Here is a 72,089-nt window from a genome sequence, read left to right as displayed (position 1 = left end):
TTTTGACTGGCAGTGGTAAGGAGCAGTTTTCATTTCATATTTAAATATTGCTTTCACTTGCAGCATTGGCATTTAACTTTCAGTTTGAGAGTTTTAGTTTACAGCCCTGTTGGCCTAACATTTACTGTTTTTGTTTTCCTTTAAAAGCAGGAGACTGGGGCTGAGAGGGAAATCGATCAGCCACGATGAAATGGTAGAGCAGACTCAATGGGCCAAGTGGCCTAATTCTGCTTTTATATATTATGGTCTTATGGTCTATTACCAAATGAAGCATTCGAGTCTTCAAAGAATTTTATAACAGTTTCAAAAAGCACATAAAATCACCTCAAGCATTTTCCTTTCGAGGGCCATCTGACTTCTATGCGCAACAGCAAGTGTTCAATCTCTTCATCATTCTGAATACAAAGCTATTAAAATAGTCCAGAATTGAGAGTTTGAGACCTGATTTTATTTATCTCTGTGATAACAGTACATAATGATATGTACATCTGTTCACTTACATTTTTTTGCGACAAGATTTTGTTTGTGAATTACATAGTGAACAACAAATATGTTAGGTGCAGCTTTTTTTCTGGAAAGCAGTAATCCCTTGGTAGTGTCCTGTCATTGATAGTACTCCACCTATTGCACAAGCAAGAACATTAATGAGTGGAATGTCATTCCCTTTGAAAAATTGCTCAACAACCTGAAATATTGACTCTCCCTTCAGATCTATTTCTAATACCCTTGCAAATGACATCTCTTGAACCATGTTTTTATATGAAATGAACATAACAAAGAAGCAAAGATCTGCAGCCTGGCAAAGTTTACTCATTCAACCGCGGAGCAAATTCTGTCATGCAATGTGTCTTCCACATTCTCAAACAGTTCACCTATTTATCTTTGAACAGGTTTGTCACAGAGTAGAATTGTTTTAATTATTTGGACAGGGACTTGCGCAAAACCTTACTCAGAACTTCCCTTACTGCTGACAGAATCAGTTCTTCTCCGATTGTATGGGGCTTTCCAGGTTTTGCAATGAAATGTTGTATGAAGCATGCAAGCCACCGCTGTTTTGTTGTGAAGTGCTAGAAAAATGTTTTGAAGTGTTTTCCATTTCTGTAAGTTTTCACAAAGTGACTAAAAATAACCCAATTCTTGTTTGTTTTATCAAAGTGTATTCCCTCCAAATGCTCAAGGATCCTGGGTGGCTTCATTGCCTCATTTGTTTAAAAAAACATTTTATACTACAGACACAGTGGGTGCTGTTGCATGGCAGTAGCAGCTGGAATTCCATCCTGATGTGGAGGTAATTCACTTTAGGACCTCTAATAAGGGAAGGACGAACACAATGAATGGTAAGCATTACTGAAGAACTGAGAAATCTTGATGTACAAGTTCAAGGGTCACTGAGTGTGCCAGATAAGTTAGATAGGTAAATTGATGGAGAAATGATACAGAGATCTTGCCTACAATAGCCAGAGCATAGGGTCCACGAGCAGGAAGGTTATTGTAGAATTTTATTGAGCATTGGTTGAGCCACAGGAAAGATGTGACTCCACTGAAGATGATGCAGAGAAGATTCATAAGGATGCTGCCTAGGTTTGTTTATTTCTAGTAGAATTAGTATAGATCGGTAGCTAATGGTCACCATGGACAAGGTGAACTGATGGGCCTGAGTCTGTTCTGTATCTTGTCTCTCTGGCTCTATGCATGTAAAATGACTCTTTATCTTAACTTCAACTTATGTCACAGTAGCATAGCAGATAGAGTGATATTATAATGGCTTGGGGCATTGGAGTTCAGATGTCAATTCCAACTTCATCTGTACATCCTCTCTATGGAATGTGTGAGTTTTCTCCTGGTGCTCTGGCTTCCTCCCACAGTCCAGAGACATTCCAGTTAGCAGGTTTATTGTTCATTGTAAATTGTCCTATGATTAGGCTAGGGTTAAATCAGGGTTGCTGGCTAGTGCATCTTGAAAGGTCAGAAGGGCCTATTCCACGTACTACCTCAATAAATAAATAATGTTGGTGATCAAGTTGATGGAAGCTGTCTATATGTTATTTATTCAGTTTAATGATGCCAGTTGTTATTATCCATAAACAGGTAGCAGGCAGACTGGCATTCTTCCAACAGCTGGATGGGAACCTCATACTTGTATTTACCTTTGTATTTCTCATTAGCTTAATGTAATTGGCAAATGAATTTCAAAAGCAACAATTTCAATTAGGTTTCAATTTGTTTCTCTATGTACACTAATGAGTTGATCAGTTGCCACCAAAATTTGCAGATAAATGTCTCTGGCAAAGATTTATGAAGACAATGCTGTGGTGATTGTTGTGGCGACAAAAAAAAAAGTCTACAGTATTCCATTTGTGGCTTAACTAATGCTCTATAAAGTTGGAAATTCCCTTCTCTTCCTATACCCCAGTTAATGATAGCAGGTATCTCATACACTTTCACAACCCTACCTACCAGTGCTGCCATCTTTAGGGATCCATAGTCTTATACACCCTTTGTTCCTCAATACTCCCTGGAGCCCTACTGTTCATGGTGTATTTCCCACCCTTATGAATCCTCTCAAGATGTATCACCTTGCATTTACCAAGCTTCAAATCCATTTGGCGTTGACCCATTTTAAAAACTGTGGTCAAAATAGCTTTGTTAGAGCGAGATCCTGTCTGAACAATCGGGCAGAACTTCTCCAAGTGTATTGATTCAGTATAATTCTGTGGTCTATAACTATTCTCCTTACAATAAACATCCATAAGAATTTTGGTGTCAACTACACACTTACTAATTATGCCTCCGATATTTTTAGACAAATCATTCAAATTGTAATGATCTTGTATACTCTGCTGATCACAGGCTTCCGATCACAAAAGGTACGATCCATGAGCACCCTCAGACTTCTGTTTGTAAAGCTAATTTTAGATTCCATTTGCCAAATTTCCTTGGATCCCATGCAACCTAACTTTTTAGACCAATTCTCTCATGGAGTCCTTGTCAAACGCCATGCTGAAGTTAATTTAAATCATACCTACTGCACAGCTGTCATCCATACACTTAGTTACTACCTGGAAAAATTCAACTCAGTTGTTCAGACAGGATCTCCTCCAAACAAAACTATGCGGAGCACCTTTGACCAATCTCTACCTTTCCAAATGCAGATCAATCCTGTTCTCTTGGTGTTCTTTCAATAACTTCAGATCACTGATGTGAGAGTCACAAGCCTGGAATTACCTGACTTGTCCTTGCTGCCCTTTTTGAGCAAAGAAGCCACATTTGCCATCCTCTAGTTATTTGACAGCTCACTGAAGGCCAGCAGATATTTCTAAAACTGATAGAGCCCCAGCAATCTCCTGCCTTGTCTCCCATAGCAACCTGGGATTTATCCACATTTAAACCTGCTAAAACATCTAATATCTTCTTTTTAATGATAATATGTTTCAGAATTTTACAAATCACAGCACTGAATCATGTGCCTTCGCATTACAAAATCATGATACAGACTACTTTCTAGGAGCACACCCTCTACCCGATGGCCTATCCAGCAAGCTCTGGAGGCAATATCTTTGTCCTTGGTATACAGGCTACCCGTGATATACAGGTAGAGAGGGTTGTACTCCTAGAAAGTAGACTGTATTATGTTTCTGTAATGCAAAGGCACGTGAATTCAATGCTGTGATTTGTAAAAAGGATTATGTTTACTTTTCTACTTTGCTCATGTAAACTCTGCAAGAGGCAATTTAATCTGCATCTCTGATTTTTTATGGATACAGATCCTCCAAAGGTACCTCTCCTGAGAAATGTCCATAGCCCAACTGGTCCCAAGTTGGAAGCATGGCAACACAGCAGTATATTTAAAAATGATATAGACCAACCAAGGGCACCCTGTAGTTAAACCTGGGCCTTTCCCTCAATCATTCAGATGTTGCCATGAATCAAGTTCCCTGTCGGTAGACGATGTCTCTAGCCCCAGATTAGCTGACAAATCAATTATGCTGGTCTCCCAAACACTTCATTGTATGAGCTATACATGGCTTGGGCAATTGTAACCTGGTGCTGGATCTGGTGTTTTTAGAAGTCATCAGTGAGGCATAAAACTTGCTGCTTCATGATCATTTTATTAAGAATTGATAGAACAAAGAGAACAAGAATAAACAGTAGCAGGAGGTCTTACAATTTAAAGAAGAGAGGATCTAAAGATGGTGCCTAGTATAAAATAACTCCATTTATACCCAAAAAAATAAGAAAATTCAATAGATAAGAGGCAACCAATTAGAAAATATTTATTCAATACTACAGTAAAATCAACCAGTGAGAAAATACTATGCACTTAGTGAAAGACCAAGAAAGCTTCAGAATTATACTTTCACGAGGAAATCTGCAGATGCTGGAAATTCAAGCAACACACACAAAATGCTGGTGGAATGCATCAGGCCAGGCAGCATCTATCAAAGGATTATACTTTGTATGGGCATTAAAGCACCAATATTTTTTATGCCATGGACCAATACCATTAAGCACGGGGTCCATAGGCCCCATGTTGGGAGCCCCTGCACTAAAGACATATTAAACTGTTATGTATATAAAGACTTCTTAAGGTCCCAGCAGATAATTGATCGTTAAACTGTAATGAAAATGACAATTAAAATTAAACAGTCAGATCCAACAATCCCCCTTTTATTCTAAAGGACACATTTAGAATCATTATATCGTCAAATCAAGTCAAGTCAACTTTTATTGTCATTTTGACCATAACTGCTGGGACAGTGCATAGTAAAAATGAGACAACATTTTTCAGGACCATGGTTTAAATGACACAGTACAAAACAACTAGACTGAACTACGTAATAAAAAAAAAACACAGAGAAAGCTATGCTAGACTACAGACCTACACTGGACTGCATAAAGTGCACAAAAACAGAGCAAACATTACAATAAATAATAAACAGGACAGTAGGGCAAGGTGTCAGTCCAGGCTTCGGGTACTGAGGAGTCTGACAGCTTGGGGGAAGAAACTGTTACATAGTCTGGTCGAGAGAGCCCGAATGCTTCGGAGCCTTTTCCCAGACGGCAGGAGGGAGAAGTGATTGTATGAGGGGTGCATGGGGTCCTTCATGATGCTGTTTCCTTTGCAGATGCAGCGTGTAGTGTAAATGTCCGTGATGGCGGGAAGAGAGACCCCAATGATCTTCTCAGCTGACCTCACTATCCGCTGCAGGGTCTTGCGATCCGAGATGATGCAATTTCCAAACCAGGCAGTGATGCAGCTGCTCAGGATACTCTCAATACAACCCCTGTAGAATGTGATGAAGATGGAGGGTGGGAGATGGACTTTCCTCAGCCTTCGCAGAAAGTAGAGATGCTGCTGGGCTTTCTTTGCTATGGAGCTGGTGTTGAGGGACCAGGTGAGATTATATCTGAAATTTCAGAGGCAGAAAGACTTGTGGTATCTATACTATGTATAAAATCAAAAAAGAAACATACTTAGACTATGAAGTGTCAAAGAGTATACTTTGTTCAAAGCATTCATAAGATTGTCATAGTTAGACAGATTAGTAGACATAGCTGTGCAAGTAGAACTACTCTGTTAATGATCACTTTCAAACAAGTAAAGATGTAAATAATGATTAGATGTATTAGTATAAATAATATGGCTCATAATGTTGAGTTATTCCAGTTTCTGACACTTGAATGAATCCATTCAAAGAAATCCCATCCATCAGGTTGGTGTGTTATGAATACATTTGACTGCTTGTTTATGAATATGATCAGCCAAATTAGTTACATCTTCAGACTCCTCAGGAATGTAAGTACAATATTCCTTGCCTATAATTGCTTGTCCCCCCTGCTTAACTGCTAAATATAAGGCATGTGTATATCTCATAGCAGGAAAAACTTTCCCTCAATTACAATATCCTAACCAATTACATGAAAGAAAGGTTTAGGCTCCATTTCTGCACATGAATTACATATTAGAACTTAGACCATTTCTTATTGTTGAATTGTAATGTTTCTATTCATCAATAATACAAGTATGTATTATGAGTCATCTCACTGGCACATTATGAGTAGGGAAAATTGGCAAAAATATAACAGATAATATTAGAATAAACTTCATAATGTCCAGTAGCTGTTGAATTGCTTGAAGTCTGGCTGGTTAATGATTTTCTCACTGCAGCCCAGAGACATAGGCACTGTTCCAGAGGTTACCAGCACACTAATCACTGCCCTTATTGTCTTCGTTGGGTACCATTTGAATTTATTTGCTGTGGCTGACACGTATCCACTTACTTCTACCTTCCACCTGCTCCACTGACTTGGTAATTAACAGCACTTGATAAGAACCTCCTCACTGAGCTCCCACTGGTTCCTTATGTGACTTCTTAATCAAGACTCAGGAATCAGGGTGTGTCCTCCTTTTGTTGGATCTTCCCAATTGTTCCGAACCTGTTGAGAAGTAAACTGTACAGGTTAAATTACCTTCGCACAATAGTTAACTGAACTGTCTGTCACAATGTATGTATCAGACGCTTTGAGATCGAAGGCTGCCATCAGTAACATAGGATGCCACCTTGAATGGACTTAGTTTAGTTTCTTGTTTGGGCTTCCTCTAACGCTATACAAGAACATAGGAAAAGCTGTAAGCCTTCCTTATGATAGTTAGTCGTTGTCTGATGGTTCCATTCATTCGTTTGACTTATGATGACTCTGGGTGATGTGCACAATGAAAAGACCTTTCAATGTTCATCAGACTACTTAATTCCTGACAAACACTCCCAGTGAAATGTTTTCCTTGGTCAGAGTCAATGCGACATGACAATCCCCACCAAGGAATATAGTCCTTGATCAGCGTTTTTGCTGTGTGTGTGGCAGTGGCTTTCTTTGCTAAAATAGCTTCCATCCATCTTGAAAACTTGTCTAGTATAACCAGTACGTCTGATTACCTTTGGCACTTTGGTAAAGGACTTTCATGAGATGTGGGCAGCATTTATTGCCCATCCCTACTTGCCCTTGAGAAGGCCTTCTTGAGCCACCGCAGTCCCTGGGGTGAAGGTACATGTAACATGTAAAAATGGACAGATGGGGCGGGACCGTTACTGCTGCTCCAGGATTTGTTTTCTGGCATGTCATACGTGCTTCCAACATTTGTCGAGCTTGTGCCCTGACCTTTGAATTCCACCACCACTGGACGAATCTGTCCATCTTTTCCAACCCAGTGTGTTTTAGGAAGTATATTCACTGTGGCAAGTTTGAATGTGCTGGAATGTAAGAAAGTTCAAAGCCACTCAGTGACAGCTGAACATTACTTTCACTGTGGCCATAGGATTGACTTTGACAGCACAAAGCTACTGTGCCACACCAATGGTTCCCTACAGAGTGTGCAAAGATGGCCTTCATGATCTCTTTCCTGATGGGGAGACTGCTGGGCTGGGCTATTGCACATTTGGAGCAGAGGTCAGAGATTTGCTCAGATTTGAAGGAATTTATGGCTGCCATAAAGAGGGCGTTCCATCATCTCACTGGTGCAAAAGATCCTGGTACCATCTGATGAAGGTGTCAGCAGCCCATGTTATTGAGTTTCAGACTTTGACCAAAGAGAGTGGCTGGATTGGTGAAGCCTTGTCATCCAGCTCGATAATCACCTGGGACTATTTCAAGAGGTCAAAGTGGCCTAGCCCGAGTCTGGCTTAATGCATCACAGTTTCACTTCCCGACCTCGGACAATGACCAGCCAGTCTCCTGTTCAAGATCTTGTCAAGCCCATGCAAATTAGCTGAACAGGCAGTCTCAGCATTGGAGTTAAAATTGCTGTTATCACTGTGGGGAAGTGGGTCATCTGCACGATGAGTGTCCAAAGCTGAAGTCGTTGGGAAAACAGCTAAGACCGTCCAGTGTCGAGAGGACTGTCATAGAAACAGCCACTCCACCCAAACCCACTCACTCAGGTGTCATGCTTAAGGTGCAGATCTCTTGGAGAAAGAAAACAGCAAGAGGTGAATGCCTTTTGTGGACTCTGGGACAGCTTGTAATTTCCTGGACTTGGGGACCACCCATCAGCTCAACATACTGCTGAAGAAGTTGAGCCAGCCCATGCCCGCTACTACCCTGGAAGGTTGTCTGCTTGCTTCAAGACACATCCTTCAGCAGACATTGATTTTATGTATGAGGATAGAGGTACATGAGGAGGACATTTGTTTCTGTATTATTGATTCTCCTCAACCACACCTGATCCTTGGCTGCCCCAGCATAACCTTTCTGCGAATTGGAAGGAAGGGAGGATCATTGCATAGTCCAGTTGTTACAAAAGGAAATATTTGCGGCTTGTTCCAACCCCAGCACCTCCCAAGACCAGCAGACGAAGAGGAGGCAGATTTTTGTTCAGGAAAACCTATAACCTGGGAGACCCAGTCTGCCTCTAAAGGCCAACATGCCAGCTCCAGTTATGAACAACTTTCTCCTGCACGCTCTCCATATGTGAACCTTCATCTACTTGGATGATATCCTAACCTTCTCAAAGTCTATGGAGGAACTCGTTGCTCACATCAGGGATATCTTAAAGAGGCTTCTAGATCATGGACTTCAAGTCATGCCAGAGAAATCCGAATTTTACCTAACCACCATTTCATTTTTGGGGTTTATCATCTCTAATGACAATCGAAGATTGGCCACAACCATCCAAATCCAATGACTGCTGGGATTTGCCATCTTTTACAGAAAGTTCAGCTCAGTGGGAGCTCCACTGACAGCATGAACTAAGAGATCCACGGTCCCTTTTGTTCGGACTACCGAAACGGTAGAAGCTTTGCAGTGCTCAAACAGTGGTTCACGCCAGCTTCCATTTCAGTTTCACCTAACCCAGACCTTCCCTTCATCATGGAGGTCATTGGACATTGGAGTGAGTGCAGAGTTGTCTCAGCAGACAATAAACAGCACCCATGTGTGTTCTTCTCCAGGCTGGTATCCCCAGTAGAGGTGCCCTATGATATCGGAAATAGAGGGCTGCTTGTGGTCAAGATGGCATTAGAGGAATGGGTCACTGGCTTGTGGAGGCCAAGAACCTGTTTTATTGTGTGGGTAGACCACAAGAACCTGTCTTATATTCAGAAGACCAAAAGACTGAATTCCAAGCAGGCCATACGGTCTCTTTTCTTGAACCGCTTCAATTTCATCCTGACCTATCGACCGAAGAATCTGAAACTGAAAGTCTCATCATCAGATTGATAAATGTGAAAGAAGGATGCAGCCTACAACTAATTTGCCCCAATCAAAGGTGATAGTGGCATTTCATTGGGGAATTGACACACTTGTTCACAAAGCCCAACTGTAAGGGCAGATTTCAAAGGACGGTCCTTCAGGTCGTCTGTTGTCCCAAGTTCCTTCAGGTCTCAGGTAGTTCAATGGTGACATGCATCAAGAAGAACCGCTCACCCAGGACCCTCAAGTTCATCAAGAGACGATACTGATGGCATAGACTGTTGAGTGACGTCCAACAATACGTGCAGGAATGCAAGGTATGTGCCCAGAACAAGGAGTATTGGACCCAACCTCAGGAGCTCCTTCACTCTCTACCTGTTCTGGACAGACCAAGGGTGCACACCTCCATGGACTTTGTCATGGTCTTCTACCTTCCGACTGAAAGACTGTCATTATGGGAATTGTAGATCATTTTTGAAGGCCTGCAAATTCATTGCCATGGACAGACTACCATCTCTGGCAGACAGTCAAAATCCAGATCTTCAAGGTCCATGGATTTCAGGTTGGCATTGTGTCGGATCGCTGTCCTCAAATGCATCATACTTTTGGAGAGTGTTCTGTACATTGATTGGGGCAACAGTGAGCCTTTCCTCTGGGATTTTCCTTCAGTCTAACAGCCAGTTGGAGCAGAGAGCCAGGATATGGAACAAGTCCTAAGTTGCCTGGCTGCAGCAAAAATGAACAAGTGATACAACCATATGATGTGGGCAGAGGTCGCCCACAAAACTTTACAGCATTCTGTGCAAGGGATGTCCCTGTTCAATGCCAATTTGGCTATTCTCCACCACTCTTCCTTAAGCAGGAGGCTGAGGTTAGGGTTCCTGTGGCTGAAGATTTCATCTAACGTTGCAAGGAGAAATGCACTAGGGCAAGGGAGATTTTGTTGGCCACCATCCGGAAAGCTGGGATAAAGGCTAACCGCAAGAGAAGACAGGGACCAACTCTGCAGTCCGGGCAACAGGTCTAGCTGTCGACTCGGGATTTTCCTCTTCGGGTGGAGTCTAGGAAGTTGGCACCCAAGTTCATTGGAGCCTTAAAGGTCCTCAAGTAAGTAAACCCCAGTGGCTTACACCTTGTTGATCCTTAAAATCAATCCCACCTTCCAAATTTTCAAATTAAAACCTGTAAACACCAGTTCTTCAGTCTCACATGAACAGCCCCAATGCCACCCATATTTGTCAATGGGGAACTGTCTTTACCATGAAAAGAGTTCCGGATTCACAAAATGTTCAGGGTGTTCAGCAGTTCCTCATTTACTGAGAAGGATTTGGTGCAAAGTTCCACAAAGGGACATCTTAGATCCATCATCCATGACTGCCATCATCATCTCTCTAAGCAGCCCAGGCAGTCAGGAGTCAGCCATAGGGGAAGGGGTCCTATTCCAGCACACAGCCGTCCACATCAGCCTCAGGTGGCTTAGACACACCAACTCTCTGGAATATGGATTGCTGGCAAGACCACCTTAAAGATTCAGGCCTCTTTCACCAATTAGAGGCCATGTTTTGGTGCCAGAATTTTAACATTTGAAGAATACCTGAACTGAGGTTCAACTTTGGATTCTCGTCTAGTATCTAAGTTAGAAACATGCCTTCGCTTCAGTCACATATCGTGCCTTGATTCTAGTTTCGGATACTTGAGCACTAACCATTTCACCTCAGTATCTCATCACAACATGAGGATGACTAAAGTAAGGGTAGGAATGATCAGGGACAGAAGAAGAAACATGCCTGGAGTCAGAGAAGGTAGGGTGGTCCTTAATGAATACTTTGCTTCAATATTCACCAGCAAAAAAGACCCTAACATTTGTGAGGATAGTGTTGACGTTAAGAAAGAGGATGTGCTAGAACTTTTGAAAAACATTAGGATAGATAAGTCTCTGGGACTGGATGGGATATAATCCACGTTACTCCAAGAAGTGAGAGAAGGGATTACTGTATCTCTGGCAATGTTCTGTGTGTTCACACTGGCCATAGCAGTAGTAACAGATGATTGGAGTATGGCAAATGTACAAGAAAGGGTTAGATATAACCCTGGGAATTATCGAACTGTGACTATAGCTTTAGTGGTAGCCAAATTATTGGAAAAGGTTCATAGAGACAGTTTTTCTGAACATTTGAGAAGCATAGTTTGATTAGGGAGAGTTAGCAAGTATTTAGACCATAAGAAATAGGAGCAGAATTAGGCAATTTAGACAATTGAGACTGCTCCGCCATTTCATCATGGCAGATCTATTTCTCTTTCATTCCCAATATCTTGCCTTCTTCCCGTATCCTTCATGCCCTGAATAATCGAGAATCTATCAACGTCTGCCTTAACTATACCCAATAACTTGGCCTCCAAAGCCACTATGCTAACGAATTTCACAGATTCACCGTGCTCTGGCTAAAATAAGTCCTCCTCATTGCCATTCAAAATGGGAGTCTTTCTGTTCTGAGGCTGTGTCCCCTGGTTTTAAACTCCCTCACTATAGGAAACATCTTCTCTACATCTATCCTATTGAGAATTTTCAACATTCAATAGGTTTCAATAAGATCACCCATCATTCTTCTGAATTCCAGTGAGTACAGGCCCAGAGTCATCATTCGCCTCTCATATAAGCCTTTCAGTCCTAGAATCATTATTGTGAACGTCCTTTGAACCTCTCAAATGTCCCACATTCTTCCTTAGATAAGGGACCCAAAATTGCTGACAATATCCGAAGTGAGGCCTCACCAGTGCCTTATAAAGTCTCAACATCACATCCTTGCTTTTAGATTCTAATTCTCTCAAAACGTATGCTAACATTGCATTTGCATTCCTCATCTCCGACTCAAGGTGCAAATTAACCTTTAGCGAACCTTGCACTAGGGCTCCCAGGTTGCCTTTCACCTCAGATTTTTGAATTTTCTCTCCATTTAGAAAGTAGTCTATGCTTTTATTTCTTCTAGCAAAGTGCATGATTATACACTTATTGACTTTGTATTCCATCTACCATTTCTTTGCCATTCTCCTAATATCTCTAAGACCTTACGCAGCCTGTCTACTTCCGGAACACTACCTGCTCCTCTATCTATCTTCACATCATCCATAGCCCGGGTCACAAAGTCATCAAAGCAGTCATCCAAATCACTGGCCTATAATGAAAAAAGAAACTGTCCCAACATAGACCAAGGTGGAACACCTCTAGTCACTGGCAACCAACTGGAAAAGCCTCCCTTTATTCCCACTCCTTACCTCCTGATAACTAATGTTCTATCCACGCAAGTATCTTCCCTGTAATACCATGGGCTCTTGAGCAGCCTTATGTGAGGCATCTTATCAAAGGACTTCTGAAAACACAGCATCTACCAATTTTCCTTTGTCCTGCTTATTATTTCCTCAAAAAAAATTCCAACAAATTTGTCAGACAAGATTTTTCCTTTGAGGAAACAATTCTGACCACAGTCTACTTAATTATGTGCTTCCAAGTACCCCGAAACCACATCCTTAATAATTGACTCAAACATCTTCCCAACCACTGAGGTCAGACTAGCTGGCCATAATTTCCTTCCTTCCGAAAGACATTTGTAACAAAGGACATTTGTGACTGACATTTGTAATTTTCTAGTCCTCTGGAATCATGCCAGAATCCATTGATTCTTGAAAGATAATTACCAATGCCTCCATAATCTCTTCAGCCATTTCTTTCAGAATCCCAGGGTGTACACCATCTGGTCTAGGTGTTTTATATAACTTCAGACCTTTCAGTTTCCCAAGAACCTTCTCCCTAGCAAAGCCAACTTCACAGACTTCTGCTCACTGACATTCTCTTTCAAACTTCGGCACTCTGCTAGGGTCTTCTACAGTAAAGATTGATACTTATTTAATTGATCTGCCATTTTGCAGTCCCCCATTACAATATGTCCAGTATCAATTTCTAGCAGTCTGATATCTACACTTACATCTCTTTTACACTTTGAGCTTTTACACTTGAAGAGCTTTTGATATTGTCAAATATTTTCTAGCTTACCTTCCCATTATATCTTTTTCTTCTTTATGATTTTTTCAGTTGTTTTCTGCTGGCTTTTAAAAGCTTCACAATCCTCTATAGCTTCCCACTAATTTTTGCTCTATTATATGAACTCTTATATCTTTAATGGCTTTTACGTTGTCTTCGACTTCTCTTGTCAGCCACAGCTGTGTCATCCTGTGTTTGGAATACTTCTTCCGCTTTAGGAAATACCTATCCTGCTCCTTCTGAATTGCTTCCAGAAAGTACAGCCATTCCTGCTCTGCCATGATCCCTGCTAGTGTTCCCATTCAATCAACTTTGGCCAGCTTCACTCTTATGTCCCTTCCTATTTCTGTGGTTTCAATGCAAGATTAACATATTTTTGTGGATGTGAACAAACACATTGATTAAGGTAGAGCAGCGATGTGTGTATCTGGATTTTAGGAAGGTGTTTGATAAGTTTCTTCATGTAGGCTATTCAGAAAGGCATTGGGTCCAGAGAAACATGGCTGAGCAGAGTCAAAATTGGATTGCCGATAGAAGGAAGAGGGTGTTTGTCGAAGGAGTGTATTCTCCTTGAAATCAGTGACCAGTGGTGTTCTATGGGGATCTATCCTGGGATACCTTCTCTGAAACATTTATAAATGATTTGGATGAAGAAGTGGAAAAGTGGCTTTGTAAGCTTGCAAATGGCAGAAAAGTTGATGGTATTTTGGAAGTTTGCTGAGTGTTACAACATTTACACTATAAGTACCCCATTTGTTCCTACCGGCCTCTACCTGGTCTGCACCCCCTTCTTTTCTTAACCAGGGCTTCAATATCTCTTGAAAACCAAGGTTTCCTACACCGTTTATCTTTAGCTTTTATTCTGACAGGCTAATACAAGCTTTGCACTCTCAAAATTTCACTTTTGAAGGCTTCCTGCTTACCAAGTACACTTTAACCATCAAACAACCTGTCCCAATGCACATTTGCCAGATCCTTTTTGATACCATCAGAATTGGTCTTTCTCCAGTTTAAAATCTCAACCCACTGACCAGCCATATCTACTTGCATATTTACTTTGAAACTAATGGCATTTTTATCACTAAATATAAAGTGTTCCCCTACACAAACTCGTCACCTGCCCTGTCTCATTCCCTGATAACAGATCAAGTATCTCACTCTCTTGTTGGGACTTCTAAGTATGTACTAATTAAGGCAATTTTCCTGAACACATATGACAAACTCATCCTTATAGGATGGTTGTGGAAGCTTTACAAAGATTGCAGAGGAGATTTACCATAGTTGTAGCATTATTGGATGCTACAGCACAGAAACCAGCCCTTTGGCCCATTTAGTCCATGCCAAACCATTAATTTCCCTAGCCCCAACAACCTGCATGCTGAGCATACCCCTCGACACCCCTCCCATCCCTGTACCTATTGAAATTTCTTTTAAACGTTGAAATCGACCCCACATCCACCACTTGTGTTGGCAGCTATGACTGTATGATTCCACAATAAGACGTATCTGTATATAAACTAAAAAAGAGAGGAAAAGAAATACCGAGGTTGTGCTCATGGATTCATTGTCTATTCAGAAATCTGATGGCAGAGTGAAAGAAACTGTTCCTGAAACACTGAGTGTGAGCCCTCAGGCTCCTGTACCTCGTCCTTGATTGTAGCAACGAGAAGAGGACATGTCTTCAATGATGGATGTCCATAATGATGGGTGCCGCCTTTTTGATCATCACCATTTGAAGGTGTCCTGAATAATGGGGCTGCTAGAGCCTGTGATGGAGTTGGCTGAATTTACAATTTCCTACAGCTTTTTCCAATCCTGTGCAGTGACCCCCCTCCATAGCAGAGAGTGATAGTACAAGTTCGAAAGCTTTCCACGGTACATCTGTGTGGAAGAAGATTAAGCCTGAAAATTAAGGCTTAACAAAATCATGAGGATATCCAAGAAGCCAGGTCTGTCTGTCTACTTGTACTAATTAGCAATTAGTCCTGTTAGAAATTAAGAATAATAACACACCAATATAGTAAGTACTGTTAATAATGAAAAACTGATAAGCACGGATGTTCCGGGTGAGAATGAACCATTACCCTTCAAGACTACAGGACTAATGGCTTGCTTTCTTCTAATTAATGGGGAACTGACTGGTTGTGGGGACTGGATGTCTAATTTTGTGTAAGGTATGGTAGCATCCTAAACTTGTCGATAAGGTCAAAGCAAGAACTCTTGACCGCTGAAAACCAATGAACTGCATGTATTTTAAGGTACAAAAGACCATGCTTGCGCTTGTCTTAGCAGAGTCTCTTAGTCGGCTTTCCGTGGTTATGTAATAAAGTAATTAAACTGAAAACAGGCTCTGTGGCTTTGTTTAAGTATAACAGTGATAGCAAATTTCTCCAACGATCTGTAGTAATTTGTGAGTGGCTTTGGTGTCTTACCAATTCTCCTCAGACTCCTCATGGAATGTTGACAGTGCTGTGGCTTCTTCATAATTTTATCAATATATTGGGTGCAGGATGTTGACACCCAAGAGCTGGAGACTACTCACCCTTTCTACTTCTCATCCCTCGATGAGGACTGTTGTTTATTCCCTTGACTTTCCCATTCCTGAAGTCCACAAGAATTCCTTGGTCTGACTGACATTCAGTGCAAGGCTGTTGCTGTGACACTACTCAACCAGCTGATCTATCTCATTCCTGTATGCCTCCTCATCATCATCTGAAATTCTGGCAGCAATAGTTGTATTGTTGGCAAATTTATAAATGGTGTTTGAGTTGTGCCTACCTACACAACCGTGGGTGTAGAGAGAGCAGAGCAATAGGCTGATCATGCATCCTTGAGGTGTGCCAGTGTCAGCAAGAGGAGACGTTATTTCCAATCTGCACAAACTCTTATCTGCTGGTGTGTAAGTCAAGCATCCAGTTACAGAGGAAGGTACAGAGGCCCAGGATTTGGAGTTTCTTGATTAAAACTGAGGGTATGATTGTGTTAAACACTGAGCTCTAGTCAATAAACAGCAGTCTAACATAGCTATTGCTATTGTGCAGATGATTTAATGTCAAGTGGAGAGCCAATGAGATTGCATCCAGTATAGACCTATTTTGGTTAAAGGGAAATTGCAGTGGGTCCAGGTCTTTGCTTGGACAGGAGTTTGAGAGACCAACCTCTCAAAACACTTCATCACAGTAGATGTGAGTGCCACTGGGTGACAGTTGTTAAGGCAGCTCACCCTGCTCTTTTTAGGCACTCAAATGATTATCACCTTTTTGAAGTAGGTGGAAACCTTTGACTGTGGCAGATAGAGATTGAAGATCCCCTTGAATACTCCCACCAGTTGGTTGGCACAGGTTTCCAGGCCTCACCAGGTACTTAACCAAGGGCTGATGTCATTGCTAAGGTTCATACTCTTGAAAGTTGTTCTGATATCGGCTTCCAAGACAGAGATCACAAGATCACTGGATGCTGCAGAGATTTGCACAGGTGACATTTTATTCTCCTTTTGAAGGTGTGAATGAGAGGCTTTGAGCTCATCTGGGAGTGAAGCACCACAGACATTCATGATGTTAGGTTTCACCTTGTAGGAAGTACTCCTCCAGCTCCTGCCTGACGTTGGCCTGAGGTGAAATGCGCACCACTACCAGGATGATGGTAGTAAACTCCCTCAGCAGATAAATTGGATGACATTTAACCTCTAGGTGTTCCAGTTCGGGTGAGCAAGACTGAGACAGAACCACTACATTTGTGACCAACAATGAGTTAATCATAAAGCATGCTCCACCTCCTCTGCCTTTAAGAGGCTGAGCTGTCCTATCTTTTCAGAGAATGTTGAAGCCATCAGGCTGCAGCACTTTGTTAGAAATTGCCTGCGTGAGCCATGCTTCTGTAAAGCAGAGTACACAGCAGTCCCTGATGTCCCTCTAGTACAGCAATCTTGGTCTGAGTTCTTCAGCTATATTTTCTAGGCACTGTACATTGCTAACAGGAGAATCAGGAGTGGAAGTCTAAAGCCTCCGCTTTTCAATCATGCCTTCCCGCGTCTGTTTTCTTGAAGGGGAACAGCACACACTACCTGAGTCTGCCATCTGTGGTTTGCCAATTTTGAGTATCAAGAGACTTTTTTAACATCTCCAAACAATGTTGATTACTGAAGTACCTGTGGTTGTGACTGTGGATTTTAGGTGTAGTAGTCCCAAATGGGAATATTTGAAAATTCCCATTGGAATTGTACATAAAAAGTCATCACCTAATAGCACTATCTTAATGGAAACAAGCGAGCTAGAGCATTTCTCTTTGGAGAGAATGAGGAGTAGAGGTGACTTTATAGAGTTGTGCAAGATGATAAGAGGCGTAGAATGAGTTGACATCTGGAGACTTACTTCTCAGGGCAGGGATGGCTAATACACAGAGGCATAATGCTAAGGTGATTGAAAGAAAGTATAGAGGGATGTTGTTTACACAAAGAGTGATGCATGGGATGTGTTGCCTGTTTTTCTGGTACAGGCAGATACATTAGGGACTTTTAAGATAGGCACATAGATGATAAAAAAAAATGGAAGGCTATGTGAGAGGAAAGGGTTAGATTGATGTTTGTCAACGAGAGAAAGGAGGTAGTTATCAACTTGAAGAGAACTCGCACCTCTACACCCCTCTTTACATTAGTGACACAGCAGCAGAAACTACGAGCAGTTTCAAACTCCTGGGAGTAAATATCTCGCACAACCCTCACATCATCCTAGAACACACCCGGCACAATCAAGAAAGCTCACCAATGTCTCTTCTTTCTGAAAAGGCAGAAGAGAGCAGGACTGTGCACTTCAATATTCATGACCTTTTACAGATGAGCCACAGAGAGCATCCTAACATGCTGCAGACACTGCACTGCAGCGGACAGGAAGGCTTTACGACTGGTAGTAAAAACTACCCAGCAATTCATTAACATCAAGGACATATATACAAAAAGGAGCAAGAAAAAAAGGCTAGCAGTATCGTGAAGGATCCACCCCCTCTGCTCATAGACTGTTTGCCCCACTCCTATCAGAGAGGAGGTTATGTTGTATCCATGCCAGGAATACCAGTCTCAACAACAGTTACTCTCCTCAGATAGTGAGGCTGATCAATTTCTTCTTTACTTATTTTAAGATTTCCTATCAGAGTCACCTTATGTACAGACACTCCTATAGCCAGTGTCACTCTATGTACATATAATCAATATACATATATATAAACTATAAATATAATGATTACTTATATTTATTATGTTATTTTTACCATGTTTTTTATCTTAGTGTGTTTATATATGTTGCATCGGGTCCGGAATAACAATTATTTTATTCTCTGTTACACTTGTGTATTGGAAATGACATTAAACAATCCTGAATCTGAAGTAGGTTGAAAGGTCAGCACAACATTGTGGGCTGAAGGGCCTCCACTGTGCTGTAACGTTCGATCTTCTACTGTACGCTCTCAAGTCTGTCCTGGAGTGAAACAAAGCTGCAGAAAAATTTAAAGGAATTACAGGTATAGTTTGTGCAATTTGTTTTAAGAAAATATTTTGCTAGGGGGAGAAAAACATTGCTTTGCCTTAAATTCATTGTCAAATCAAATGTGGGACTGAGTGCAGACACCAAGTAAATGTGAAATTATTTAAGAAGGCAATAAAGAAGTAGGTATGCAGATGTTCATTTGGGCACAACATTATCAGCTATCTAGAATTACCAATTTTTATCAACGCACCATAGAGAGCATTCTATCTCAATGCATAACTGTTTGGTATGGCAACTGCTCTGCACGCTGCTGCAGGAGACAGCAGAGTTGTGGACATGGCTCAGCACATCATGGAAACTAGCCTCCCCTCCATGGTCTCTGACTGCACTTCTTGCTGCCTCAGAGAAGCACAGCACAATCAAAGATCCCATCCCATCCCTCTTTCTCCTCTCTCCCACTGGACTGAAGATTCCAAAGCCTGAAAGCATGGACCACCAGGCTGAAGAACAGCTACTACCCCACTATTATAAGACTATCAAATATGTAGCTCCCAGTACAGACTGGTGAACTCTTTAATGCTCAATTTGCCTTATAAAGACTTTGCACTTCAATCTTGACCTGCACTGCACTTTTTCAATAGCTTTTACGTTTTATTCTGCATTCTTATTGTTTTACACTATTCTACCTCAATGTACTGTGTACTTGTTTGAACGTATGAACAGCGTGCAGGACAAGCCTTTCACTGGGACAACAACAAGCCCAAAGCGTGCCTATGTTTTTTTTGAGAGGAGACCTCTATGTTTTTTTTGAGAGGAAAGCATATGTACACCAGCAAAACATGATAAGTGGATTCCTTGAGAAAGATTTTATTGGAATAAAATTGGATGACGAAGTGGACCCATTACCTCACAGCTCCAGTGATTCAGATACAGTCCAGAGCTCTGCCGCGCTCTACGTGCCATTTGCACACTCGCCTTGTGAATGTGTGGGTTTCATCCAGGGTTCTGGTTTCCTTTCATATCCCAAAGACATATGATTTGGAAGGTTGATTGGTTGTTGCAAACTATCTCGGTTGTATGTAGGCAGGTGAGAGCACCATTGAGACTGGAGAAGGGAATAATGAGGATGTAGGAGTAAAGGGGGGAGGTAAGCGGAAGATTGGATTGCTCTAAGAGCTGTCACGGACTTGGTAGGCTGAATGGTCTCCTGCTATGTTATGAATTGAGCTGACATTTTAGAAATAATTATCAACATGGGCGATGAATTTACCCCAGGAATAAGGATCAGGGAGAGCATGCAGCTGTTCTGTTGACAGAAGTTCTTCCCCTGCACTCTAACGAACGGTACTACTAGTCCAGAGCAAGGAGGAACAATCAGCCCAATCATAAAAATCCTGCAAATATTTCTAAAGACACGCATAAATATATTCAGAAGAGAATGTTATTAACATGATGGCTGTCTAAGTGGTGTAATTCAAAATTAATTTTGGCCATCTCCCAATCAGCAATGTAAAACACTAATCTCATAAATATCTAATCAGAATTCCATTAATGTGGAATTACTGAGACAAAGGTGAACAGGTTTTGTAACTGTCACTTATTTCATCATTTATTCTGTCTAACACAAATTTGTACACCCGGTACATGAAGGGATGAGAAAGCTGATCTGATGCCAATAAACAGTGGTTGTTCATGAATCTGTTGTTGTCTCCTTTGCTATTGTCAAGAGAGGGTTAATTGTTTTTCTCAGAGACTTGTCTGAACCCTGCTTGGAGAGTAAATGTTAATTATAATTCAAGCAATTGATGTGAATTTGATGAGACAGATTCAGACTGCATTAACTCCTCAACATGGATGGGAAGACATTCTTTGATGGGTGGCTGTCAGTAAGCATTATGGACCTGCTTCTGATTAATATTCTAACCAGGGCCCTCACTGTGGAACCTGTCTTGGGAACCACTGATGGTCCTCCCCGGGTGCCCAGCCTGTATCTCAGAGACCGATGGAACCAAGCATCCTGAGTGGGTACAACAGAAGTCTGATATCCATTCCCATATCCATGGCTTTTCCTCCGGATTAATCTGAATGAATAAACTTAACAAAACTCTGAGAAGAATACTACATATTTGAAAAGAGACTGAGAAGAGATGTTAAGCTGGGTTAGTTTTCTGACAATAGGCCGTTCCTGGAGGTTGAGTTCCCTTGCAATGTCCCTCTAACATCTACACAGCTGTCTGCCTTGCCCTCAGCAGACAGAAAAAGTGAAGACTCAAATCAGTAGATCTACTACAAGCTACTTAATCATCAGCACACCCAGGAAAGTCTGTCTAGGACCATGTAACATCTATCCAGCTTTACCCGGTCAGGACCATGTAACATCTATCCAGCTTTACCCTGTCAGGACCATGTAACAACTGTCAAGCTCTGCCCTGTCAGGACCATGCAACATCTGTCCAGCTTTACCCTATTTGGGCCTAGGAACAGCTGCACATCTTTTTCCTCAGGACCCTGGAACATCAATCCATCTTTACCCTGCACAGTAACATCTGTGCAGCTCTTCCCTCAGGACCCACATCTGTATAGTTTGTCTCAGGACCCAGGAAAATCTGTTCAGTTTTGCCTCAGAACCTGTGAATGACCTGACACCATTACTAAACATCAGAAACAAAATGCAAATGCTGGAAATCAGAAATAAATTCAGAAAATGCTGGAAACACTTCTGATAGCTCATTGACCTGAGATATGAATGCTGTTTCTCTCTCTACAGATGCTGCCTGACCTGATGAGACTCACTAGAATTTTCTGTTTCAGTTCAGATGGGCACAACTACTGTTCAGTCTATCAATTCAGAGGCAATGTGTTGGTAAGAACACTTACGCAGACCTGAGCTGGTTTGACCTATGCCTCTTGAGATTAATATTGACCTTGGTTTGTGTTGTAGCATAAGCAACTATGTCCAGTACTATGTAGAAATAAAATGCAAGAGATTCCAAATGCCGCTGGTTCATTGCTACCACCAAAAGCATGCTGAGGTACTGCCAGCAAAGAAAAAGTGGGCGGCAAGGGTGACTTCAGATGGTGCAATAGGGAGTGGAAACAGTCTGAATTAGTGTAAGTAATGATTCCAGTTTGTTCTGCTCCTCTAGCTGTTACAAGGTGTCTCCAAGCATACACTCACCATAACATTTCACCAATGCAGCCTTAAAAACACTTGTACAATGACTTCTTGACATATTTCTTTAATTTTTCTATTCACAACGAGCCCATGAAAGAAAGGCTCAGGATATGCCAGCTTTTCCATGTAGAATCATTAACAATGCACTGATAATCTTGTTAGTTCTGTGCTGGTGCGTGAAAAGGCAAATGTCCTGAGCTTGTGGACTTTCACAGTGACTCCCTGATGGGCACCTCCTGGACTTTAGGGTTGGACCAGCAATTCATCAACTTTAAAATCTCCCAGAACAATATTTATTCAATTGAATCTGGAACAGAGTAACAACAGTATTCAGTTCACCAAAGATCAAAGGTTGGTGGAGGTGAAGGAACTTCTTCATCAGTTTAGAGAAATGTCAATTAGATTCTCTAATGTCTAAGTTATTTTAGTTTCCAATTTTTAAGCTATCAATACTTTCCAAATTTTCAAAGTTTAGTTATTTTATTTTGAATTATTTAGCAACATTTAAGGTTTTAGAAATCTTTTTGTCTTTGAGGTATTGGTACCATCTGTTATGTTTATTTTCATTTGCTTCATAGCCAGGCTTCTGGTTGAAGATCAGTTCTTCACATACAAAGCATGATAGTTCTATCTAGAATATTCCCACTTGGGTAGGTGCAGGAGTTAAATGTAGATCTACTGCTAATGTCTAGAGTCAGCTCAAATGACCCAACATTGAATCAGAATTAATTTTTGTATCAGTCTTCACTGTGGAAGACACTAGCAGCATGGTGGAAGTTCTAGCTGTCAGGGGTCAGTAAGTGTGTGAAGTTACCATAAATAGTGAGAAGGGTCTTGGGAAACTGAAAGTTCTGAAGGTAGGTAAGTCACCTGGACTGGATGGTGTACACCCTAGGATTCTGAAACAGGTGGCTGAAGAGATCGTGGAGGCATTAGTAATCATCTTTCACGAATCGCTAGAAAATTGCAAATGTCACTCCACTCTTCAAAAAAGGAGAAAGGCAGAAGAAAGGAAATTATAGGCCAGTTAGTTTGACCTCAGTGGTTAGGAAGATGGTAGAGTTGACTGTTAAGTATGTGGTTTCAGTACCTGAAGGCACATGATAAAATAGGTCGTAGTCAGCATGCTTTCCTCAAGGAAAAATCTTGCCATGCAAAAATCTGTTAGAAATCTTTGAAGAAATAACAAGCAGTATAAACAATGGAGAATTGGTTGATGTTGTGTACTTGGATTTTGACAAGGTGCTACACATGAAGCTGCTTAACAAGCTACAAGCCCATGGTATTACAGGAAAGATTCTAGCATGGATAAAGCAGTTGCTGATTGGCATGCGGCAAAGAGTGAGAATAAAGGGAGCCTTTTCTGGTTGGCTGCCAGTGATTTGGATGATGGAATTGATGGCTTTGTTGCAAAGTTTGTGGATGATATAAAGATAGGTGGAAGAGCAGATAGATTTGACAAAGTAGAGATGCCACAGAGGACTTAGACATATTAGGAGAATGGACAAAGAAGTAGAAGATGGAATATAGTGTCAGGAAGTGTATATTTTAGGCAGAGGTTAATAGATTCTTGATTGGTCAGGGAGTGAAGGATATGGAGAGAAGGCCGGAGACTGGGGCTGAGAGGAAAAATGGATCAGCCATGATGAAATAGTAGAACAGGCTCAATGGGCCAAATGACCTAATATGTACTTGTATCTTATGGTCTTAATGAAGAGGTTTGTGAATGAGCCAGGTTTACTATTGGAACAGGAAGGTACACAGGACAACTATGAACAATGATGTTCTTAGACCTATTCTGCATATACACTCACCAAGAAGAATCACTAGGAAGTGTTTACAGGCAGATTATTTCCTCAACCTTCCCTTTTTGATGTTGGACACTCCTGATTTGCTGCCTTGTGCAGAGTTTGAGCACAGAACCAAAATCTAACGGTAAGTTATGGATTAAATAGTGAGTTGTAGCTAGAAAGCTGAGGGATCCACCAACTGCATAACGTAGTAGCAATGGTGAAAGTATCATGATCAGGCAGGAAGATCGGGTAGGAGATGAAGCTGCCTCTGTCTTTGATCTGAAGGCTTAGATGGATTGGGTTCTCAGAACTTGAAAGGAATGTTTTTGTGCCTCTGATACTTTCCTGTGTATCAGAATAAAGGGGGCCTTTTCTGGATCATTGTCAATGAAGTGGTATTCCACAGTTTTGTGCCCCTAATCTGAAATATGCTGGCATTGGCGAGGATCAGAATAGATGGTTGCCCATTTAGAACAGAGATGAGGTGGAATTTCTTTAGCCAGAGGGTAATAAATCTCTGGAATTCATTGTTACAGATGGCTGTGGAGCCATTAAGTATATTTAAAGCAGAGATTGATAGGCTTTTGATTAGTCAGGGCATCAAGGGTTATGAGGACGAGAAAGGAGAATGGGGCTGAGGGGGAAAATAAATGTGCCATGATGCAATGGTGATGTAAACTCAATGGGTTGAGTGGCCCAATTATGCTCCTATGTCTAATGGTCTTAAATCATGATAAGAGAAAGGGATAGCTTGGTATGAATATCTCCGACAGATAACACCATCAGGTCTATAAATTGGTGCTTTCAGAATCGGCTTGGTCAAAGGAGTTGTCCAAAGAGGACTCAGTAAGATCACTGAGGAAAGTCTGAGATGAAGTTGGTGAAATGTCTTAACTATTTTGTCTTGTTAAAGTGGTATTTGCAGCACATGATTGTGATAGGCTAATTAATGGGTTGAGGTAGGATGGTTGGAAGCAATAGCCAATTGCAGGAATCGGGTTAAGTTTGTACACAAGATGTATAAAGCAATCAGATGAGGCTGATCTTGTTTGTTAGCTAGGAAAAGACTAGGCTGCTCATTGACTCTAACCTATCTCCCTGTTACTCCCTCTTACAAATCAATCCAATTATCATACTCTCATCTGATTCATTAGAATTGCTCTATTTCTTATCCCACTGGGTAACTTCTCATTAATGGGAAAAGTATACATAGATCATCTTGATAGGACCATACGTTTGATCCATTGAGTCTTTGCTGAAACTAGACTTGGAATATCAATTTGCTCGATTGATTTCAAGGATGGAGGAGTGATAGGTAGGATGGGCCTAGAGATAGAAGAATAGACTGATCTTAATAAAGCATAGTTGATGCTGGGCATTAACAGGGTAGACATCAATAAGTTGGTCCCCCTGACTGGAAAGTGAAATTTGGGAACACGTTTCCAGATTGAGGTTTGGCCACAGATGACTAAATGAAGGGAAACTCATTTTCCCAGAGGCTTCTGAAACTTTAGCATACTCTAACCTTGCAGATTCGTTTGGCACAATTGTTGGCCTGAGATTGAGGAAAAATGTCTGTCGCCAAGGCAATCAAGATAATCATTTCAACTTGATGCACAACGTGAGAGGCAGTGCAGTTACCATGAATTTATCCACTGTTTTAGTTGAGCTTCTTGTTGGTGACTCTCAGGATGGTGAATATGGGAGACTGGGTGTTGCTAATTTGCTTAATGCCTTTCCTTTGGAAATGGGTATTACCCTGGAATTTTTGGTACCTTCCAACTCAACCACCCTGAGATATTGAAGAACACATTATCTTACAAATTAATGATGGAGCTAATAGAGTGTAATCATCAACTAATGTCCCCACTCTTACTTCATAATTGAGGAAAAGGTCAGTGATGAAGTCACTTACACTTAAGAGCATTGGTGTAAAGCCAATAAATTAAAATTTAATAAAAGACAAAAAGTACTCTCCAACTAAAGTGTAGCACAGATTAATTACAGTCTTCATTTGAAAAAAAAATGTTTTAATTACTCTCATTATGAGAATTAAATGCTTTAAACATTCTCATTATGAGAATAAATGAAATCATTAGCTCTGGCATGTGATAATAGCTTTAATTCTTAAAAGCACAAAATTGTCCTGCACATATATTAACAGAATGGTTTTCTACTTTGCAGTGAAGTGTGTTTCCAACCTGATTTTCTACACTTCTTAGAAGATAAATTGGATTTGCTTAAACTTACAGAAATAAAACTACTCCCAGAATATTACAGGCTCAAATTTGATAGAGAAATTAGAGACACATTATATACTCCCATGGGGAAGTCAGGAACATGAGTCACGACCTTAAAATTTGAGCAATACCATTCAGCAGTGTTGACAGAAGGCATTTCTTCATGCGAAATATTGCAAATCTTTTGTGTTAATGAGATGAGAATGCATCACTAGGAACTTCTGAAACATGACAGGTGCCTAAGCTGATGAGCTTCTGTCCAAACTTTTGTATCTTTCAGTCTACCAGTATTTGTACTGAGTCATGCATTCTGCTGATAGCACTTGGATAGAAAAAGCGAGGAAACTAACAGACAGAGTTGATGGGCTCCATCTATTCCAGAACTCCTCACTATAGGGACTGAAAGTTCATCTATCGACACACCAAATAGCTATCATACTATGTATAAAGGCATCCTACATTAACATTGGTACCTGTAAATAATTAAAAGCACCTTGCATAAATCATATCCCAAAGACTCACCGTGACATTTATTTATTTATTTATTGAGATGCAGCTCAGAGAAGGCCCTCCCATTCCATCGAGCAATCCTCCAATTCAATCCTAGCCTGTTCATGGGATAATTTACAATGACCGATTAACCTACCACTGGAACAGCTTTGGACTGTGGGAGGAAACCCACGTTGTCACAGGGAAAACATACAAACTCAATACAGGCAATAGCAGAGATTCTTTGATTCTCATTTATTTTATGGTATATGTAGTTCACTTTCAAGGCAGTAAATGCTGAAAAAATAGGACTTTCCCTCAAACAACTTTACACTATTTGAATATTTAAGAAGTGTTATTGTTGCTGTAATGTAGAAAGCTTGACAGACACTGTGGTCTCATCAATAGTATTCCAGATGCATGTTCTTGATACAAAAGATCAACAGTCCATTTCCCTCTACTGATATTATCTGAACTGCTGAGTTCCTCCTGCAGTTTGTTCTTTTCTCATAAAAAGCAATGCAATTTGACTAGAGTCTGCTTTATTTTTGGCAACTTTAGTTCAGTGATACACTCAATATAACTTTTCCCGTGTTTTTCTAAATAATGCCAGAAGTCACTTACATCCATCTCAATCAGCAGATCACCAATTCATCTAAAATGACATGCAGCATTCATGAACTCTAGTCTTAGAGCATGCAAACTTCCAAACCAGAGGCAAGAATTCTGCATACTAAGTCCTGGTTGAGAGACGGAGTAATCAGAAAGACAGGAGATAGAGTCAGAACATATTATGACAAAGCACATATCCATTGATTCTCACTAAATAGCATGAATATTCTGACTCGACAGTTTAATCAAATGTTCAAAAACCTTAATGATATGTAGCTGTTTAATTCAGATTATTTTGGAACATCAAATCACAGAGCAACATCCACAGTCAATGGTGGGGTTCTGGGGTGTGTTGTAGTATGTGGGGGTGGGGGATTTAGGAGTAAAAGTATATGGTTCCCTAAAGTGGAGTTTCAGTTTGACTTGTGGTAAAGAAGGCTCTTGACTATTGCCTTTATCAGTCAGAGCACTAAGTACAGAGGTTGGGATGTGATATTGGAATTGGATATTGGATATTGGATGTGATACTGCTTTTGGTATATTGTGTTCAGTTTTCATCACCCTGATATTGGAAACATATCATTAAGTGGTAATGAGTGCAGAGGAGATTTCCAAGGACGCCTCTGAATCAAGGGACTGTGTTATGGAGGGAGACTAAGCAGGTTGGAACTGTTTTCAATTGGATGTAAGAAAATGAGGGGCAATCTTTTAGAAGTGCATAAATTCATAAGGTAGATAGGTAGAGTTAAATTCAAAGTTGTCGAATTTGAATTTATTGTTATATGCACCTGTGCAAAGAAAAAACTACTTGCACCAAACAAATAGCATCATATAAGCAATAATCACAAGAAAAAATATAAATTAAACATAAATAACACACAATTTACTTTGGTTGGTGTGGTAAACTATATATACCTGTCTGGACATGCCCCCCCACCCCCCGCTGACTGCTCCTGTGGCTCCTCCCACAGACCCTGGTATAAAGGCAATTGAGGCCTGAGCCCAGCCCTCAGTCTCCCGGATGTAGCATGGTGGTCAATTACTGCTTGTTCTTTCTTCCAGTCAATAAAAGCCGATATCTCGCCTCATGCCTCAGAGAGTTATTAATGGTGCATCAATTGGTTCAAGAAGAAAGTATTATAGTAGGTGATTTTAACTCTCCACATATTGACCAGGAATCCCACACTGTAAAAGGACTAGATAGGACAGAGTTCATCAAATGTGTTCAGGAAAGTTTCCTTCATCAGTATGTGGAATTCCCAATGAGAGAGCGTGCAATACTGGATCTGATATCAGGGAATAAGACAGGGCAGGTGACAGAATGTTGTGTAAGGGAACACTTTGCATCAAGAGACCACAATGCCATTAGTTTCAAAGTAAATTTGCAAATAGATAGATCTGGTCTGCGGATTGAGATTCAAAATTGGAGTAAGGTCACTTTTGATGGTATCAAAAATGATTTGGCAAGTGTGGATTAGGACAGGCTGTTTTCTGACAAAGGTGTACTTGGTGAGTCAGAGAGAGGCCTTCAATAGTGAAATTTTTGGAGTACAAAGCTTGAATGTGCCTATCAGAATGAAAGGTAAAGATAACAAGTGCAGGGAAGCCTGCTTTTCAATTGAATTGAACTGAATTGAATTGCCTTTATTTCTTATACCCGTCACAAACATGAGGAATAAAAATCTTTATGTTATGTCTCCATCTAAATGTGCAATGTGAAATCATAGTAATTTATAATAAATAGAACAATCAATGTAATACGTACACTCAAGTCAGCATGACTTCTTCAGTCTGATGGCCTGGTGAAAGAAGCTGTCCCGGAGTCTGTTGGTCCTGGCATTTATGCTGCGGTACTGCTTCTGGGATGATAGCAGCTGGAATAGATTGTGGTTGGGGTGACTTGGGTCCCCAATGATCCTATGGGCCCTTTTTACACACCTGTCCTTGTAAATGTCCTGAATCATGGGAAGTTCACAACTACAGATGCACTGGGCTGTCCGCATCATTTTCTGTAGAGTCCCACGATTAAGGGAGGTACAGTTCCCATACCAGGTAGTGATGCAGCCAGTCAGGATGCTCTCAATTGTGCCCCTGTACAAAGTTCTCAGGATTTGGGGTCCCATACCACACCTGTTCAACTGTCTGAGGGGAAAGAGGCACTGTTGTTCCTTTTTCACCTCACAGCTGGTGTGTACAGACTACATGAGGTCCTCGGTGATGTGGATGCTGAGGAACTTGAAGCTGTTTACCCTCTCAACCCCAGATCCACTGATGCCAATATGGGTTAGCCCATCTCCATTCACTCCATAATCCATAACCAGCTCCTTTGTTTTTGCAACATTGAGGGAGAAGTTGCTTTCTTGACACCACTGTGTTAGATTAACTCTTCCCTGTAGGTCACCTCATTATTTGAGGTAAGGCCAACCAACATAGTGTCATCAGCAAATTTAATTAGCAGATTGGAGCTGTGGGTGTTGATACAGTCATGAGTATACAGGGAGTAAATGAGGGGACTCAGTAAGCAGCCCTGAGGAGCTCCTGTATTAAGAGTCAGAGGATTGAAGGTGAGGAAGCTCACTCTTACAACCTTCTGGCAAGAAGTCCAGCTGCACAAGGCAGGGTCAAGGCCAAGGTCTCTGAGCTTATTGTTGAGCTGGAAAGGAACTATGGTGTTGAATGCTGAACTGTAGTCCAAGAACAGCATTCTCACATAAGCATCCTTCTTCTCCATTTGTGTAAGGACAGCATGTAGAACAGTGGTTATTGCCTAAGGGATTCTCCAGATATGTTAAGAGCAAAATGATTACTAAGGACAAAATTGGTCCTCTGAAAGACAAGAATGGTATTCCATGTGTGTAGCCAAAAGAGATGGCGAAGATCTTAAATAAATTTTTGCATCTGTATTTACTCAGGAGACAGATACAAAATCTATAGGAAGTAACATTACCTTCATAGATCCTGTACATATTACGGAGGAGGAAGTGTTTGCTTGAAACATAAACCAGGAAATCGTAGGCTGGTGAGTCTGTCATTAGTTGCGGGGAAGTCATTGGAAGAAATTCTAAGAAACCAGATATCTAAGTATTTGGATAGACATTGACTGGTTAAGGATAGTCAGCATCACTTCCTGTGTGGTCGGTCATGTCTAACCAATCTTATGGAGTTTTCAATGAACTTACCAGGAAAGTAGATGAAGGCAAGGCAGTAGATGTTGTCAGCAGTGACTTTGTCAAGGCATTTGACAAGGTCTCACTTGATAGGTTGGTCAAACTTTTAATATGGTAGTAAATTGGATTTGACATTGGCTTTCTGGGCTAAGCCAGAGAGCGGTAGACAATGTTTGCCTCTCTGACTGGAGGGCTCTGACACGTGAAGTGCCACAGGGATTGGTGCTGGTACCTACGTTCTTTATTATCTATATCAATGATCTGCTTGATAATGTGGTCAACTGGATCAGTAAATTTGCAGATGACACAAAGATCAGGGGCATAGTGGACAGCAAGGAAGGATATCATGACTTGCAGAGTGATCTGGATCAGCTGGAATTTAATGCAGATGTGCAAGATCTTGCACTTCAGTAGGGCCATCCCGGAAAGGTCTTACACTGTGAATGGTAGGGGAGTGTGGTAGAACAAAGGAACCTGAAAATACAGGTCTATAATTTGTTGAAAGTGACATCACATGTAGATAGGGTCATAAAGAAAGCTTTTGGCACATTGGCTTTCATAAATCAATGTATTACTTTACTTTATTGTCACCGAACAATTGATACTAGCGTACAATCATCACAGCGATATTTGATTCTGCTCTTCGCGTTCCCTGGAGTACAAATCAAAGTAAGTATAATAAAAAATTAAATATAAATTATTATTAGAAAATAGAAAAGAGTAAGTAAGGTAGTGCAGGTCAGGTCCAGATGTATAGAAGATACGACCCAGATCCGGGTCAGGATCTGTTCAGCAGTCTTATTACAGTTGGAAAGAAACTGTTCCCAAATCTGACCGTACGAATCTTCAAGCTCCTGAACCTTCTCCAGGAGGGAAGAGGGACAAAAAGTGTGTTGGCTGAGTGGGTCGTGTCCTTGATTATCCTGGCAGCACTGCTCCAACAGTGTGTGGTGTAATGTGAGTCTAAGGATGGAAGATTGGTTTGTGTGATGTGCTAGGCTATGTTCACGATCTTCTGCAGCTTCTTCCAGTCTTGGACAGGACAACTTCCATACCAGGTTGTGATGCACCCTAGAAGAATGTTTTCTAAGGTGCATCTATAAAAATTAGTGAGGGTTTCAGGGGACAGGCCAAATTTCTTCAGCTTTCTCAGGAAGTAAAGGTGCTGGTGGGCCTTCTTGTCAGTGGACTCTGCTTGGTTAGACCAAGTCAGGTCATTTGTGATATTCACCCCAAGGAACTTAAAGCTTTTGACCTGTTCCACCTGCGCACCACCAATGTAGATGGGAGTCATGTGGTCCGCTACTCCTTCTGAAGTCAACAACCAATTCCTTCGTCTTGCATTTTGTATTGAGTACAGAAGATGAGGTGTTATGTTGAAGCTGTATAAGACATTAATGAGGCCTAATTTGGAGTATTGTGTGCAGTTTTGGTCACCCACCTACAGGAAAGATGTAAACAAGGTTGAAATAGAACAGAGAAAATTGACACGGATCTTGCTGGGTCTGGAGGACGTGAGTTATAAGGAAAGATTGATTAGGTTATGACAGTATTCCTTGGAACTTAGAAGATTGAAAGGAGATTTGATAGATGTATACAAAATTATGATAGGCTTTTTACACTGGATTTGGGTGAGACTACCACCAGAGATGATAGGTTAAGGGAGAAAGATGAGAAGTTTAAGGGGAACATGAGGGAAAACTTCTTCACTCAGAGGGTCATGAGAGCGTGGAATGAGCTGCCAGCACAATTGCTGCATGTGAGCTCAATTTCAAGAGAAACTTGTAGGTACATGGATGGTAGAGGTATGGAGGGCTATGGTCCTGGTGCAGGTTGATGTGAGAAGGCAGCTTAAATGTTTTCAGCCTGTTTCTGTGCTGTACTTCTCTATGAATGGTTGAAGGAAACTAACTGTTCTTGAACCCTCTGCTGTGGGACTTCAGGCTTCCGCAGTCCTACCCAGTGGTAGCTGTGAAAAGATGGCATGGCTAAGAAACAAGGATCTTTGATGATGGATGTTGCCTTCTCATTGTAATGCATTTTACAGGCACTACCAGTGGTGGGGAAGGATGTGCCCATAATATATTGGGATGAGTTGACCATTCTCTGCAGTTACTTAGATCCCTACACATATGAATTCCTGTATCAGACCAAGATGTAACCAGGCCATCTCTGAGTCAGGAGTTGATTCATGCCTCTCAAAGCACTTCATTATTACTGATGGAGTCACTGCCAGAGTGTAGTCATTGAGGGAAGTCACCATGTTCTTCTTGGGCATTAGCAACACAGAAGCCTTTTTGAAGCAGATAGAAACCATAGGCTACATAAGAGAGGTTGAATATGTCAGTAAGTACTCCAGCCAGTACTGCACAAATGCAGAGTGTTCAAAGGTACAACTTAATGTCAGAGAAATGTATACAATATACATCATGAAATGCTTTTTCTTCACAAACATTTGGTATATTGTCAGGTTCTAATGCCTTTCATGGATTCATTCCCCTGAAGGGTGCCCAGACATCCAACACATTGACTGAGATTATATCCAAATGTGTGGGCTCATGAAGCGTGTTTTAGTTCTCCCTATGGAAGCAAAGAAGGGTTCATTGCATTTATCTGTTCATGTGGGAGTGATGGGCCTTGCCACTTATGCACCTAATCTTGCCTTGCAGGAAGAAATATTGTGAAAACCCTGTGAAACATGCATCTGTGATTCTTTCAATTTCGTCTAAAATTGCCTCCTAGTGCCCACAATAGCTTTCCAAAGGTCATACCTGGACTTTTTATCTGACACTGGATTGCCACCCTTAATGCCACAGATCTAACCCACCACTGATTACAAATCTTATAATTCATCCAAGACTTCTGGTTGGGAAAATCTCAGTGTATTCTGGGTGCACACTCATTTAAACTTGTCCTTACGAAGTCAGTTTTGACTATGGCCTATTCTTGAGCGTGCAGCAGTCCACTGACTCAAAGTGATCCTAAATTTCCTCCTGTCTCTACCACATAGCTTTTTGTACTCCTCTTCTCTGATGTCAGGTCCTTCAGTCACTATCTGTAAAGCACAGCCAGGTGTTCAGATTTATCAAAGCAACCTTCTCTTCCACACAAACCACACCCCCCCCACCCCAAAGGTTTGGGAATCAAGAACTAGAGAGCATTGGTTCAAGGTGAGAGGAGAGATGTTTAATAAGTATTTTTCCTCCATTGAGCTGAGGGTGGGGAGAGCCAGTTGAAGCACATTAACAAAATTTCATTGATGGGAAGAGTTTTGAAGGGATAAGGGACAAATGGAGTTGGCTTGGATGGGAATCTTGGTGGCCATAGACTAATTGGAATGAAGGGCCGCAGTTCCATGCTATGTGAAATTATGATGCTATGGCAGGGCCTGATCATGGGGAAAGAAAGAGTAGGTTTCAAGGAAACTATCAACTTTAAGGAACATATGTTACTCTTAAAATAAACTAACAATTTTTCAATGCATTTAAATGAAACTTCATTTTGGAAAACACCCAGAGCTGATGTCCACTTTAATTTCCAATGTTGTTTATGTACATCAAATAATATTTTAGAATTTAAATTAGAGTCAAAAGAGTCATACAAAAATAAAGCCTGCAGATGCTGGAAATCTGGAATAAGATCAGAATATTGATTCAATAAAACCACTGGTAATTCTCAGCATGTCAAGTAGCATCAGAAGAGAGAAACAATGCTTTAGGCCATGGATTTTTTGTCAGAACTGGGAGAGAGAAAGCAAAGTTCCAAAAAAAAACTTCGAAAGTTCAAAGTAAATTTATCATCAAAGTACACCTAAGTCACCATATACTTCCTTGAAAATCATTTTCTTGCAATTATTCACAGAACAAAGAAATGCAATAGAATCAATGAAAAAACTACAGTACACTAAGAATGACAAATAACCAATGCACAAAAGACAAACTGCAAACAAATAAATCAGAAAGGCACAATAGCACCTTTATTTCCTGCAGAGCATGAAGAAAGCTCACCTCTGTCCCAGGACACTGACAGACTTTTACCACTATCATTGAGAGCATACTCACCAACTACATCTCAGTGTGGTATGGCAATTGTCCTGTATCGGACCGCAAAGCACCCTAGTGTGTGGTGAAAACTGCCCAGAGGATTATCGGCACCCAATTGCCCACCATTGAGAACATCTACCATAAACGCTGCCTGGGCACCTGGGCAAGGCAAAAAGCATCAAGGTTGCATCTCACCCTAACCTTGGACTTTTTACTCTCTTCCCATCCGGTAGGTGCTACAAGAGCCTCCGCTCCTGCACCAGCAGGCACAGGAAGAGCTTCTTCCCTGATTCTGTGACCCTGCTGATCCTCACATCAGCGCTAAGCAGTATTGCGCCCATAATGAGCAAGTGCAACAGGCAGTGAAGAGGGCAAATGGAATGTTGGCCTTTATTACAAGGGGAATTGAGTACAAGAGCAAGGATGTCTTTTTGCATTTGTACAGGGCCCTGGTGAGACCACACCTGGAATATTGTGTACAGTTTTGGTCTCCAGGTTTAAGGAAGGACATCCTGGCAATTGAGGAAGTGCAGCATAGATTCACTAGGTTGATTCCTGGGATGGCAGGGCTGTCTTACGCAGAGAGATTGCAGAGATTGGGCTTGTACACACTGGAATTGAGGAGATTGAGAGGGGATCTGATTGAAACTTTTAAGGTAATTAAAGGATTTGATAGGATTGAGGCAGGAAATATTTTCCAGATGTTGGGAGAGTCCAGTACCAGAGGGCATGGATTGAGAATAAGAGGTCAGTTATTTAAAACAGAGTTGAGGAAAAACTTTTTCTCCCAGAGAGATGTGGAGGTGTGGAATGCACTGCCTCGGAAGATGGTGGAGGCCAATTCTCTGGATGCTTTCAAGAAGGAGCTAGATAGATATCTGATGGATAGGAGAATCAAGGGATATGGGGACAAGGCAGGGTATTGATAGTGAATGATCAGCCATGATCTCAGAATGGTGGTGCAGACTCGAGGGGCTGAATGGTCTACTTCTGCACCTGTTGTCTATTGTCTATTGTCTCAGTACTTTTATATTTGTGTGCTGTAGCACTTTTTATTTGCAGTTATTTTGTAAATAACACTATTCTTTGCATTTCTGCTTAGATGCTAACTGCATTTCATCTGGCTTTGTATCTGTACTTGGCATAATGACAATAAATCTAATCTAATGAAAAAATAAAAATTAAGTAAATACATACATACTGAGAACACAAGTTGTAGAGTGGGTCCATGGATTGTGGAATCATTCCAGAGTTAGGTTTACAGCCAAAAAGTTTGGGGAAGGAAAGGATTGAAGACAGGGTGTGACCAAATGACCAAATGTAGCAGCTAGGATCTGATTATGCTTCTTTGTCTGACAATGATGTCCATAGCAACAATAAGCACCAAGCCTTACAAATCCCATTTACCAGCACCAACCCACAGACTTTTATGCCTTGACAGTTCAAGTGCCTTTCCAGATACTTGAGTGTCAGGTTTGTCTGGGCTTGAAGCCCCCAGGAATTCAGCATGCCAGGCCAGAATTTTACCACTGTGCCCAAAGAGCTGTGTGGAAAATGAACCCAGGTGCAGAGATAACACAGGAAGCCAGAATGAATATTCTGACAGCTATTTCACTGGATATTTTGCCTTTCAAGTACAGTTCAAAAACAAAGGCAATAGTGCAAGTTAGGACACCAGGCAGTGTTTCAATTGATCAAAAACAGGAATCTAAAAGGAGCAGGCAAGAAATTCCAAAAAGCACAACAGACTGAATCCAAAGTTTTAAAATAAAACAAGTTCAAACTACAAACATCAAAGCAAAATTAGGACTATATCACTGGATTATAAGACAGCCACACTATCAAATGTTGGCTCAAAGATCAAGTAAAGAACGGCATCATTCACACAGTTTAAATACACAGAATAATGAGGTGCAGGTGTAGTCAATTACCATATAAGTAACACAAGAAGACTGGAATGTTTTGAAACCAAAAGCCCACTGAGGGCTTCTAGTGGCCAACTGAGGGATTGACCCTGAAGTTCTGACACCTGAGAGCATCAGCTTTCAATACCTTATAGAATCTGCATAATGGATTCAAATGGTTATAATGTTATTTGTATGCATTAGGCCCATATGCCCTTCTCCTTTCCTATCCAATTACGTGTCCAATAGCCTTTCAAAAATTATAATTGTACCTTCAACACCTCCTCTGGCAGCTCATTCTAGGCATTAACAGCCTCTGTGAAAATTTCATCACTCAGATCTCGTCAGCCAGTGTGCTCCGGATTATAACCACCATTTGGACGAAAGAAATTCTCTGCAGGTCTCTCCTTAACCTCTTACCCTGTGATTGTTAAACCTATCACCCTCTAATCATGGAAAACCCTGAACATCCTCTGCACAGCACCATCCAGAGACAGAGAAGCAGCTTCAGCTGCAGGTTGCTGTCAATGCAATGCTCCTCAGACAGGATGAAGAGATCATTGCTCCCCAACGCCATTCGGCTCTACAATTCAACCACCAGGAGCAAGATATGTTAAGTGCTGGGGTTAGGACTGAGCTTAAGTTACCACTCAATGCACTTTAGTAAAATATTTAAGAACTTTTTAAAAAGCTATTTATTAATGCTTTTTAGGAGGGTGATTTTAGAAGCATATCATATTTATACTGTTAAATACTGTACGTAATTAGTTTTGCTACAATAAGTGTATGGGACACTGGAAAAATGTTGAATTTCCCCTTGGGGATGAATAAAGTATCTATCTATCTATAATTTAGCCACTAATGCTAAAGGAAAAGGTTTCCTACTTACTTCCCCATCCAATATTCCTCGTAATTTTGTACATTGCCATCTGCCACCTCTCAGCCTACTCTCCTCTGAGGAAAGCAAGTCCACCCTATATAGTAATACCTCATCACAGGTGCAATCCATTCAAGGCAACATCCTGGCGAATCACTACATCTCCTCCAGTACAATCACATCCTTCCTATAGAGTGATGACCCCTAAAACCATATTTTAATAAATTTATTCTTTATGTTCCATGCATTGACTAACATATGCAAGTATCAGTATTGCCTTCTTTACCATCTTATCTAATAAGCTGCTGCGTAAAATTTTTTGTACTTGTATCACCAAGGCCCCTCTCTTTCTCAGTGCTCTCTACAGCTCTATCATTATGCATGTTCTTCCCTTGTTAGTCCCTCCAAAGCGCATAACCTTTATCAGGATCAAATTCCATCTCCCAGTGCTCTGTCTATTTTGCCAGCTGATTAATACCATCCTGTAGCCTCGAACTAGCTTCCTCACTATGCACAATGTCACTGGAGTGTCCTGTAATCTGCCTGATAGATCAAACCACCACTATTCATATTCAAGTGGTTAATACATGTAACAAGCAACAAAGCTCCCAGCACCAATCTCAGTGGTACACCACTGGTTACAGGCTTTCAATTGCAAAAACTCACATCCCGTTCACATTAACACACCAATTCAGAATGCATTCATCAACTTCTCAAGGGCACTAACCTTTTGGACCCTTTCCCATGTTGAAACTTGTAAAAAGCCTTAGTGAAATCTTTGACATCAATCACACTGCCTTCATCTCTGCATTTTGTTACCTCTGAAAAAAATCCACAAAATCTGTCAGAGATTATCTCTATTTCACAAGTCCACGCTGACAATCTTTGCAAGTCGATAGGTCCAGTAGGTCAGGTTGTACACATACACCATTCCCAAAGAGAGAGGAGTTTAAAAAAGCAATCACTAATGTTCTCTTTACTATGGATTTGATCTGTGCTGAAAATTTTGGTTCACATTTTCTGGTCAAGTCTGTAACACTTTCCCCTCCTCACTATCCTGAAGCTCCTCTCTCATTTCCTCTGATTTATTAAACATCCTGTTCTTGGAAAGCTCCTCCCTCCTATTCAGTTCAAAGCCATGTCCACAACCCTGGTTAGGTGCTTTGCTGGGATACTGGTCCCAGCATGATTTAGGAAGTGTCTGTCCCATGGGACCAGTGCTCTTCTTCAGTACTGGATTCTTCCCCAATGAATTACAATCCATTTCTTCCATACCACACTTCTAGCCATGCAAAAACACCTGGAGTCCTATCTACCTTTTGCCAGTTTGCACATGGCTCAGGTAATAATCCAGAGATAGCACTTGTGTAGATCTGCTTCTTGATTTTGCACTAAGTTCCAATGCAGCAAAAGAGGATGAGAGGTGACTTGAGAGGGGTGTACAAGCTGATAAGAGGCTTAAATTGAGTGGATAGCCAGAAACCTTATCACAGGGTGGAAATGGCTAATACATGGGGCATAACTTTAAGGTGTTGGGAGGAAAGTGTAATGGGGAATGGAAGAGGCAGATTCTTTACACAGAGGGTGGTAAGTGTAAGGAATGGAATGGTTGTAGGGGCTTATGCATTAGGGTTATTTAATAGACTCAGATAGGCAAATGGATGAAAGAAAAATAGAGAGCTATGTGGGAAGGAAGGTCTAGATTAACCTTGGAGAAGTTAGAAGGTTGGCACAAATTGTGGGCCGAAGGGCCTGTACAGTGCTGAACTGTTCTATGTTCTAAAATTTTTTAAATTTTATAATAGTATCTCACTATTCCATCCTCTTTGATTACTACAGCTATCTTTTCTCTCCCCTCTTGAATGCCTCACTGTACCCTGGTTTTATGGTTGGTTTGCATATCCTCCCTGTGGACCCCACTCTGGACAACATAGGGAGAAATAACCTTGTATGTGTTGGACAAGGGGAGAAGCTGAGGCTCTTCAATTGCTCCATTAGGTTGTTGCTCATTCAGAACTACCCTTGGACTCCTCTGCCTGCCTCTTCTGCAATCACATTATACTGTCCCTGACTATTTACCAATTCAGAAATAGTTGATTTAAGGAGTCCCAAAAGACTACAAATGGAAGAATTCAGTGGATGCAACAGTATCAGTGACAGGAGAGAAACTGTCAATATATCTGGTCAGAAGCCTGTGTCACGACTCAGAGTGAACAGGCATGAAGGTTAGCATAGAGAGGAGAACTGGAATGGTGCAAAAGGATTCCAAGGTACTAAGTGGACTTAGAAACTGTGTGAGATGATACAGATGCCCTGCACAAACTGGAGAGCAACACTATATTTTTTGTCTGGGTAGTCTACAACCCAATGGCATGAATATGGAGTTCATATTCACATGGGTAATTTCCAATCCTTGTTTTTCTTTCCTTCCCCTCTGCCCCATCACCTTCTAATCCTCTGGTTATTCCATAATATCATAATGCAGTGGAGCAGGATTAGCCCATTCGGCCCATCGAGTCTGTTTTGCCGTTCCATCATGGCTGATTTATTTTCTTTCTCTTTTCTTTGTAATTTATTTTTTTATTGAAGTTCATCAAACAAACATTTCCATAAGATGTATTTCAGACATTGTATATATATAATCATATATATCACAAAATCTCCACAAAGTATTTAACTGGGGTATACACTTATAGAAAAGAGTGGAAAGAAAAAAACAAGCAAAAGGAAAGAACTATGTACAAGTAGGGAGTGATTTTTTTTATTAACAAGCAAGCAAAATTAGATTAACCTTGGAGAAGTTAGAAGGTTGGCACAAATTGTGGGCCGAAGGGCCTGTACAGTGCTGAACGGTTCTATGTTCCATTACAACAGGTTCATTGATTTGTGAGAATAAAATCAGGCCTATGAGGCATTATGTAGTTAAGCCATTTTTCACAGTATGAATCAAATTGTTCCAGCTTATGATTAACAGATGCTGTTATCTTCTCCATTTTGTAAATGTCCATTGTAATTTACATCCATGTATTTAAAGTTGGGCTCTCCCATGATAACCATTTCCTAGTAAGAGTCTTTTTACCAGCCACCAACAATATATCCATTAAATATTTATCTCTTTTCAACCATTCTTCAGATATATATCCAAAATATATGGTCTTACTCTCCAAGAGTATTTCACATTTAAAGATGTCTTGTAGGACATTGTGTATCCCCCTCCAATAGTTTTTGATAACAGGGCAGTCCCAAAAAATATAATAATGATTTGCATTTTGATTTCCACAATTTCTCCAGCAAACAGGGAGGTCACTATCACAATGGGATTTTTGAGAGGGTGTAATAAAATATCTTATCAGGTTTTTCCATCCAGACTCCCTCCATTTCTGTGAATTGGTACACTTCCATTGATATCTCCATATTATTGTCCATTCTTCCTCAAATATAATTAACCCTCCTTCCTTCTCCCATTTTGTTTTAATGTATGAAGTCGAATGGGTTTTAAGATTTCACAACCCCTTATACATGCTTGAAATGATTCTACTACCATTAGCTGAATTATATGCTTTTCTAAAGAGCTCTATCAAGCATGCATTTGCCTTGGTTACATTTTTAAGCATCTTATTAACATATTGTCACGTCTGTAAATACTGATAAAAACCTTGTTTTTCTAATGTGTTTCTCTTTAAGCATTTCAAAACTGAACAGTGTTCCTTCTTTCATTATGTTGCAAAGAACTCTTATTCCTTTAGCTGACCAGTCCTTAAATCTAGCATCCAATTTATTTGGTGTAAAATCAGAGTCATATGCACACCATTTAAGAATTGCAAAATCTCCCTCTGAATTATATTCTTTTATAGTGGTTTTCCATATTTTAAGAGTCAATTTCACCCATGAGTTATCAATAGTATTTATGTACCTTTGCAGGTTGTTATTAGCCAAAATCGTGGAGCAGAATAATGAGTGTAATCCCTTCTGTCAGGGAAAAAGTCCCTCCATATATCAATTAAACCAACATCCTCAAACAGTGTATTAACTTTCTTATGTAAAGATTTTGTTACATAGGTTTTTCTATTGGAAGAGTCTAAGTTTGGTTGAAATTGTAAATTTAAGTCTCCCCCACATATCAGGGGACCTTCTGTTTCCGTTACCATAATATCAGTAATTTTCTGAAAGAAACCAATATCATTTCCCGGGGGTGCGTATATATTCAATAGAGTAACAGAATTGCCGTCTATATTCCCCCTTACCAGAATATATCTGCCCTCTTTATCTCCCATTTCGAATACTTTTTTCAAAAGTTAGCTTACTTGAGATAAGAATAACAAAAATGGCAACGAACGTGTGATTCCAAGGCTTAGGTCTCTAGTAAATAACCCTGCATTGAGCTAGAGGAAATGTCTAGCTGTGGGGGATAACCCCTCCTATTTGTGAGTTGAGGGCCCCCATTGCAGTATTCATAAAAGTCAGTGAACAAATCCATTACACAGAAAAGATTTCCCTGTGTACTCCTCCTATATATACATATATATACACACACACACAAATATATATGTATACATATAAACCCACACATATACAAATATATATATATATATATATATATACATACATACATACACACACACACACACACACACACACACACATATATATATATATATATATATATATATATACACATACACACACATTACACATATACACATAAATGCACGCACACACACACACACACACACACACACACACACACACATATATATATATTCTAATTTTGGTGGGGAAAAAGGAGTAAGTGAGTGAATAAAGAATAACAACTAAGTAATATAAAATCCACATTATAATAAGTATTTCTTGAGATAGGTATATCACCATGTACTTTTGCTTCTGCTTAGCTTCTCAACATTTTTAAAGTTAGCCAAACCTTATGGCTCTTCTGAAGGGGGTGAGGACGGTCTTTGGGAATCTCCTGGTCTCTTCCTGATATGTTTCTCTCGGCTTCTCCCGTCTCCTGCCTTCTCGTTTCTCGCACTATTTCCCAAGCCGAGCGGGACAATTCCTCAGCCAGGCTTTCTTTCGTTTTGGTCATGCTGATGGGCAACCCTCTGGCCTTCATGTCTGTAGTCGCCTCTTCCACTGTCTGGTACTACTGCGTCCCGTTGTCATAAAACACTCGAAGTTTAGCAGGGTACGGAGGTTGAAATCTAATCTTATTTTGCTTTAATACTTGCTTTACTTCAGAGTATTCTTTGCATTTCTGGAGGACTGTGAGGGGGTAATCTTGATCGAAATATATTAATTGATCCTCAAAAAACACTCTCTTCTTACCTTCATAGAATCTCTGCCTTGGTGCTGTACCGAAGGAATTTAATTATAATTGAGCGTGGCTTTCTGTCCTGGGTAGGTTTTGGGACTAACGCACGCTGCGCACTTTCGATTTCCAGCTTCATAGCCAGGGGAAGCTCTAGTGCATCCCGCAGTAACTTTCCGAGAAACTCCATCATTGATGGGCCCTCTGCTCCTTCGGGAATGTTGTAGATTCTGATATTTTTCCGCCGTGATCTTCCCTCCAGATCAAGCTGTTTACCTTCTTGGTGATGTATGATTTTTATTGTCTTGCTCAGTATCCGTTTCACGTTTTGAACGCAATTTTCCACCTTCTCAATGCGAGTCTCTGCCACCGCTATTTTTTGATTAACACTGGTGAACTCTGCCTTAATATTATGGAGCTGCTGCTTTATATCTTTCTGGACCTCCATTATTTCTTTCAGGATTTCGAAGACATTCGCTGCTTTGTCTGAATGAGGCCCGTCGTCCGCCTCGCTAGCTGGTTGTCGGGTCGGAGAGCTGCTTGCTGCACTCCTCTTGGACGCAGGCTCCGCAGTGTCGCTTTTTATATTACCATTTCTTCTCCCCATTCTTGCCTCTCTTTTCAGTTCAAATATTTTTTGAAAAATATTATATTTGACGGGTTAATGGGGCTTAATACGCATTTTTCTGGAGGAGCTAGTGACTTAAGCTGCCATTCTCGATGATGACATCACCGGAAACTCTTATTTTCTTTCTCAACCCGATTCCCTTGCGGTTTCCCCAGTTCTCCCATTATCCCATCTTATACACAGCTCCCTTCCATCCATCTCTGATCTCTTACACCAACTTCACGGACAGGTACTTCCCCACCTTCACCTCATTTCCCATCTGGTTTCAACCATTGTTCACAACATCCCTCTTCTCAAATGCTTGCATTCTCACCTCCTTTATTTATCAGAATCCTCTTTGTGTTCCTGTTTATTTCCGTCCAGTGGCTCTCTCCCATCTGCACATTTCCCTCCTTCTATAATGCTCCACCTGGTGTTTATTTCTTTTTCCCCTCTTTCTTTGACTTCCTCTGTCTATTCTTCACCTGTCCCATTCTTCCAATCCATTTCTTCACTCATCTCCCCTATCTGGCACCACCTGCTAGTCATGGTTCCGGTTGGCCGTTCCCTTTTAACACTTCTTTCTCCCTGATCATGTCCCAATTTCAGTCAATTGCTGCTAGTTACCCAATAATCATCAGAGACTGGGAAATAAATACGAAGATGACTCTATCACAGGTTGCCAGTTCGTTGGTCAATTCTCGTGTGATACTTTGTTCCCTGGTCTGATTAGAACCGTTAGTTCTAAGTTCTCTAGTTTCTAGAGAGTCCCTGTGAATCCCATCTCCTTGTCAAGATCCCTCTGGTTTCCTGCTCTACATTCAGGTCTACACCAGCCTCCCCAACTGAGTTGATGTGCCAGTGTCCTGCACTTGGGTTCTCCTCTGTTGCCCCCATGTAACACTGCCATCTCACTCCTCTCCACTGTCCACCCATTCCCCCCAGATTCCTTTCTCTCTGTCCTCCTTCTCCTCTCCATGTGTTCTATCCCACTTTTCCACCCTCAATCCTGATGTAGGGTTTCAGCCTCAGACACTTTCAATTCATTTCCTTGCATCAATGCTGATTGACCCATTGAGTTCTTCTAGCAGACTGATAGTTAATCTAAGTGTCACCCGGTGTGGATATGGCACAACTATGGAGTGAGAGACACTAAGGCAGGTCAATAGTTCACAGACTTTAATGCAACCAGTGTTAAAGGGAAAAGAAAACAATAAATGCTCAGCCAAACAGGGCCATTGACTAAAACTCTCAAATGGAAAATGAAGCCTGCACTACTGCTGAAAAGAACAACTAAGAATAAAATGAATATCACTCATCTTCAGAGTCAGTTGACTCAACAGTCCAATTTCTCAGGCAAGACAGAATGCAGGCTAAGAAGAGTTGCTGTGTCCTGGGTTCTAGTCTTGACAAACTCTACGATGGAACAAATGGAGTTAAATACTATCATGATGAAATATTAATTAGCTGACATGTGCATATTCATGAGTGAAATTGCTATATCTTCTGCGTTCCCAAATCCATGATTGTGACACTAAGAGTTGGGATTATCTATAAAACATAAGACCATAAGATATAGGAGCAACATGCACTGATTCTCCTTTGTCTATCATGCTTGTTATTTCTTCAAAGAATTCTAACAGATTTGTCAGGCAAGACTTTCCCTTGAGGAAACCATGCTGATTACAACCTACTTGATCATGTGCCTCCAAGTACCCCTAAAACCATATCCTGAACAGTCAACTCCAGCACCTTACCAACCACTGAGGTCAGATTAACTGACTTATAACTTCCTTTCTTCTACCTCACACACTTCTTGAAGAGTAGAGTGACATTTGCAATTTTACATTGCTCCAGAAACATGCCAGAATCTATCGATTTTTGTAAGATCATTACTAATGCCTGCATAATCTCTTCAGTCACCTCTTTCAGAACCCTGTGGTGTAAGCCATCTATTCTAGGTGACTTATCTACCTTCAGACATTTTAGTTTCTCAAGTACCTGCTCCCTAGTAATGGAAACTTCACTTACTTCTGCCCCCTGACATTCACAAACTTCCTGCATACTGCTAGTGTCATCGTCAGTGAAGACTGATGCACAAAACTTATTCAGTTCACCTGCCATTTCCTTGTGCCTCATTATTACCTCTCCGGCATCATTTTCCAGTGGTCCAATATCTACTTTTGCCTTTTTTACTCTTTTACACTTTATATATCTGAAGAAACTTTCTGCATCCCCTCTAATATTATTGAATAGCTTACCTTCATATTCCATCTGTTGCCTTTTAAAAGATTCCCAATCCTCTAACCTCCCATTAATTTTTGCCCTATTATATAGCCTCTCTTTGGTTTTTAAGGTGGCTTTGACTTCTCTTGTCAGGCCTTCTTCCCTTTGTGATATATATACCCTGTGCATTACGAATTGCTTTCCATAATTCCAATCATTGCTGCTCTACCATCTTCCCTGCTAGTGTTCCCTTTCAATTATTTTTTGCCAGCTTCTTTCGCAAGCCTCTGTAATTGCTTTCACTCCACTGCAATACTGAAATATCTGACTTTACCTTCTCCTCCTCAATTTGCAGGGTGAATTCTATCATATCATGTTATTTTATTCTATCAATATTATGATCACTTCTCCAAATGTTCCTTTACCTTAAGCTCTCGAATCAATTCCAGGTTATTGCACAACACCCAATCCAAAATAACTGATCCCCTAGTGATCTCAACTATGAGCTGCTCTAAAAAGCCATCTCATAGTCATTCTAGAAATTCCCCTCTTGGGACCCAGCCCCAACATGATTTTCCCAATATATCTGCACAATGAAATCCCCCATGAGTGCTGTAATAATGTCCTTTGGACATGCATTTTCTATTTACCTATGTAATTTGTAGACCACATCTTTCCTACTGTTTGAGGGTTTATATATAATTCCCATCAAGGACATTTTAATCCTTTCAGTTCCTCAGCTCTACCCTCAATGTTTCAATGCCTTCCAGTCCTATGTCACATCTTTCTAATGATTTAATTTCATTTTTTACCAACAGAACCCCACCACCCCTTCTGCCCACCTGCCTGTCCTTTTGGTACAATGTGTATCCTTGGACATTAAGCTCCCAGTTATAATCTTCTTTCAGCTACGATTCAGTGATGCCCATAATGTTATATATGCCAATTTGTAACTGTACCACAAGTTCACCCAACTCATTCTATTCAAATATAACACCTTCAGTCCTGTATTCGCCCTTTTTAATTTTATCTGCCTTTTCAGTGTAACTCATCTTGTTGATGCAATTTAGCTCCTGGGAACTCATGCCCAGGGAATTCTTCTTTTCCCTGATTTGTCAAGTATTCAGAATTCAGACTCCATCTCCATCTCATCAACCCTGAGACAAATTTGCTGAAGCAGCAAACACTTGCTTCATATCTGGTCACTGTTACTGCAGTGGGGTCCACCATTTCCCATATGTTGCAACTACAACACCTCGTCTGCCCAGCCATCTGTTTTAATTCATTAGTTGCATATATTCATTCAATTAGCTTGTGTTAGATTTGAACCATGCTGAACTTGCTCACACTGATGTTCCCTGATTTAAATATCTTCACTAATTAGAACAGAGAGAAAATGAAAGAAAGTATACCCTGCAAGCATGACAAAAATTGAGACATTTGAGAGTCATTTAAAATTGGAGTGCAGGGAAACGTCCGCTTTCAGAGGGTGGTGCATGTCTGGTATTCTCTTCTCCTGAGGGAGATGGATGTAAGATCATTGGATACATTGAAAGCAGAAATGGACAAATACTTGAAAGATTGTAGTTGTTTTCCCTCAAGCAGGAAAGGTTAAGAGGGGCCTTGATAGATGTATATAAAATTTTGGGGGTGTATAGCTTTGATAGACTGTAGGAAACTTTCCCCCACAGCAAAAGGAAATGAGCGGAAATATATTTAGACCATAAAACCTTAAGATATAGGAGCGGAATTAGACCATTCATTCCATTGTGTCTGCTCTGCCATTTCATCATGGTTGATCAATTTCCCTCAGCCCAAATCTGCCGCCTTCTCCCCACATCCCTTCATGACCTGTGTAATCAAGAATATATCAACATCTGCCTAAATATATCCAATGCTGCCTGTGGCAACAAATTCCACATATTCACCATTCTCCAGTTAAAGAAATTTCTCATCTCATTTTCTAAATTGACGATCCTTTATCCTGAGGTCTTAGACTCCCCACCATCAGAAACATCCTATCCAAATCTAATCTATCAAGGACTTTCAATATTCAATAGATTTCAATGAGATCCACCACCCCCCCCCCCCCACCCGCCCCCATTCTTCTCAATTCTGGTGAGTACAGACCTAGAGCCATCAAACGGTCCTAATATGATAAGCCTTTTAATACTGGACTTATTTTTGTGAACCTCCTTTAAACCCTCTCCAATGTAACCACATCCTTTCTTAGATAAGGGGCCCAAAACTGCTGACAATACTCCAGATAAGGCCTCACCAGTGCCTTATAAAGTCTTAATGTTACATCCTAGCTTTTATATTCTAATCCTCTTGAAATGAATGCTAATATTGCATTTGCCTTCCTCACCACTGACACAATCTGCAAATTAATCTTTAGGGAATCCTGCACAAGTACTCCCAAGACCCTTTGAGCCTCAGATTTTTGCCCTGCCTGCCCCTCCATCTATCTTTATATCATCCACAAAGTTGGCCACAAAGCCATCAATTTAGTCAGAGAGAATCTGAGAAAGATCATGTTCATCCAGAGAGTGGTGATAACCTGGAATGCATTACCAAAGAGAACGATGTAAACTGATTTGTTGATAGTATCTAAGATACGTCTGGATGAGCTCCTGAAGTGTCTAGGCATAGAAAGTTACGCATCGTTATTGGAGGATGGGTGACACAGATGTGTGTCCACCTGTTGATACACATGTGATGGGATGAATGACCATACTGTATGAATTAACAGTTACAGAGGACTGGCATAGAAGAGGGGTCAAAGTCAATATATATCAGACATAATCATATTATATCATATCATGATCATTTATGGTAGAATCCTTAGGAGCATTGGTGTACTGAGGGATTTTGGGATGCAAGTCAATATATATAAAAGTGGCAACACAAGTGGATAGAGTGGTTAAAAAAAACTTACCCTTCTCAGCCAGGGCATTGAGTATAAAAGTCAGCAAGTCATGTTGCAGCCACATTTGAATATTATGTGCATTTCTGTTCACTGCATTACAAGGAGGATGTGGGGACTTTGGAGTGAGTGCAGAAGAGGTTCACAGGATACTGTCTGGATTGAATTGTACAAATTATAAGGGAAATTTGGACGGATTTTGATAGCTTTCACTGGAAAATCAAAAGCTGAGAGGCAACTTGTTAGAAGTTTCTAAAAATATGAGAGATAGAGTGGGTCCACAGATTTTTCCCAAGGAAGAAATATAAAATACTTAAGGATATAAGAGCGAGAAAGTTTAAAGGAGAGTAATAAGGCAGATAAGTTTTACACAGAAGTGGAATGCACTCACAAGGAGGCGGTAGAAGCTGAAATAACAGGAACATTTACAATAAGAGGTATTTAGATCAACATATGAACAGGCAGTGAATGAAGGGAGATGAACCATGAGGACACTGTTCCCTCTAAGGTGTGCATGTGTACACACATCTTTTGCTACTAGTGCCTAAAGGAATTTAAACTGCACACAAAAGGTTGTCATGCTCTATCTCATTGGCATATTAAGTATCTTTCACGATCATACACAATTACATGTCCGTTTCCACTTTCTGATGCAGACAGTGTTGATAACATGGAATTTGTAATAATTTGTCTGCAGGTTTTAGAACTGGCTTATTTATACTGTTTTTATTGAAGAAGTTATTGATTCACTATGTCGAATTGCAAAGAAGCAAAGGGTGTGAAGCGGAGAAGAACCATTAGTTCATTTAAGGCAGAATGGCTTAACAAACCAGTAGAAACTGCTGTATGGAAAGCTCATGAGGTCAGGAATGTGCAGCTATGAGAAATATTTATGTACAATACAGAAACTGGTGTTACCTGCTTGTATTGTCACAATGCAAAAGGTGCTGGAGAACTTGCAAGTGGGAACAAGTTGTTTGACCATTTCAAACAACTTTAATAACATGTGAAAAGATTGCTATTATTTCATGACGTCATATAGTACATGAGAAATAAGACTCATTGACGTGTGTTATTTTATTTCTTTTAAACAATGAGCAACAAACTGAACTTGGTAGTTTAATATCCTTAGAATATCTTCAGGTTTACTTCCACTTAAAAGTTCAGTGCCCACATGTCGTTGTCACTGGGCAAAAAATTGCACATCACAAGATTTTTTGTGCACACAGTTCATGACAAATTAGAGGGAACATTGCATGTGGATGCAAATGAGATTAGTTTAGCTTGGTATCAAGGTTGGTTCAGAGATGGTTGCTCAAAGAGCCTATTCTGGGACTGTGCTGTATCATAGTTTATGTTTAGGAACAGTTATTACCATATAACGGGCTCCTGAACCGGTGAGGATAAGTTTATTCAGCGCTACTTTGAACAGATTCTATGACTTACAGACTCACTTTTAAAGACTCTTTACACCTCATGTTCTCAGTATTATCTTTATTTGTACAGTCTGTCCCCTTTTAGACAATTAGCTGTAGTAAATCTTTGTCTATTGATGTATAGCTTTTTCATAAATGTCCTTTGTATTTCTTTTTTCCTGTAAATTCTTACCAAAAAATGAACTGAAGGGAGTATATGATAACATTTACATATTTTATTAATAAACTTACCTTGAACTTTGAACTTCAAACATTTAACTTCTGTGCAAGAACAAGTGAAAGGATAGAATTGGAGTAGAAGGGGTTCTTGGAGAGTTGTGAATTGTGGGATTACAGCAGTAGGGAGGAGTGAGAAATATCTGCAGATATTTAATAGCATCTTTGTGTTTGAGAATTCATTTTACCACCAATAAGTTTCCAAATTTAACTTGTGTATAATATTCATCTGAATAGATATGATCTTACCATGAGTTCACAGTTTAGTTGAAATCACTTCCTCTTCCTCTTTCAGTTGGTCTACCACAACTAATTTGGGGTATGGCTGCAAGAAAGAGGCTCAGAGTAAATAATACATCCCTGCCTCATTCAATATTTATCAGTTTCTTAATTTGTCAGTGAAATAAAATAGTATAAACAGCTATGTTTAATGGAATTTATACGTTGTTAACCATAACTAGCATCTGCAGATCATAACTTTAAGAATTCACAAGACTATTCACAGTGGTTGTCCCAGTGTCTCACTGTAAGTTTAGCAGGCATGGGGGAAACACGAGATTAAATCATATTTCTATGGATGTTCTCTGTTAATTTAAGAAAAGGGTTATAATCCAGCAAAGGGAGCATCTGACAATGTTTTGTTTTGGTGTCCTCCTGCAAGCACAAAGATTAACACATTCTCTCTCCACAGATGCTTCTTGATTTGTTGAGTGCTTCCAAAATCTATTGTCCAGCATCTGAGCCTCCCTTGATTTTCATCCATTTGGATAAACTGGCCATACACTCCAAGTTTTTAGGATTTCCCACCCTTTGCAATTTCCCTGAAGTTTCCAAAAATAAAAATTAATCCCCAGTGTACAGCTGAGATGAGGAAATCAATTAGATTGAACAAAACAGTACTTTTTACTTATCTTTTGAATATTTGACCATAGTATGGTGTCTACAGCAGTTCACATGTCATTACAGACAAAAAGATTAAGTTACTATCGTAATCCTTAAATGAACCTTTAGCAGTCCAGCACATTACACCAATGCAACCTGCCCAGGTAGCAAACTGGCACTAAATAGTTCAGAAATGAGCATCAATCCAGACTAATGAATAACATTCAGAAACATTGGGCAGTACAGCTATAGCTTCCAGGAAAGATGCATTTCGTAGCACAGCTACAATGTAGAACTTCCTACTGCAACAAATGGTCATTAATGAAATGTAATCAATAAAAGCTTCAAAAAAAGACTTTTGTTATCCAGATTTCAATTAAAATGTAGAATTTGCTGCCGCTGAACGATATTGAGCTGAGGTACATGGATATTTTAACAGACACCTAGATAAACACACAAGGTAGAAAACATTTAAAAATGTTGAAAGATGAAATGGAGATAGAGGGCCCTATAGGAGAGAAAAACACTCTAGCTGCAGTGAATGGCTGTAATGTGCATTCTATACCACTCATCTCTCAAAGAGTATCTTTACAAATTCAGTTTTTTGTTCCAAGCTGTTTGAAGAATTTTGGCACTTAGGGGTTAAAATAATCTTGAAGGAAAAAATACAAATTTCAAGTGCAAATCAGTCAGAGACTTCATGAAGTTGTACATGCACAAGAGGGGAAAATGTGGAATTACATAAAACCATAGAGGCTGAGCTCAAAGACGGCTGATATATACGATAAGGAGCTCATTGTTATTCATGTTGTATTAAAAATGTATTTGCTGTTCTTTTTGATAATAGAAATGATGATCTCTAATCCACTACATTGAAATGATTTGGCAGAAATTGACAGTGAGTGGTGTCTGAGGCAGGTGGTTAAAACCTGATCAGGGAACAGCTATTCTGAGCTCATTGAGAATTCCAAATTCCTACAAAAGTTTGAAATAAATCTTCAACAAGTTGTGCACTTCTTTTACAGTTATTTGATCCTCCTGTTGTTCAATCATCAAAATTGGTACATCCTTTACATCGAGGCTTGATATCATGTACTTCCTGCAGAGATTCAGCATGTCATCAGAAAACTTCTCTCGATGTGCAGTTGAAAGTGTGCTGACTGGCTGTATAGGAACCCCAATGTCTTTGAGAGGAAAGTCATACAAAAGATAATGGATTCAACCCAGTACATTCACAGGTAAAACCCTCCCAAACACTGAGCACATCTACAAGAAATATTGCAGTAGGAAAGCAGCGTCCTTTATCAAAGATCCTCGTAACCCAGACCATGCTCTTTTCTTGCTGCTCCCATCAAGTGCCTCCGGAACCAAGTTCAAGAGCAGTTATTACCCCTCAACAATCAGGCTCTTAAAAAAAATGAAAAACTGCACTCATTTAAGGATTCTGTTATCTTGTTACTTCGTGCTCATTATTTATTGCTATTCATTTATATCTGCATTTGCACAATTTTTTTGTCCATTGATCCTATTTAAAGTTATTGTTCTATAAGTTTGCCAAGCATGCCCACAATAAAAGAATCTCACAGTTGTATTATGTAGTCTGATAATAAATTTTAGTTTCACTTTGACTGAAGGTCTTCAAACTCTTAGCAAAGCTGCAGCACCAGGGGCTTAAACACAAGTTCTCATAAATCAGAAGAGACAATGCCAGTACTGTAATTCATTGAAAATCAAACCTGGTCAGATCTCACAAACTGTTGTTGCTTCACTTTAGTTGTAAAAGGAAATTGAATTAAATACTACTGTGGCCTTCATTTTCAAAGCTTCATTGTATTTTCCAAAATGATGTATGGAACACTTAACTGAAGCTCATGCACTGTTGAATAGTGATTGAGTCTCAGAGGAGTGTACAGACAACAGTAGGTGGCTTCCATAGCTATTCTCTCCAGGGACAAATGATGCATCTGTAAAAGTGTAGTCAGCATTAGAAAACCTGCAGATTGCTTTTGAGATCTGTTACATTCACAATATCACTGTTCATGATCACAGAGAGAAATGGTATAGACTGGTGTCCTTGGTGGATTTATGGGAACATTCCATTTACGGGAAATTGCCGTGCTTCAGGACTCAAGTTATTTCTTACAGTTTGACTGTAATGGAGTTCTTAAATATGGTTAAGACTATTAATGTGGGAAATAATGTAAGAAATGATTACCAGTTAACCAGACATGGATTGAATGATGCACAGAGTGTCATGGTCCGGTCCATGAAGTCCGCGTTCTAGTTCACAGTCCGGTCCATGTACTCCCGACTCCGGGTCTTCCAGCTGTCCCTTGTTTCATTTGGGCTTAATCGTAGGCACCTGATTCTCATCTTGGGACTAGGAATATAAGTTGACCCTGGTGCAGGGGTTGGTTTGTCTTGTCAGTATCCTATCCTTGTCTCTGGGGAGGGAGAAGAAATGCAGGCTGTCTTTGTTGTTACCCTGTGGCTGGATTGTCCCTTCCATATCAATGACTGTTAACTTAGCAATAACTCTTGTCAGAGCTCCCAGATGGGACTGGCATCTGAGCAAGTGCAGTTGTGCCCAATTTGGGTCCCTGTTCATTGTGGATTCTTAGTGGCTTTGCTACCTGGGGCTGTGTTGTGGATTCGGTCATTTTTGTGACCAGTGGAGTTGACTGCTGTTTGTGTCACTCTGAGCCAAAGGTACTAATTCTGCCATTTCCATGGCCAGCTGAGTTTTGCTGCTCCAGTTGCTGTTTTTCTGAGCTGAGACTCAAATGGACTGTGGTTGGTTTGTCCTCTTGTATCCAGTTCAATAGGCAGGCCATTTGCCACTACTTGAATGGACTGTCATTGTTTGCCGGTCCATGTCCAAGGCTCCGTGGAGGTTCCAGTCCATGTCCAAGGCTCCGTGGCAGTTCCAGTCCGTGTCCAAGGCTCCGTGGCGGTTCCAGTCCGTGTCCAAGGCTCCGTGGCGGTTCCAGTCCGTGTCCAAGGCTCCGTGGCGGTTCCAGTCCGTGTCCAAGGCTCCGTGGCGGTTCCAGTCCGTGTCCAAGGCTCCGTGGCGGTTCCAGTCCGTGTCCAAGGCTCCGTGGCGGTTCCAGTCCGTGTCCAAGGCTCCGTGGCGGTTCCAGTCCGTGTCCAAGGCTCCGTGGCGGTTCCAGTCCGTGTCCAAGGCTCCGTGGCGGTTCCAGTCCGTGTCCAAGGCTCCGTGGCGGTTCCAGTCCGTGTCCAAGGCTCCGTGGCGGTTCCAGTCCGTGTCCAAGGCTCCGTGGCGGTTCCAGTCCGTGTCCAAGGCTCCGTGGCGGTTCCAGTCCGTGTCCAAGGCTCCGTGGCGGTTCCAGTCCGTGTCCAAGGCTCCGTGGCGGTTCCAGTCCGTGTCCAAGGCTCCGTGGCGGTTCCAGTCCGTGTCCAAGGCTCCGTGGCGGTTCCAGTCCGTGTCCAAGGCTCCGTGGCGGTTCAAGGCTCCGTGGCGGTTCCAGTCCGTGTCCAAGGCTCCGTGGCGGTTCAAGGCTCCGTGGCGGTTCCAGTCCGTGTCCAAGGCTCCGTGGCGGTTCCAGTCCATGTCCAAGTCGTAGCCCAGGCACTGAGTCCTGGTCTCGTCCAAGGCTAGAATCTATGTCCAGCTATGCCTCTCCCTGCTGCTGCTTTGCTTTCCCTCAACCAAGACCTGGTCTGAGCTTCATGTCCTCGTCTAGCCCTGGAGTCCTGCATCCTGCCCCCATGTCTAGTCCTCGCCAGGATTTTTGAGTCCGAGCCTGAGTCAAGACCCAGGTTCCGGGTCCCTGTCCAGTCTCTGGCTCGAGTCCTTGTCCATGTTTCTAGTTGCTAGTTCCCTATTCCTAGTTCCTTGTCCAGGTCTCTCTTTCCTAATCTAGTCCTAGCCCAGGCCCAATATCCTAGTCTTGTCCAGCATTGCTTCTCCCTGCTTTCCTTGCTTTCTGGCACACCAGGTCCCACTTTCCCTGGTACTTCAGTGTCTGTGTCTTGCATTTGAGTCCGTTCCCAATACCCACCTTATGACACAAGTTCAATGGATTGGAAGTCCCCATGATTCACTGGGGAATCACTCCAAGTCCCCATTGGAGGTCACCTGAAGAAGATATTGAATTCTAATTCAACAAGATATGATACCAACACTGAGTGATTAAGGCTAATCTTAGCCTTGTCTCCTTTCCAGCTGATTTAAGGTTAAGAAGTTCAAGGTTGTGGTGATCTGATGATAGGTAGTGCTGTGTCAGTTTAATGGCTACAGTTCCACCCAAGCCTTCCCCCAGCCCCACCAAGTTCCTAAGTTAAAGCAGGGTTCTGTTCCTGTCAACTGCCCATTACTTAGATAGCTCACAGGTGAGAAATACAGCTTAATTGTACAAAATACCATAAGATATTAAGAGATTCCTCCAGTGCTTTGTGTTGCTCTGTAAGCTCATAACCCAGACCTTGGTCAGACCCCACTTGGAGCATTGTGTTAAGTGCTGGACACCTCACTACAGGAAGGATATTGATACTATAGGATGAGTGTAGAGAATGATGTTGCCTGGATTGGAGAGTGTACTTATGAGAATAGTTTGGGTGAATTTGGCCTTTTCTCCTTGGTGCAATGGAGGATGAGAGGTGACCTGAGAGGTGTATGAGGGGCATTGATTGTGTGGATAGCCAGAGGCTCTTTGTCAAGGCTGAAATGGCTAACATGAGGGGGCATGGTTTTAAGGTGCTTGGAAGAAGGTACACAAGGGATGGCAGGGATAAGTTTTTCAGAGTGGTGGGTGTGTGGAATGCACTGCTGGTGCCGGTGGTACAGGAAGATATAATAGGGTCTTTTAAGAGACTCTTAGATAGGTACATGAGCTTAGAAAAATGGTGGGCTATATGGTAGGGAAATTCTAGGCAGCTTTTAGAGTAGGTTACATAGTTGACACAACATTGTGGGCCAAAGGGCCTATCATGCGCTGTAGATTTGTTTCTATTAAAGCAGAATTAGGCCATTCAGGCCATCAAATTTCATTCTGCCATTCAATCACAGCTGACTTATTTTCCCACTTAACTCTGTCCTCTGACTTCTCCAACTAACCTTTGACATGGTTATTATTCAAGAACCTATTAACTTCCTCTTTAAAAATACTCAGATTTGGCCTCAACAGCCATTTGTGGCAAAGAATTCCACTGATTCATAACTCTCTGGCTAAAGGAATTCTTCCTCATGTGTTTTAAAAGGACATCCTTGTATGCTGAGGCAATGCCCTCTAGTACTAGACTCTCCTGGTACTGGAAATATCCTCTGTATCTTTGCTTTCCAATAATTGGTAGGTTCAATGAGATTGTCTCTCATCCTTCTGAACTCCAGTGACTACAGGCCCAGAACCATCAAATGCTCCTCATTTTTAATCCTTTCATTCCTGGGATCATTCTCATATACATCCTCTTGACCCTCTCCAAAACCATTGCAGACTTTCCTAGATAAGAGGTGTAAAACAGCTCAAAATATTCCACTTGTGGTATAACCAATGCCTTATAAAGTCTCAGCATTAAATCCTTTTTTTATGTTCTAGTTCTTTCAAAGTGAATGCCAGCATTGCATTTGCCTTCCATACTACTAACTTAACACACAAGTTAACCTTCAGGGAATCCTGCAATATGATTCCAAAATCCCTTGTCATTTTTCTGAATTCACTCTGCATTTTGAAATAGTCTATGCCTTTCCTTCTAAATAAGATCATAAGATATAGGAGCAGAAGTAGGCCATTCGGCCCATGAGTCTGTTCCGCCATTCAATCATGGAGTGGTCCAATTCTTCTAGTCATCCCCACTCCCCTGCCTCCACCCCATACCCTTTGAAGCCCTGGCTAATAAAGAACCTATCTATCCCTGCCTTAAATACACCCAATGACTTGGCCTCCGCAGCCACTCATGGCAACAAAGTGTCATAGCACTTTTTACCAAAGTGTGTGGCCATACACTTCCCTAATCTATGCTCCATCTGCCACTTCTTTGTCCATTCTTGTAATCTGCTTAAATCCTTTAACAGATGATCTGCTTTCTCAACACATCTTGCAGCTCCATCTATCTGCAATCTTGGTCGCAAAACTATCAGTTTCATCATCTGGATCATAAGTAGTGGATTCTACACCAACCTCTGCAGGATTTTTCTGAGCGGCCAGGTCTTGCTGTTTTAGTCTCAAACCAGATGTGCCTGTCTTCAAGTGAGATTGATAGCTGTGGAGAAAAGAAGGTAACTTCACAAGCAATTTAATGAGCCAGATGTTAAAGGAAGGTCACAAGCACTCACAGTTGTTGATAGATGTCCATAAACTCAATATATCTCTATATAAGCTGCAAAGAACTTTTGCTGAGGTCAGCAGGGGAACCCTTCATTTTTTATTGAAAATCCTCTTGACTTTTACCAATGAAGTATGATATTAAAGGATAAAATGCTGCAAAAATCAACAGGTCAGGCAGCATCAATAGAAGCCGAAAGTGTTAACTTTTCATCAGAGATGAGGAAGCAAGTGAGTTTTAAATTGCAGAGTGGAAAGGTACAGGGACTGGCGAGACTGTGTCGAAACAGAGCTTGAGAGTGCTCTGCAAGAGAGGTTGATATAAGTTTGGTATAGAGATATGGTGTAATTGTTAATCACAGTTCTCTCTCTGCGACCTTTATCAGACAGGTCTGCTATGATATCGTGCATTTATTGGCTTCTCCTAACTAGATAGTACCATTAGCTGCTTGACCTGCTCAATTTCCATTATTTTTTTGTTATTTTTAATTTTAGATTTACAGCATTTGTAGATTTTAGGTTTAATAAGTTGCAGTTTAAGTATGGGCAATGGACATGAAAATGAAATTGAGGGGTGGATTACAAATACAAATTAATTGCATTCTCAAGATTATTCTTCATAATTAGCACAGCAGTGCAGCATGTATCTCCTTAAAGAGTGAACCATCTGACATTGTATATTATCATAAATACATCAACAGTTTCACTTTACAAGGTTCTGAATTACCAACATTCACTACTCTATTAGGAAGGACTACGATAATGAAACTAAAGGAGATAGTAATTAACAGTAAATGGATTTCAATGGGTACTTATTGAGTTACAATATCAGGGAATATTAACTATAGACAAAGAGGTGCATTTTAGAATGCCGACATCCCAGACTCATCTTCCATTCTTTCTGCATAGTACAGATTCTAAAACTCCTTCAAATAAGTGTAATTTTCTCACTTTCCTGGTGTCTTCTGCTCTTTTCTGTGGATTTAACTCAAAGCTAATCACTGGGAAGGAAATGACACAGATGGAAGCTAAGCATTATTCAAGAACATGGAGCTATTTCAGCTCTCTGGAAGCATGTGCACCATGTAAATACAACATAACAATCATATTCAGACAAAAAGCCTAGCCAACTATCCTGGGCAGTGTACAAGAGTAATGTCCCTGAGCATCTCCATATTCTGGGTCCACCTCAATATACACTGGGGCTTCACAAACTGGTCAAAGTCTGGATATCCTGATGTCACCACCCTTAAGCCCTGTTTGATGTGCAGTGAAAGGCTCTTAGTCATAGTCAATGATTTCCACAGATTCATTACCCTCAAGCTAAAGAAGTTTCTTCTAATCTCTGTTCTGAAAGGACATCCCTGTATTCTGAAGCTGTGCCCTCTGGTGGTAAACTCACCCATAAAAGGGAACATCCTCCCCACAGCCACTCTCTCTAGGCCTTTCGATTTCAATGCGACCTACACTCATTCTTACAAATTTTATCAAGTACAGGTCCAGAGCCAACAAACACTCCTCATGTGTTAACCCTTTCATTCCTGGAATCATATTTATGAAACCACTCCCCCCCCACCCCCGGATCCTCACCAATGCCAACGGATCTTTTCGGTGATAAGGGGCCCAAAACTGCTCACAATACTCCAGTGTGGTTTGACAAGTGCCTCATGTCACAACCATGGTGTCGGGCATCTAGTTTTCCATTTGAGAGTTTTAGTTATTGGCCCTATTTGGCATAGTATTTATTGTTTTCCTTAAAACCCTGTTTGCATTAAAGTCTGTGAACTATCAACCTGCTTCAGTGTCCTTCTCTTCACACTTGGGCCATATACAAATGTACTGACTCCTTATTGTCTCAACATTTCATTCTTGCTTTTGTATTCTAATCCTCTTGAAATGAATGTGAACATTGAATATGCTTCCTTACCACTGACCCAACCTACACGTTAATCTTCAGGGCTCCCAAGTCCACTTGCACCTTTGATTTTTGAATTTTCTCCACATTTAGAAAATTGTCGTTGCTTTTATTTCTTCTACCAAAATGTATGACCATAAATTTCCCTACACTATATTCTATCTGCCACTTATTTGCCAATTTTCCTATTCTGTCTGTCCTTCTACAGACTCTCTGCTTCCTGAACACTACTTGTCCCTCCACCTATCCTCATTTCATTCACAAACTTGTCAATAAAATTAATTCAGTCATCCAAATCATTGAGATATAACATGAAAAGTGTTAATTCTAAGGCCCATACCTCCATTAACCTATCCAAGTGCTTCCTAAATGATAATATTGTATCCTACTCAACCACTTTCCCAGTGGCAGCTTGTTCTATAAACTTATCACCCTCTGTGTGGAAAAGTTGTCTAATAGTTCTATTCTAAGATCCCCCCCCACTTACCCTTTATCTATGACCCATAGTTTTTGGACCCCACATCCTGGGGAAAAGATGGTTACTACTTCATCTATACTTCGAAAAATTATAAACAAATCTGTAAGATCACACCTGATTCTCCTGCATTTCAAGAAATAAAGACTTAGCTTGAGCAACCTATAATTCAAGCTCTCTAATCCTGGCAAACTCCTCATAAATCCAAGTTCAGTCTCAGCAACAACTTAACACTGCATCTTAATATCCCAACTCTCATACTCAGTAGCACCAGCATGCTAAATTTCTTTTCACCACTCTGTCCACCTGCAATACTATCTTCTATGAATGATGCACTTATGAACTGTGCTCACCTAGGTTCAATTCATCCATTGCACTCCCCATTACACTGGAATATATAGAGTAAGTCGTAAGCTTGTTTGACTTTCTAGAATCCATCAGCTCACACCTGCTGTATCTGCATTGAAGTCCACTTGCTATTCATTGGACCACTTGGCTAACTATAGTCCCTCTGCAATCTGTGATTACCCTCTTCACTATCAGCAACATTTAATTCTGTGTCATCTGAAAACCTACTGTCAAGGCTTGTGTATTCACATTCAAATTATTTATGTCAATAATGAATATCAAGGTTCCCAAAACCCATAAGATGCACTTGGGCCACTTAGTGTGTCATGGTTCAATGTCTGCAACAACAGCTTACCGATTTCTAAAAGTACTGGCAATGGAGGCCAGGTTATTGGATGTATTTAAGGCAGAGTTGATAGTTCCTTGATTAATCATGGCGTGAAAGGTTACGGAGAGAAGACAAAAGAAAGGGGTTTAGAGGGAAATCAATCAGCCATGATGAAATGGCGGAGCTGACTCAATGGGCCAAATAACCTAATTCTCCTATATCTTATGGTCTTATGGCTGAATGGCCAAATTCTGCTCTTATGTCTTATGGTCTTATGGCATGCTGTTAATGTGTTGATCCAATTTTGATTATACATATTTGCTATTTAACATAAGAAAATGTATTGGAAAAAGAGCTGTATTTTTTCTAACAGAGAACATGATAGGAAAAGAAACCAACCTTACTCCAATCTCTTTGGAGAAGGAAATCTGACTAGATTGAATAAGCAAACGCTGGTGTCAGGAGGTACCTCTCCCTTTGTGAAGGCGAAGATTGCTAAATTTGGAACGATGAAACAAATGTGTCCTGTTCACAAGATTTTTGGATAAATAATTCATTTTCATGAGGAACTCTGCAAGATCTACAAACAAATAATGTAATCACCATCACGATCTTCACTGAAAATTGCCACGGTGTTGGCATTTACTTTCAGTTCAAGAGTTTTAGTTAATGGCCCTGTTGGCCTTGTGTTTATTGATTTCCTTTCCCTTAAAATCCTGCAAAGTTTGCATTAAAATCTGTGAACTGTTGTCTCGCATCAGTGTCTCTCTCTCCACACTTGGGTCATATCCAAGTGCCCTGAGAGCAAGTCTCGAACAAGATAGACCCAGCAGAGAGGGAAAAGCTGACCTTGGCCTTGAGATTCATTGACCAGGTAGAGCAAAAGTTACAGGAGATTAAATCTGTTCTGGGTGAAGTTGCCAAAGCAATGCGGCAGATGATCTTGTGCTGACAAGCCCAGTCTCATCTCGAGGAACAGGTGTCATCCCTCGCAGCGACTGTTCAACAGTTCATCGGAGTCAGATGTCTGCGATTACCACTCCCATGGCTGCCATCCACAAACTTACAGATTTAACTGACAGCTGTTAGCATTCTAGCCAACATAATTCAGCAGCCTCTGGCTATTTTGATCCCACTCCCAGCATCTCACAGATTCTCCTTTTCTGCTGCCTCGACAACCTTTGCCACAAATGCTTTCACTCCCGCATCTGGACCAGAAGCGACCGACATGTTTGACATGTCAATCTGTAGTCTCCTATTCTGCCGCGATGAGGCTACAATCAGGTTGGAGGAGTTACACCTGGATGAGATACTTATCTAAGATGTCATGCACTAGGATCCAAGAATGTTCCTCAGGACCATTACCTTCCCAATCCACAAGTTTCTGGACTTTACCTTGTACCAGCAAAGTCAGAGTTGCCAGGAGGCATCACACAGTTTAGACCAGAGAACCATCCACCAAGCAGGAAGGAGGGGTGATTGGAGCCAGGGGAGAGGTAGTAACCGGCTTGATCTGGAAAACATGGAACACTGGGTAGAGCTTCACTGTGATATTGTTTAGAGGCCAATAATCAATGCAGGGACAAAGCTTATCATCCTATTGTCACAAGAAAGAAGCCTGCACCTGCTGGTGACATTGATGGATGGGTAAACCCATGGCCAATTCCCCCTTGGTTCAATGGGTGCCATTTCAAGAAGAGAGGGGAAAAGAGCTGGTCCTGGGAAGGACTAGTACCAGGAAAGAAGCCTGTGATGCAGGTGTGGAGGCAGGGCAGTGGCATTCTTTTTTTACTAAAGACCTCAAGAAGGTCAGCATGTTCAGCCAGAATCCCAGACAGGTCCACATCCTTAACTAACACAGCAGGTTATTCAGGGAGTTGAGCTTGAGCTGGGCCCAGAGAGGTAGACAGGCATCACTTGGAAGGCTTTAAGAGACCAATCTGTGGGTTATGTTGGAATAACCAGCAGTGGAAGTTCAGGTGAATTAACTAGATAGAAGGAGAGTTCTTCACTATGGTTGCCTTTGAGCACAAGTTGGAGGGGTTCAGTGGAAAGGTGGATCTGCCCAATGTCCAGAGGTCAACTGAAAAGGGCCTTGATGGTGATCTTTTCTCTAAATTCCTGAGTTGAATCCCCATCTTTGAGCCAGAGTGATGTCCATGAGATTCCCAGAGTCAATAGATGCTTTAAGTTCATGGGTCCTGATGTTTCTCCAGAAGGTCCAGAGAAAAGTGCAGGACTAGAGAAATCACATCTGCTGTTGATCTGTTGAAGTAATAAGCAAAATTACTTGTTGCTTGGAGTTGAAGTAATAAGCAGATCCAGGTAATCTTTGAGGCAGGAGTTGAAATGTGTTATAATCAATTCCTTGAAGCACTTTATGAAAGTTGACATAAGTGACGCTGGACAAATAGAGACTGAGTTGTTCTGACTTTAGTTGAAAAGTTTCTTTTTAACCCACTATGTCTACAAAATTGATCCCAAGAATGGAAAGATTAGCTTATGAGGAGTGTGCAATATCTCTGGATCTGTACCTGATGGAGGCAAGAGGATGAGTGGGATCTCAATGAAACTTACTGATATTGAAAAGCCTGGATACAGTGGACATGGAGAAGATACTTCTATTAGCAGGAGAGTCCAGAATCCAAGAGCAAAATCAGATAAATGTTTGTGCAATAACTTAGTATGTGTGTTTCAATGGCACCAGTATATGCCCTTCTCCTTTTGTTCAACTCTGTGCAGTAACTCCAATGTGGCAAAATGATAAAGACCATGTTGTATGTCCTCTGAGTGACAGGGAACTTTAAGTGCAATGAAAATGAAGGTGGGGAATTATAGCCTGGTTTCAAGCACCTAGCACTGGCTGTTCATTTGTATGAGGGGAGCAGCAGGACCACCAAGGATATAGCTCACTGACCGACAGTTAGTGGCCAAGACCCTCTTTCTACTTATATAACCATATAACAATTTCAGCATGGAAACAGGCCATCTCGGCCCTTCTAGTCTGTGCCAAACGCTTACCCTCACCTAGTCCCACTGACCTGCACTCAGCTCATAACCATCCATTCCTTTCCTGTCCATATATCTATCCAATTTTACTTTAAACTTTAAATGAAAATATCAATACTTAGTGACAATATGACAATACTTAAGTCAAGGAAGGCTCCATCCTTGCATGGGCAAAATAAAAATAATTGTGTCAATTCTCATCTTAATCTAATGTTCAACAATAACATGGCACTGTGTCAATGAATATGATGAATAAACCATTTACAGTGAAGTTGCTTTGTTAGGTGCCTGAATATATCAATCCAGAAGAAGCAATCAGCTGCTGGGTAAAAAGCACAAAGTCAACTTTTGGTGTCAATGATAGTGGAGCATCTGTGCCTCAATATGCTGCTCCTAAGGTGTGTGCTCAGGGAAAAGCTTGACATTTTTTTAATCAATCTGCTACATATACTGCTGCCAAGCCTATCAGCAATGTTAATACAGCTAAGCAAACACCCTTTGTATTATGGGCACCGTGTGCTTGTCAGGCTTTTATGCAGTCTAACAATCAACTTGGTAAGTAAAACATTTTGGAGACTTAATTTACAAATGAGGGCATCTTACAGACAATCTGGTCGATGGTATTTGTCTGCAGATAGGTTCAATGTGGAAATGGGATGACTTCTCTGTGCTAGTAAATTCCCAGGATTTCTTTATCTCTGATTTACCAATGTGAATTTATTCTTTTTGTGAAATAAGGTACTGATACCGAAGTCACATCTGAACCTTTGGAGAGAATATAAAAAAAGATTTGAAAAATAAGAAGAGAGAGAGGAACCATTCTGATCAAAGCAGAGAAGCTAAAAGACAGCTCCTTTAAATGGTACAACAGCACTTGGGTTTCCTAGTGTTCTAGATATGTCGATGAAAGGCTGCCATTTCAGGCAGGCCGAGATAAGGTTGCAGCAGTTAATAAAAATCAAAAATTCAAAATAAAAGCAGAAAATGCTGGAAACACTCAACAGGTCAGACAGACTCTGTAGGGAGAGAAATAGAATTAATGTTTCAAGGTCAGAAAGATTGCAACATATATATTGAAATCACAAGATGAGATCACCAGTAGAGAAAACAAAGTGCTTGATCGCTGCAACAGGAAGTTCAAATTCAATTTGAAGAAGTTCATGGCCAATGACACAGAAGTTGTGACATTACATATGACAAGGATGGTCTGAGTCTTGTTCTGACCTTGTATTCTGTTCTGTCATTGGCAATAAGTTTTCTAATAATTCAATTCAATGGAAATTGAATTTTATAAAAACATAGAACATAGAACAGTAGACCACAGTACAGGTCTTTTGACTCACAATGTTGTGCCAACCCTTTAACCTACCCCAAGAACAATCTAGCACTTCCCTCATGCATAGCCCTCCATTTTTCTTTCATCCATGTGCCTATCAAAGAGTCTCTTAAATATCCATAAAATATCTGCCTCTACCACCACCTATGGCAGTGCATTCCATGCACCCACCACACTCCGTGTAAGAAGGCTACCTTTCACATTTCCCCAATACTTTCCTCCAAACATCTTTAAGTTATGCCCTCTCATATCAGCAATTTCTACCCTAGGAAAAAAGATGCTGGCTGTCCACTTGATCTATGCCTCCTATCACCTTATATACCTTTTTTTAAATCACCTCTCCAAAGAGAAAACCCCAGCCTCATCCTCATAAGACATGCACTCTAACCTAGGTAGCAAGCTGGTAAATCTCCTCTGCCCGCTCTTTAAAGATTCCACATCCTTGCTATAATGAGGCAACCAGAACCGAACACAATATTCCAAATGTGGTCTAAGCAGAGTTTTATAGAGCTGCGCCATTGCATCTCAGAACTTGAAATAAATCACCCATCTAATGAAGGCCAACACACCATATGATTCTTATCTACTCTATCAACTTTCACGGCAACTTTGAGAGATTAATGGTTGTGGACCCCATTCTCTCTGTTCCTCCAAACTGCTAAAAATTCTGTCATCAACCCTGTACTCAGCCTTCAAGTCCAGCCTTCCAGAATGTATTACTTCACACTTTTGTTGGATTGAACTCCATCTGCCACATGCCGACCCAGCTCTGCATCCTGTTATTGACCAGTCGCAACCTATTTTTTGCACTAATCATAATACCCATAATCTTTGTCTCATCTGCAGACATCCTAACACACCCTTCCATTTCCTCATCCATGTCATTTGCTAAAGTCACAAAGAGCAGAGGTCCCAGACAAGATCGCTTTTCAACACCAGTTGTCTCCAAACTCTAGAGAGAATATGTTCTATTTACCATATCCTTTGCTTTCTGTGAGCAAGCCAGTTCTCTGGATGCTATGCACCCTAACTTCCTATATGAGCCTACCATAGAGAAACTTATCAAACGCCTTACTAAAATCTATACACACCACATTCACAGCTCTAAATTCATCATTGTACGTTGCCACATCTGTTATGTTTTGGTACTTCAAAACACTAAACTAACTCAAAGAAGCACAATGGAATCCACAAACATGGTGTAGTTCGAGTTTACTTTAAGTGAGGTACACACGCATACGTACTATGTGATAGCATGATGCAATTCACATATTTTTTTACATATAACCCAAAATGTATTATTCAATTCAAATGTGCAAGGTCATAAAAAGCTGCAAGGGGTGGTAAGCACAGCACAATAATTCATGGGCTCATCTCTCTCCACCATTGGTAGTGCCTCAAGAAAGTGCCTCATATGAGGTACTGCCTCAAGAAAGAAACACCTATCACCAAAGACTCTATCATCCGGGCCATGCCGTATTCTCAGCTACCATCAGGAATGAGGTAGAGAAGCCTGAAGTCCCATACCAAAGGTTCTAGAGCAGCTATTTCTCATCAAGCATTCAATTCTTGAAGTAACCTGTGTAACCGTAATCTCTACCTCAGTACAGCAAAACTATAACTGTGACTGCTTTGCACTTCAGTGGACCTCCAAAGATTTTATTGAAATTGTGTTCTTTCTTTTTTAAATAGTTTATGTTTAATTTATATTTTCTTGAGAGTGCTGCTATGTGCCTGTGGTAAATTGGCTTAGTATTCTCACATAGGGTGAAAAACTTGTGTTGCATATTGTCCAATCACAAACAAGAGAAATTTTTCAGCTGCTAGAAATCCAAGCAAAACACAAAATGCTGGAGGAACTCTGCAGGCCAGGCAGCATCCATGGGAAAGAGTACGGTCAACATTTTGGGCCAAAACCTTTTGGCAGTCCAGCATTTTGTGTGTGTTGCTTGCATATTGTCCATACAGCTCAATTCATTATAACAGTATGTTAAGGAATTACAAGTGAAAAGCAATAACAGGAAGTAGACTATGATTTACTATTACAGAGAAAGAGCAGTACCGGAAAATAATAAGATGCAAGGTCATGACCGAGGTAGATTGTGAGGTCAAGAGTCCATCTTATCCTTCGAGTGAAACATTCTTTAGTCTTACAACAGCAGGGTAGAAGTTGTTCTTGGTGAACCTACTGGTGTATGCTTTCAGGCTTTTACATCATCTGCCAATGGGAAAGGGGAGAAAAGAGAGCAACCAGTCTTTGACAATGCTGGCTGCTTTACTGAGGCAGTGAGAAGTACAGACCGAATCCAAGGAGGGGAGGCTGGACTCTGTGATGTGCTGATCTGTGACAACAACTCTTTGTAGTGTGCTTGGCATTAGGCAAAGCAGTTGTCATACTGCTACCGCATGTAAATTTTCATTGCTCCTATAAATGCATGTATTTGCGAACATGTCAATGAACTTACATTTGACTTTGATGATGTTGGATGCGTTCTCTGGAAGTTACAAGCATACTCCCAAATACAGGCAGTGATCCTGGTGATCCAATGATGGGCAATGACCAGGTTATCTGTTATGACAGCAATGCCTTTGAAGCTGAGGGTTTCATTTTTAAGCCAAAGCTTTGCCACCATTAACAGATGTCTCCAGCAAATGACTGCTACCATCACACTATTCCACCCCAGATGCACCAACACATATATATCTCTTTATAAATGGCAGAACATTAATCAAGTCATTGAATTGTACAAACAGTTAGCCTTCAGCCCAGCTTGTCTATGCTGACTAATGTACTACCTGAGCTAGTCCCATTTGTCTGTATTTGACCCTTATCCCTATAAACTTTTCCTATTCATGTTAGGTCCTCATTGAGATAGCAATAAACAATTTGCTGGAGAAATGTAGTGGGTCGAACAGCATCTGTGGGAGAAAAGGAATTGTTGACTCTTCAGCTCAAATCATTACACAAGTCCTGATTCAGGGTTTTGTTCCAAAATGTTAATAATTCCTACAACATGCTGGAGGAACTCAGCAGGTTGGGCAGCATCCATGTAAATGAGCAGTCAGGACAAAGTGTCTCAGCCCAAAACGTTGACTGCTCGTTTCCACGCATTCTGCCCGACCTGCTGAGTTCCTCCAGCATGTTGTATGTGTTGATTTGACCACAGCATCTGCAGTGTACTTTGTTTTAATAATTCCTTTCTCCCTGTAGATGCTGCTCAATCTATTGTGTTCTCCCAGCAAATTATTTGTTGCTCTAAATTCCAGCATCTGCAGTTAAGAAAAAGTTTGTTAATGACAACATTTTAGTTACTAGATTTGGATCACTAATTCTAAGAAGGTGAGAATTCCCATTCTGGTAACATTAGCACAATATTCAGACATCCTTTTGTTACTATATTGATCAAGAGTTGCATTCTTCTAGCTGCCACCTTTTGGGTGGGCGAGATAGTAAACCCAAGTTCTCTCTGCCATCTCCGGTGAATTATAGAAGACAGGCTTTTCCTAGTAAAAATATACAAGCAACCCCCACAGGCTCCTTATTTAGTGACTGATTAATAAATATGGGGATCATGGGAAACAGTAAACAAAGCTGTAAGATACTAAGGAGAGGAAGTGATGCTAAATCTCTATGGAAAACTGCTTAGACCACAACCAGAGTAATTGCCCAAATCTGGTCACCTTACCTTTGGAAGGCTTACAAGATCCTGGAAAGTGTGCAGACTTACTAAAGTGGTTTTAGGAATGAGGTGATCAACTCCTAGGTCAAAATAGAAAACCTGATGTTCTTGGCTTTGAAACACAGAACTTGAAAGATCCTTCATTGTCGTGTAGAAGATTTTTCACCTGAACCTTTGCAAGTTCAAGTTCAAATTTATTATCATTTTACTGTTCGTATACATTGCTATATTTGAATATGCACAGTGTACAGAATAAGGTAGATGAACTTGTAGCACAGATACAAATTAGCAAGTATGATGTCGTAGGCATCACTGAATCATAGCTGAAAGAAGATTATAGTTGGCATTTTAATGTCCAAGGATAGACATTGTTTGAAAAAGACAGGGAAGTAGGCAGACAGAGTGGCACTGCTCTGTTGGTAAAAATTGAAATCAATTCATTAGAAAGAGGTGATACTGGGTTGGAAGGTGTTGAATCATCATGGATAGAGATAATGAACTGCAAGGGTAAAAAGACCCTGATGGGAAATGTTTATAGACCCCGCCAAAACAGTAGTAAGGAAGTGGTCTACAAATTACAAGGATGAAGGATAACCTGATTGAAACCTATTGAATGGTGAAAGGTCTTGATGGAATGGATGTGGAGAGGATGTTTCCTATGGTGGAAGAGTCTAAGACCAGAATAGAATAGTGTCCTTTTAGAAAGGATTTGAGGAGGAATTTCTTTAGCCAGAGAGTGGTGAATGTGTGGAATTCGTTGTCTCAGACAGTTGTGAAGGCCAAGTTTTATGTACTGTATATTTAACACAGAGGTTGATTTATCCTTAATTGGTCAAGTCATGAAGGGAGACGAGAAGAAGGCAGGATGTTGCTGCTGAGAGAGAAAATGGTTCAACCGTGATGAAATGGCTGAGCAGACTTGAGCCAACTGGCCTAATACTGTTCCTATATCTTATTGTCTTATGGTCTTACGTACAACCAAACAAAACAATGTTCCTCTGGACTAGTGGTCGCCAACCCGTTGATCACGATTGACTAGTCAATCGTTGAGACTTTCCCAGTAGATCCCGAAAAAAAAAGAAAAATAAATACACACATACTGTTGAGAGATTGTTTCCGGGTTGCGGGGTTTTAGTTCCGTTCTTTCTGCCCAGTGCGCATGCGTGCAGCTCCCCCTGCACTACACAGTGTAATTCAGTGGTCCCCAACGAGGAAACGATATGAGTCAGCTGCACCTTTCCTCAGTCCCTGTCACGCCCACTGTTGAACTTGAACGCACCCGAGGTCATCAGTCGCCTAAACGCAGTGACACCCCAGCGCCAGGTATCACACGGCAGGTGGGCTGTTGCTACTGGCCTGGAACGTGGAGCCGCGAAAACTAAATTGCGGAATAGACTGGACATAAGGGACCTTCTTCGAGTATCACTATATTCCGGTTGTGGTTAACAGCCCCCCCCCCCCCCCCCACCCCGTCAGCTGGTCCACAAGAAAATTGTCAATATTAAACCGGTCCGCGGTGCAAAAAAGGCTCAATACCCCTGGTGTTTAGACATTATTTCTACTTCTGAGTTGCGGAGTTTTACTTCCAGTCTTTCCTGCCCCGGTGCGCACGCGTGTAACTAATTGATCTGGGATTGATCTTGCCTTTCACTAAGGCTGAGATAGGGGACCTTGGGCTTAAAAAGGCTGGTGACCACTACTCTGGACCATGATGATGCACCCACAAAACATATATCACACACAGCACATAAAACAGAATGTTACCACTAATGCATAGTAAAAGAACTTACTGTTGTGCACAACACAGGTAAACAGCAAACCATACAATTAACAGTAAACCACTGGCTGTCCTAGTGGTGAGGTCTCGGTGGTGGCAGTGCATTGATTAGTCTCACATCCTGAGGGAAGAAGCTGTTACCCAGTCTGGCAATCTTAGTCCTGATGTTCCTTCACCTCATTCCTGAAAGCAATGGTTCAAAGAGCTTGTGGGGTGGGGGAAAGGCATCCTCAGCAATGTTTCAATCCCAGTAAATGTCACAAATATGGAGAGAGAAAGCACAGTAATCCTCTCAGCAGTTTTTACTATCCTCAGTAGCTTTTGTGTCACAGATGATGCAGCCAGACAGCACACTGTCAATGGTGCTCCTGTAGGCATTTGTTAGATGGGGGCGGAGAACCCTGCACACCTCAATATCCTGAGAATGCTTAGACCCTGCTCTGCTGCTTTGACTAATGAGGAGGCATTGTGGTTCCAGGTTAGATCATCCAATACATTTGTACAAAGGAACTTTGTGCTCCTCACTCACTGTGTGGAAGAGCCATTGGTGTGCAATGGGGAGCGGCCGCCTGAACTTTCCTGAAGTGTCCAGTCACCTCTTTTGTCTTGTCCATGTTGAGACTCAGGTTGTTGTTCTCACACCACTTGACAAGCCTCTTTATCTCCTCTTTGAATGCTGGCTTGTCGTCATTGCTGACGAGGCCAGCACTGTTGTGTCACTAGTGAACAGTGATCTGGTTTGAGCTGGATCTGGCAGTGCAGTCGTGAGTCAGCAGTGTTATCAGCATCAGGATGAGCACACAGTCCTAGGGGAGGGCTGGACATCAGTGCTCAGCATGATGGAGCTTGAGATGTTGCTGCCAGTCAGACTTCCTGAGGTCTTTTCATCAAGAAATACAAGATCCATTTACAGGGAAGGGTGTTGGGTCTCAGTGAGTACAGTTTGCTTGCCAGCCTATGAGGAAGAATCATGTTAATAGCCAAGATAATGTCAATGAACAATAACACGGCATATGAAGCATTGTTTTCCAGGTGGGACAGGATGGAGTGGAGGACTGTGGTTACGGCATCATCTGTGCACCAGTTTGAGTGGCAGGTGAACTGGAAAGGGTCCAATGAAGCTGGAAAGTAGAATTTAATACAAGCCGTTCAGAGCACTTCATGATTGTTGAGGTTAAGGTCATTGGGTGGTAATCATTTAGATGAGTTACCACCACATTTGGGCACCAGAATAATTATAGCTGCCTTGAACCCTGCAGGGACAATGGACTGTTACAAAACGATATTGAAGACGCCCATAAGGCTTCTGTTAGGTGGGCCGCAAAATCCCTCAGCACCTGACTGGGTATGTTTCCTCACCCTACAGCATTGCATGGCTTTACCCTGGCAAGAATGCTCCAGTGAGCATACAGGGTGTCTGTTCCTCAGGAGAGAGGGGTTTTTCATTGTGTCAAATCATGCATAGAAGGCATTCAGCCCATCAGGAAAGGAGCCGGCACTGTTTTTCACACGCAGGGTGGACTTGTAGTCTGTTATGGTTTGTGTGCCTTCCCACATGTAAAGTGTGTCCCTGGTATCACAGAGGGGTCTATGAATTTTCTGTGAGTACTCTTGTTTTGCCTTCCTGTTGACACGGGAGAGCGCAGCTGACCTTAGAGTCATAACGTGTCCCCCATCTGAAGGCAGTGTCCCATTCCCTGAGCAGTACCAAAGCCCTGCAGTTTGCCCTGGCAGTTCTGTTTAGTCATGGTGATGTCCTCAATGTTTTCTTCTCTGAGGCCAGTCACCAATTCTGTATATTAATTGATGCTGATGTAGGTGGCCACCTCTCAAAGTATGCTTTTGAAACAGTCCTGCAGTACTGAGGTAGCATCTTCAGGCCAGGTCCTGATCTCCCTGTAAGCTGGCCTGTTTAACCAGTGGCCTGTAAGCGGGCATTATCAAAATGAATATGTGGTCCGAGTATCTGAGATGAGGGCAGCCTTGTCGGCTCCACAAACATTAGTATAGCACAGATCGAATAAATTCTCTCCTCTGTTTGCAAAGCTGACATGCTGGTTGAACTTCAGCAGGGCTGTTTTTAAGTTGGCTTGATTGAAGTCACCAGCAACAATAAAGAAATCATCAAGGAAAGTATCATTAAGATTGCATATGGTGCCATGGACCTCCTGCAGTGCTTCCCAAGCATTAGGCACAGGGTGCAGTGTGGTGACATAAACAGCAGCAATCACAGTGGCAGTGAAATCCCCTGGTAAGAAGGGCCTGCACTTCACTATTAAAATCTCTGTCTACAATGAAGTTGACCATTCCTACCAAGCCGTTCACATATCAGTTCTTATTGAT

This window comes from Hypanus sabinus, chromosome 9 (genome assembly GCF_030144855.1).
Source record: "Hypanus sabinus isolate sHypSab1 chromosome 9, sHypSab1.hap1, whole genome shotgun sequence".
NCBI lineage: Eukaryota > Metazoa > Chordata > Chondrichthyes > Myliobatiformes > Dasyatidae > Hypanus > Hypanus sabinus.
The sequence above is the reverse complement of the archived record's forward strand: the minus strand, read 5'-3'. Positions refer to the sequence as shown.